Below are 60948 nucleotides of genomic sequence, written 5' to 3' on the forward strand. Positions count from 1 at the left end.
TAAAGAGCGCTTAAAGTCTCTGAGGCTTCAGTTGGCAGCTCTTCTGAAGGAACGAGAGGTACGGACCGGGTTATGCTATGCGCTGACCGTGCTCCGAGGAACCGCTACTTGTAGCGCGACGCAAGTTAAGTCGTCGGCCAGGCAGGACAGGGTGTCGTTGCGGGCGCACCGTGGCCTGGCGTTCTAGTTTGCCTCTCATGGTAGCGACCACACCGGTCGTAGTGTAAATATGTATATAGTGTAAATAAATTCTTCAGTACTCATTCGTGCCAAGAAGTCTGCCCTTCTGTGTCATCTCCTCTGCAACGTGTCGCACGCCAAACGGACCACTCCTCCACCCCGAGGACCTGATGTTGCAAAGCAGCAACAAAGAGATAGAAGAGACCCAACGAAGATTAACTGCAAGGAATCAAGCAATTAGTGTTGACACAGCCTGAGGTCAACTATCAGGTTTGGTTAACCCGGAGCAAAGTGGCCTGCTCGGACAAGACTCCGAGCCTCCATGAAGTAAAGCCAAAATTAGGAAGGAATTCTGGTCCGAGCTGGAGAGAGAGAGACTCCACATAGGTGGCAAGACGTTTCAGGAATAGGGACATCCCATGGTGATCTTCAAAGAAGAAAATGAAAGAATAAATGGGAGCTACTGGAAGCATTGCTCGCGTCACACTTGCACCCGGCGGGAGGGTGCAGATGTACTGAATTGGCACTGCGACCAGACCTCAGTGATCTTGCAGCGTGTTTCCCAACCAGTTGCATGGTGGAATACGTTGGCTGGCGCGCTTTTCAAAAGTGCAGTGATACCAGCGAATACGCTGACTGGAAGGGCTGGTAGAGCTCCAACCTCTCGGCGAAGGCTAACGGCAGCGTGGAATTGAGAACCCGTGCAGGGCATGAGAGGATGTCTGAAGGGCATCGACAGAAACGGCCAGCTTATCTATCCGTGTCTCTAATCGTGAAATGATGGATCACTGGTGGAGAGGGGAGGACCGAGACGCAAGACGTCACGTCATGGACTCGATCAGCTAGATGAGTGAGGCGGTCAAGGGTCAAGTCTCCCGCAGCAGCCAAGACGAGGCGGATGGACTGCGGAAAGCGCTGCAGGACGAGCTATCTCGGCAGTGCGCAGTTCAAGTCGGCGTTGCTTTCGTCCAGGAGCTGCCGCGTATTAGTGAGTAGCTGGGAGGAGCGGCGATCTCCAAGCTTTTCGCAGGTGAGCAGCTGCTGGAGGCGCGCACTCTCAGACGCCGTGGTGCGGTCCAGAATGCACTGCTTAAGTCGCTGGTACGGGGTGTCGCCCAAGGGTCTAAGGTTGACAGCTGCCACATCTTGAGCAACCTCACCAGCAGGTTGGAAAGTAAGTGACAAAACCGAGATGCCTCCGAGGTGACGTGGTGGAGATGGAAGATGGCTTTCACAAGGGAAAACGAGATCTGTGGCTGTTTGGGCCAGAATTTCGGCAGACGGAGCTGGATAGCTGCGACGTCCCGTGGGCGCAAGGTACATTCAGGCGGAGGGTCGCCTAAGGACATTAAGTTGCTGGGGTCGGTCATCTCATAGGCCGCAGTCTCCACTGTAGGGAATTTACGGAGGCGCAGAGAAGCAACAAAACAAAATGACCAGCGTGGCAGGCTTATCGAACCGAACAGTCCGTGCTGTGCGTGCGCACCGAACATGAGCCGTTCAGCTTTAGTTCCTTGTTTCGCCAGCAGGGAACGCCGATCTTAGCGCTACAATAGCAAAGTACGCAAATAAGACCTTTTTGTTAAAGAAAAAAACTCTCAATAACATTTTCCACGCCGTGCATGGAGTAGTACAGTCGACACCGCGAAAATGAGACGACATTGGGATATATGCGGTTATGAAGTCAGCGGTCAATGGTTGCCAAACCAGCAATTTCTGCTTTCGAAATAATAAAAATTCATTTTAAAGATATATACGGCACCGAAGGAGCTGAAGTTAGGAGGAATTATAATTTCACATGTGTGGAGTGAACTGCAATAATCAGTTTATGCTCAAATGTTAGCTATCGTTACTCCTTAAAGCTCATCCGCCCCCCTGGCTTTCTGCCGCCCCTTGCTACGCTTTCCATCCCTTGGTACCCAATTTGTTGCGCTTTTCGACCATCGAACCTTCTCTCTTCGCACTACATGCTCAGCCCATGCACATGTCTTCTTGATTTTCATGTCATTACCTCCAGGCATTCCATACCGTTACACCTACCATTTTGCGTACCGTAGCTCTCTGCTTTTTCATCAATTTAAGTACAACCATTTTCTTCAGCCTCCACATTGCAGCCCCGTGATTGAGTACAGGTACATTGTAACTGTTATCTACCTTCATCATGAGCGACACCGGTAAACTGCTAGTCATAATACGTGAGTACTAGCCAAACGAGCTCTATGCCAATCTTGTTCTCCTAGCTATTGGCGCTAATAGTCAAGATCTACTGTTACTACCTGACCTAAGTCGACATATCCCTCTAACACTCCCAGTTCTTCGCTATCAATTGTAATTTCTTGTTCCTTCCCGAGGCTGCTGATGATTACCTTAGCCTTCTGCATATTGATTTTTGGTACAGTTTTATTTTTAGTGTCTAGGTCAATATTCATTCTTTGCCGTTCATCCCTGAGTTACATAGCAAGGCAATGTCATATGCGATGGACAGTAATGTATACGTGCGCAAAAAGACGAGACAAAGAGGAGAAGTCGTCTTTTTGCTCACGTATACATTACTGTCCATCATGGTTCACCAACCCGCCCAATCAGCCGTTCTTCTACAGGTGATATGCGAATAAAAAGTTTACTAAGGTCCTCTCTATCAAACTTTATCAATAACTGCTCCCATTCTAAGTATCTGAATACCTCCTCTAAGCAAGCGTGAATAGTACTAGGGAGATCGTTTCTATTTGCCTAACACTTTTCTTTATGGGAATTTTGTTACTTTCTTTGTGCAGAAGTGTGGTTGCTGTGCAGCCACTATAGTAATCTTCCAGTACTTTCATGTACAGCTCGTCTACACTTTTCTTTCATGACTCCGGTACCGTCGATGACCCCAGGCAATACGTATAGAGGGTTACGAGTTTCTTTAGCACGACATCCCCTCTTTCTTCAACAAATATGTAGTTACCTGATCATTCCAAGCTGATTTTCCTCTTTTCATTGTTTCATTAATTAGCGGCGGGACGTCTGACTGCTTTTTTACTATTTCCTATATCATTATTATCCTGACCACTTCGGCTGAAATTTAGATCAGTATATTTCGCCTCGGCTACTTTGAATATCCAATCCATATTCATGATGACATTGCTTGCCTTGTTATTAGTGCTTACGTCTCATTTTTGCCTATGCCAAATTTTCTCTTCACCTCTTTAAGGCTGCCCCCGTTCTTGCACTGTCAATTTTCCCCATGTTATACTTCCTTATGTCGGCCACTGTACGCTTATTGATTAGCTTTGATATCTTTGCCAGTTATAACCTGCCCGTTGGGTTTGAATTTTTTCATACTTTGGCGCTTCTCAATAATTTTCCACCTTCACTTTAATCTGATACTGCTCCTTAAATCACTTGCATATTAAAAACTGCCAGAATACCAGCTGAATTTATAGCAAGGTAAATTTGATACACGCTTAAGTATGAAAAACACTCCGTTTTAATAGATGAACAACTATGACCCTCATCGTGTAAGATAACAACGTGCTCTGTACATAATTTAACCGTAATTTCTTAAACCTAACAAGAGATTTTGTGTTACCAGTGATAGTGCAGACAGGTTGAGACGAGCAGAGTGGACCGCGCATGGTCGGCGGGCGGCGTCAGTGAGGTTCTCGTTCCACGAGACCACGCATCCATGAGTCGGTTCGAATGCCGAGCGTTCGCACGAAGGCCGCTCAGAATCCATGCCCACTCCTGTTCCTGCGTGGACTGCGCTGTTGTCGCTGCTATAAAATCTACTACCGCAAGTATAACCTAAATGCCAAGCAAGAACATCTTCTCGCTCATTGGCTGTCGTAACTGAAGTGTCTTAGTACGGCGAGGGCCAGTAGGAAATCTCAAATGGGTCGAACGTTTCAGTAATAAAGCTACATATCGCCTGTGTACAGGTGCGACCAGAATATTATGCATCCTTAGCTTCGCGGCGACCGTATGCAATAACCACTTTTATGTTGAGGTGGTCAGCGTGTTCATTGTTATACATTTGTATTTTTGGCACCTCTCTATGAGCGCTAAATATCAGACGGAACTGCACCTGACGTCTGCGATGTGCGTCACTTGTTGTGGACGTGTCCATGAACGACTCACATTAGACAACGGATACTCATGATGGTGGGCCTGCGGTGGAATCGCGATTGTGATTACGAGAAGTGGATAACGGACAATCGCTACACTGCCAACCTCTGCGAATACATAAGCTCAACTGGACTTCACTCCTTCTTTTAACTTTCTATCTCCTGCATCCCATTCCCCGCTTCTGAACTTAATTCTTGTGGCAAACTTTTCGAAAAAAAAAAATTATCAGACGGTAGATTCGGTTCTGAGCACTTTCTTTCAAACTTCACCCTTGTTAGTCAGAAAAACAGAGCAAAGCGGGTACTCACGCACGCACGCACGCACGCATGCACGCACGCGCGCACACACACACACACACACACACACACACGCACACGCACACGCACACGCACACGCGCGCACACACACACACACACACACACACACACACACACACACACACACACACACGCACACACGCACACAAACACACACACACACACACACACACACACACACACACACACACACACACACACACACACACACACACACACACACACACACACACACACACACACACACACACACACACACACACACACACACACAGTTATGACGTGGTGTAGCAAACACGGCGCGAGCAACGCAGTGAACAAAAATAGCAAAAGGAGGGCAAACAGGGTTACATTCGAGCTCTATATGCGGAGCAAATTGGGCAAAAATTAAAGACACGTAAGTACATTAAGCAAAGCAGAGCTCATTCCGGATAGCTAGCCAGACGAGCGAGCCCATGTTGACACAAAGACAGAGATAAATAAAAAAGAACAAAAACAATGCCTGTCCGCCACCGAAACCACAAACTGAATAAGAAGATCGCCTTTTACAATCGGTCCACGATTCGGCCGCTTTCTTTTATCTTGTCCTTTGTCTTCCTGTTCGTGCTATTTATATTAATAATGAATAAGTACCAACTCGCCCAACAAAGTATCTTGGTAAGGCATATTTCTTGTGCAACGGGCTTTTCGTGTGTCCTACAGAACCTTTCGTTTAAATGATCCTGAGGTGTTAGCGCCTGCCATCGCCGTTTGTGTCTGCCAAGCAAGAAAGGCCTCTTGGTACCTCAAGCTCGGCACAGTGCCTCCGGAATTCCTGAAGACCTTTGGGTTCCTGAGGCCGTCTACTGGTCATTGCAGGAGACTCTGCCGTATAAGGGTGTCTGAGATGTGGAGGCAAGCCCGCCACTTCAAGGATTGTCTACGACTCGTTTGTGAGTGCATGTATAGCAAGCAGCGTGCGTGTCACAAGTACACAGAGTGGAGGGCCCTGAGTGCAATATTGACGGAATTTCTTTGGAAGGTGGTTCTACCTCAGCTTCCACGAAAAAAGAAGATGAACAAAGATCAGCAAGGCAAGGTATTGAATTTCGCAGATGAAGAGATACCTCTAGATATTGATAAGATGCTGAAGCTGGGTCGTAAGTATGCTTTTAGGCCTAGAGCTGATGAGGCTGAACAGGTGACCATGTCACGCTGTATTGCAAATAGAGTTGAAGATTCTGATAGGTCACGGTGCATCCATGAGTGCTTGGAAGAGTTAGAGCACACAAAAGAAGGATTAAAGGGGAAACAGTGCCCTATTAACTATATTGCAAAATGGATGGCCTCAAGAGACCTCAGAGTTATACTATCAGATAAAGAAGGGTATTTTACTATTTTTTCTGAGAATCAGTTTCAAGAAAAAGCCAAGGCTGCTGTTGAGAAGAATTTCAAAAGGTTTCCTATGAAAGCGAACATGATAAAAGAGAGGGCTATGGCTCTACTAGATGATCTTGGGCTTGAACGGATAAGTGAACAGGTGAAACAATGCAAGCAATTACATTTGGAAGTATTCTTTTCGGCAAAATCCATAAACGAGATGTTACGTTCTGAGCCATCGTATCTGAAAAGAGCACGTGGCAGCACCTGGTGTCCAAATATTTGCAGAAATACATTTCCTCGTTGACTTCATCAGACCCCCTAAGGCTACCTAACTTTGAAGCCCTGGTTGTATTCCTCAAAGAACACAACCCAAGAAAATGTGTTGGCTTCAGCATGGATGTCAAGGATTTGTATTATAGCCTCCCCCATGACTGCCTTCTTAAGCGTGTTCAATTGTGCATTACTGAAGACAATAATGAATGTGACTTCATTGACGCCTCAGGTGTAAGTGTTGGAAGTTTCCTTGAACTTTTGAGGTTCTACCTGGAATCCACCTTCATAGGCTGGAAGAACAAGCTGTATACACAGAAGGCTGGAGTATGCATTGGGTCGAGTGTTGCACCGGTCATGAGTGACATCTTATTGTACGTGGACAGAAACCTGAAGGATAACTTGGAGGGCTTACATTATTCCACCTTCAGGTATGTGGACGACGTTTTAGTATTCACAGACCGTGAAGGATTCAATCAACGAACGAAGGACATTATGGATGTTTTTACTGAGTGTGGATAAGCGCTGGAATTTACTGTTGAAGAACCAGTGGACGGTCGGTTACAGTATTTAGATCTATTGATTCAATTCGGTGATGATCATGTTTGTTGGGAATACAACCCGAGATCGATGAAGCCGTTGCTAAGCTCCGATTCGGGGCATTTCAAATTAGTGAAGAATGGGATGATCAACACATGCTTATTAAATGCGTTGAAGAAATCTTGTTACCACGGCATGGGCAAGAGTTTTGAAAGACAAGTGACAAGAATGCAAAGGCCGGTTATCGGGAGTCGGTTATTATTGAGGCCAGTTGCCGGGTACTGAAGAGCCTTAAAAGAACGCACAGACTGAAATCCCTGCCCAGCATGAGTGAGAGGAAGAGGAAGGTTGCAGTGGTACCGTATGTTCACAGAATTTCGCATGGCCTCAAAAATGTAGACAAGCGGTATAGTGTTGACATCGCATTGACCGCCCCGCTCAAGATGAAGAGGATCTGCCCGGCTATTCAAAGGTAAAGAGAAGCGAAGAAGCAAGAATGTGGGGTGAAACATAGAAACCCATATGTTGGATGCAAGACAGGTGTTGTGTACACGCTTCTACTCTCTTGTGGAGCCAGTTATATAAGACAAACAGGACGATGTATTAATAAGAGACTACAGGAACACCGGAACAACTTGGAAAGTGGAAAGGACAAAACGTTTCTGGTATCACATTGCCATTCATGTGAAATAATGAAGAAGGAGAAGAAGAAGTGCACTCCTAATTTTGACAAGTTCAGGATTTTGTATCGCCACAAAGAGAAGATGGCGAGAGAGATAGTGGAATCATATTTTATTTCAACGGACAATAAGTGTGTCAGCAAGACTTCTCTTGCTCTTTCTAGCAAAGAGGTGTCTTTTTTAAGTGATTTTTTGTGCAGCAGGTGAACCCAGGGGTTGTTTCACGTGACTGTTTCGTTTTTTTCATGTTTGTTTTTGCTGGGCCTTGGAGTAAAGGGCTTAGGCATAGTTGTGAGTCAGCGCTTGTACTGTGGCTTTCTTTTATCTTGTCCTTTGTCTTCGTGTTCGCACTATTTATATTAATAATGAATAAGTACCAACTCGCCCAACAAAGTATTTTGATATCGGAATTTAGACTGAGCAAGCAGAAAAGCAATTAGCAAATTCACAATCAGTGCCTCTGTGAACAACGTTTAAGAAAGAACAACGGATGAATTTAACTCTTTACATGGTACTTCCGACCATTGGGGTCAGCTGGGCTCCTCGCAAATTTATCTGCATGTCTAGCAAAAGCCAGATACTACGTCAACTGTGGAAAGATTGGATATTTTATAAGCATGTGCAACTGAAAGAAAAAGAAAACTGCAAAGAAAACAGCACTGAGACTTTAAAAACCACCATATTATTATATGTCGACGACCATGATGGCCCACCGAAATAAATGTGTGCCACATTAACGACATGCAACGACCTTTTTCTCTTGTTGGCACTGGTGCTACATTTTTTGTGCTGAGCGAAGAACATCACTGCAGACTCCAAGAACGTTTATGCATTATGGTTCGCCAGCTGTCATCCTCCACAACAACGCCCGAGAAAAGATAATGATCGTCGGACGTTTTCTGCGCGAAGTGACGCATGGCAATGGCACAATACGTGTGCTGTTCCACATCACAAAAAATACACGTTTTTCTAAGGTTCGATGTCATACTCCACGTGGACATACCAATCATCGGTTAAGCTCGACTTCCCACAGCCTCACGCACAGAGGCACATCCCCCTCGCCACCCACCGAGCTTCCGGCTCAGATTTCGCGTCTTTTACGAGAGGCCTCTGGCTTCGTGCACCGCGTCCAGCTTCGCTTGTTAGAACCACCGATGTCTGCTAAACTACGCCGTCCGCCCCTGAATCTGCTGCAGCAAATTTCTGATGAGCTGTGGCATCTGCAGTCGCAAAGTCATGGGGGTGTCGGAATGGACCTTCCCCATAGCCACCGCGCGAAAGACAAAAGATGGCTCGCTGCGGTTGCACGTGAACCTCCGCAGGGTTGACAAAACTGCCATCGCTGGCCCGCTTCCTTTCCCGCAAGCGGAAGAACTCCTCCATCAACTAGTAGATGGGACGTGTTTTTCGCACCTATCTACTAGTCTGCGTCTACGTGCCACCGAGATAAACATACACCGGAAAGTCACGACCTAACAATCTTTGTTGCACATGATGGGTTGTTTCAATTTAATAGAGTATGATTTGCTCCTGCGCTTTTCAAAAGAATGATGCAGCTGTTGTTGAAGGACTTCAGTGGTGCACTCTGTTATACTGACGATATAATAGCCTAGGAATGGTTATGTGAGGAGCATACTTGCGATTGGAAACGTGCATTTAAAAGTATAAGGGATGCTGCATTCAAGCAAGTGATGACTGCCTCTTAGCTTTTCCTGAGCTTCATTTTTTGGGAATTTCGTTTGTGGGAAAGGTTTCAGTCCCCTTGCCTTCCCAAGTACGTGCTGTTAGGAAAGATCCTGCCCCTCATGATATTAAAACTCTGCGAATTTTCCTTAAACTTTAGGGTACTACTCCGGTTTTATCCCGATTTCCTATTATGGTAGAATCGCCGACAAAGCATCCGCAGGCGTATCAAAAGTTTGCTTGTAATGAGGAAGCCCAACGCAGTTTCGCAACACGTTCTGTCATTCAGATGTTCAACCCTAGCTTGGAGCTATTCTTCATCAAAAACAATTCGCAAAAGTGCCTGGCTGCTGTGCTTCCGCAATGCGACAGCGATGAAACGCGTACGGCATTATTTGCATCGCGACCTTGGCCCCGACGGAACTAAGATATTCCGTGGTGAGCGAGAGGCTTTGGCATGTTTGTTTGTCAACAACCATTGGCATGTTTACATTTCGGGAACAAAGATTGTGTTGAGCAGAGATGTTGACATTTTGATAGCTTTGCATCTATCGGCTGGCAAGGACGTGGTTCTGTATGATTAGTCAGGCGGCCTATTCGCTTTCTATACTACACTTTTATGAGAAAAGTTCTCAAAATATTATTGCCCGCGCTGTTTCACGCCAGACTATTTAAAGCGCTTCAAACCCCAATGTAAACGAAGAAATAATCTCGGTCTTGCGATCATCTGTCAGAAATGAGCAGCTGCAGCTTGCTACTGATGGAGATGAGTTGTTGAAAGTGGTTGTGGAATTTGGCGCAAAAGGGTGGTCCGCAAAACAGATATGACGCCTGAATGCTTCCATACTTTACGTGCGAGATGAACTGTCATAAGAGGCAGGCTTGCTGCTTTGAGGGGAAAAGATTGTACTTCCCGATGCGCTGAAGGCTATGCTTCTCAGCTTTGCACAAGGAAACCACACTGGCGTTTTAAGAGCCAAGCAAAGGATGCGCGCTCTGTATTAGTGACACCGAACCGACAATAAATTTGAAGAAGTTGTCAGTACGATTTGTCAAGCCCCTTAATATGTCCTCTAAAACATCTTAAGCGCCTTTGTGACCTATGAAATTACCAGAAATGCCATGCTAAAAACTCAAGTTACCGACATTCTAGTGGAAATTAAGAAGAAGAAATGGACATGGGCAGGACATTAGGTGCGAAGAGAGGATAACCGATGGTCGCTTAGGGTAACAAACTGGATTCCAAGGGAACGAAAGCGTAGCAGGGGGCGGCACAACGTTAGGTGGGCGGAAGAGGTTAAGAAGTTCGCAGGGGTCAAGTGGATGCAGCTAGCACAGAACCGGGTAAAGTGGAGAAATATGGGAGAGGCCTTCGCCCTGCAGTGGGTATAGTCAGGCTGATGATGATGATGATGATGATGTACCATTAGGACATCTTGAAAGTGCACCTTCCAAAATTTGATACATATTAACACTGATTACCACTCGAAGTGTCCTGTACTTGTTTTTGCACTGACAGTAACATGGCATACTGTTTTCAAGTTCCTGCTAGGGGTTTTCAGCCTGATCGTTACCTGGACAAATTTAAAACGGACAACGTAGCACAGCTGAGGTCCCAAACTTTGAGGAATTTTTTCGCGAGGTGACCTCTATACACCATTCCTGTTCAGTGTGCTACACTGTACAGTATGCTACGTTGTACTCAAAGATTGGATGCAAGCGGTTAGGTTTAATAAACGTCCGTCGTAAACTTCCTTGGTCAGGTACCTCGGGGCATATAAGTCGACGCCGCCTACGAAGACTGGATTTTCACCTGCGAAGCTTCCACATAGCTGTCAACTCCGAACACCTTCAGTACCTCTCCAATACACCTTAAAGGACCTCTAATGCACTGCTGTGCTGGAACCAGTTTGTGAGAGAGCCCACGCTAAGTATAGTGATACACCGAACAGTGTAAAGACATCCGACGCGCTGCTAGGGCCCCATTATTAAAAAACGGTGCTGTAGTATTTGAGCTAGTTGGTACATGATTGCACATTGCCAGCGCTGCGACGAAGAACAACAACTAAAGATGAAGGACAAGGACAAAGCGCTTGTCCTTGTCCTTCCACTTTCGTTGTTATTCTTCGTCGTAGCGCTGGCAATTTGCAATTTGTAAAAATGGTGCCTTCGTTAAGGCCAGAATTCCCACAGCTGGACGCAAGGCATTGCTTGCATATACGGGTTCATTTAGGGTATTCAGAAAGAGAGGCCGCAATTACTTTCTGCTAAATGAAGGTAGTAGTTTGAAATGCATTTAAATTAGTTTGTCTACCAGAAAACAGCTCTTACTCTATACCGCCGCAAGCACTGCCTTGAAAAAATGAACGAACAACTTTAAGAGATCGCGCAGAGCTAGCACCAGCTGAATCAACATCTGAAACGCACTCTAATTACAATGGTTGGAGCAAGTTCAACTCCTCCTCAAAGCAACGACACAGGACAATCACTGTATAGAAATGCAAGAGATCGTCTCGCACCTGATAGAAATGAATAACTATATCAAAGAGTCGGTTCTCGAGCATACAGTGCTTTTACGTGGGGTTCGCACTTTTCTCAAAGCGGCGTGTGAAGTTGTGTCGCGCAAAAGTTTCAGGTTCGTTTCCCCTACAGCCTGTGCTATCATAATCAGCATTTGTAGTCTCTTCTGCCGAGCACCCCACGCTTGTACACTCTTTATGAAATCGACAGTTTATTTTGAGCTGCCATCTGCACCTGTTCATCCCCCTCACGCGGATACCGGAACCAAAGCATTCTGTGGATTTTCTGATTTCTGTAGAATAAGTACGAATGGCATGATATGTGATCCAACAGCTAATAGACAGCCCAGATCGTTGTGCGGGCTTTAGGTCACCATTCGATATGCATTATTTACAGCACTAAGGTTCACCGAATCCGGTGAACAGTAGCGATCGAAGCATGATCATCTAATAGTCAAAATGTGATTCAAAGCCAAAATACGAAGGAAATGTTTAAAAAGAAATTTGAATGCGTTGAGAACATATTATTTTCTCCCATCTTGCATTCTCTTTGAGATGCAGGTAGGGAGGTGCGTTTCCTACTTATGCTAAACGAGAAATACGAGGAGGTTGCGCACGATCAGAAAAACGACAAATAATTTTGACTCCATACCACTATCCGCACGCATCACAGAAAACTCGTAATCTACACATCTCTGATTTCTATTTCAATCAGAATGTTGATGCATACAACTCAAATTTTTGTGACTGAAACTTCTTCCTGTACTGCATGACCATCGTGCTTCCTTTATTGTTAAGCATGTAAGGTTCTGAAGGTTTACGTTTCGGTACTTGTGCTGCTGGTAGAGGGCGAATGCTTTTCACCTCTGCAGTGGTATATCCTAAGTTTTACGTACGGCCGACAGCTTTTTCTAAAAAGAGGTAAGGAGAGACGTCAATGATGTGACGTAGATAAGTTTTACGTTTCACGGCCGCCGACTTGTAGTATATATGCTAATAGATGTGAACAGCTGAATCGGAATAGTGCTGCGTTGTACTCAAACTCGAAAGACTGTAGGTTAAATAAGAAATTCATGTTTATAAAATATTAGAAACCGAGATCTTATCAAGAGTAGTAACCAGACACCTTGCTTAAGATGGACCTAAAAGTTGCAAAAAAACCTAAGCCTTCTTCTCGAATTCAAATCAAGGTCTTATTGTTAATATTATGTGCAGTAAAGTAGAGTAAGTTAGCGCCTACTTGAAAAACATTCGTGAATATCCAAACTTTTGTAATGTTAATTTAAAATCTCAGGTGTTCGTGCGAACGTTGTACACTGTAACAATAACGGTCTCACCCAGATGGTTTTGACAATGTAGCCTTAGCACATAACTTGCTAATGACCGGTGTTATTAACTCCTGCACTTCTCATGAGGAGCGTTTTGTGGCTGGTATCGAGGAAATGCACCAACAGCTCGTCATACAGAGCTTTAGCCGATGGCAGAACGTTGATAGCATCATCAGGCTCTTATCGTTGAACCAGCATCAATGGAAAGCATTCTTAAGGGCATCGAAGAAGGTCCAAATCGGACACTGCATTAGTAAGCGAAGATATGAGTGGCGTAATCGCTTAAAGGAGCCTGGCTGTAGGCCAGATGAGAGGACATCGTAAAATTAAAAACGTGGAAACGACAGGACTAAGGCAAAGCGAAAACTTATGTTGGTATTGACAACTATAATTTATTGAAAACTAACTTTACTAAACGAGGATTGTACGCTTGTAAACTGCCCAAGATACTAAGCTGGTGGGTGTACACATGAGTGTATAAGGCAGCTGCAACCTTTACGTTAAACGACGTGGCATGAAAAAGCGAAAAAAAAAAAGACACATTCAGCTATAAAGTGGGTGTAAATGTGAGAAACGAACGCAAATAAACCAATACCAATCACCAGGAGGATGGCATAAAAACTGGGTAAAGTCGACACATTGAAAAGAAGGTAGCAAAAATATTACAGGTAGGAGAGGATCAAAGGTGCAAAAGAAAACTTTGTAATCGTACAGGAACAAAAGCCATAGAATGCACGAAAGGCAGAAAAGACACAGAGTCATGTAGAAAGTAACAATAATTCTTTGTCCAGAATGGACGTTTAGGGATTGGTAACATATTCATCAGCTTGTGGCCCTAAGATAACCTCAGCCCCAGCTACTTTTTGTTCTCGCTGCGCCTTCCTTCAACCAGCAATCTGTGTGTGTGCAATTAAGCTTAGGATAACAGTCCTCGTAACTTCAACAGCGAGCTGCCAGGCATTGTCCTCCCGAAGACTAGAGGTTACATTTTATTGAAGTTCGGCTTGAGTTTCTTAAGAGTTTCTTAGGATGCGGTGAGAGCCCACCGGGCCGCAAAGTGGCAATATAGGACAACACTAAGCTATATTGGGGATCAGATTCAAATCATTTTTCGTTGGCGAAAACAAGCGTTTCTCTCATAAGCATCAGTTAGCACCACTACAATGATATTAGTTGTGTAATAGGTGGCATTTTGAATTTTTTTTGTAATACCTTCTAAAGTTTAAGATAGGAAGGGTTAAAAAGCCTCATTTTCTCAAAGCCTATTTATTTTTATTAAGTTATTTTGGCTTCATCAATATAAAACATTATTATCCTCAGTGCAATACCCAGACAGCCGTTGACTAATTTAAATTGCTGAGGAATATAACTTCATGTTTTGTGAAAATTTTTGAAAAATAATACTTTCCGTTCTTACCTAAAATACTGGAAGCAAGGGATTGGCCAGTGGCTGCTTTGTCTTGAAGAAAACTTGTGAAAGGTGCCCCTTCATCTTGCCAAAATATTTGAGCCTGCACAATACACACGTTCAGTTCAGTTCAGTCGTTCAGTCGTGTCCGACTCTTCGTGACCTTATGGGCCATGTCACGCCACGCGTTTCAGTCTCTCACTATCTTCCTAACATCACATAACTTCATCTGCAGCGTACAGTTGAAAATTATTTTGGCCGAGTCATTAACAGTTGCCTGAAAAACAATGTATGTGCAGTAGACATTATGGGGTAATATGCCTTCGCAAATAAGTTCATGTTGATTTGATTCCGAAACTTCAGTCATCGCCATCAGTAAGACGACTATGCACGCTACTTTCACATATTCCTCCAGCTAACCTTGTCCTATACTAGCTGCATCGACTTGATCCCTCCAAGTTCTAACCTCATCCACCCACTTGATTTTCTGCCGACCCTTACCCCGCCTGCCTTTCCTTCGAATCCAATTTGTTACCATTACAGAACATCGGTTAGACATGATCTTCTCTGTACTATTCACTGTTTTAGAGGAAGTATGGACACCGTGAATGGGAACAGTTAAGGATAACCGTTTATGGAGGATAACTGAGTAATCTTCGATTCACAAATGCAATTGCCTTACTGAGTAAATTAGAGGACCACAGAGACTACTAGAAGAACAAAAAGGCAGAGAGTTGAACTAGGCGGTGCCGTGTAGGCTACCCTATATGTGGGAGGGGAAGAAAAGAAGCAAAAAGAAAGAAAGAGTGGCAAAGAAAGGCGTTAGTCACATTCCCAGAGATCTGTAGTAAATAGTTGGCGTGAAATAAAGTCTAGAATTCTACTCTGAGTCTTCTAAACTTAAGACATCTTTTCGCTTCTTTCCTTTCTGATGAAGGTGTCGTCCAAAGGCCTGAATTTTGTTTCTGTAAGAGGGCGATTGTCCAAGCGGCGGAGTTTACTATCAAGGCTGAAGCTAAAACTGAGGTAAGTCGCAACGTATGTGCGCAATAACTTCATCTCATCCTGACTGCTCACATGTTGGAGAGCCTGCCATTGCAATAAGATGGGAATATGCGTTTGTAAATGTCCCTCCTAGCCCCAGGAGACACAACTTTGTAGCATCAAAGCGGAGGGGCCCAACGGCATCTGCAGTTTAAGTAATAGATAAAAGTGGTGCGAGTGGGATGTCCAGCCTCCATACGTAGACCACGATTGTCTAATCCCGTTTCGAGCGAGCAGTTGAGGGTGCTTTGCTGAGTCCGCTCTTGTCAGTTGTATCTAAGCAATGTTGATTGTATCGTAAGCTGATCGAGCAACATCGTCATCTTAGCCCTTGCGAAAAATTCTACTATGGCATGGTAGCCAGTTTTAGCAACCAAAGGGGACCGATTGCAAAGAATGACTTATCACCTAAACAGGCAAAACAGAGTGATAGCCCTAAAATTATTGCGCAGAAGAGTAAGGTAATGCCTTTGACAAGATAAGCAGTTTACAGTATAGTAGCGAAGCCCTGCAGGTGGTACGCAATAATATCTACTAAGGAATCGTAGTAGCTGCAGATCTCGACCACGAAGGAGAAATAACTGGGAGATTCAGATCGGGATGCAGTCTATTTGAAAAGTAATGACAGAGCATCAGTAGAATCCTCAGGAGTATCTCTCAAGAGAAAAGTATAAAACAGTTGCATCTTACCGGTAGTCACCTATAGGCATCAAGGCTGAATGATAGAGTTCTACACTTACCCAGGAATTCCTGATGGCAGGATATGCCCAATGACGGGAAATCGAATCCTGGTCTAGTCGCTCGCGTTTCGGTGGCGTCGAAACTCTAGGCCCCGGGTGCTGTGCAATGTCAGTGTACGTTAAAGAATCCCAGGTGGTCGAAATTTCCGAAGTCCTTCACTACGGCGTCTCTCATAGCCTGAGTCGCTTTGGGAAGTTAAACCCGCAAAATTGAATCAAACAAAACACTTAATTGAGTTTAGATCAACGCCGAGAGTTGTGGGATGAAAAATGATTGGTGTAACATTAAGAGATAGGAAGCGTGCGTTTCGGGTAGGGAACACTCAATGTATTGACGTTCTAGTCTACATGGGCAGGTAATGTGTGAGGACAGCGCAATGCAGAGCTAGGATTGTTGAAGCACCCCTGAAAAGGTATAGCGCGAAGACTGGCTTTTTTAACCAGTGCCGTAGATCAAAACGTTTAGTACGCTCATAGACAACACGAGAGACGCGTGGTACAAATAGGCCGACAAACATGATGTCACTTTTTGTAGGCGCACTGAAATTTCATGGGGCGGAATTGAGGGCCTGGTGATAGTCCGTCAGGTCGAAATTGAGATAGCTATATGTATATTCTGCTTCTGCTGCAGCCGTCTGGTGAAAGCTTGCATTGAAAAGCAAGCCTCACCCTGGAGCACCTAAGGGCGAAGGTTACTCAACTGTACTGATGTCTTGTCCTCTGATAAAGATCGATCACACTGTGCATTTTTATAATCTAGCGAACCACGTGCTACAACGGCCCTGATATGAGAATCCACCATACTTTATTGTATTCTCTACGCTAGATATATTCACGATAACAAAACCAGCATGCAGCACTCATGCGCCATTAAAAGCCACTGTAAATGATTGAATATGCTGCAGAAAGAAACCCATCTTGAAGCCAGTGTCGACGATAAAATTAAGCATGAGGATACTCTTTCTGAGAAGCCCGTCCATGTGGTCAAAAAACCTGAACAAAAATACAAAACAGCAGTCGGTTATTGCTGAATGTGCAGTGGCTCTACCTAAAGGTACAAGATCTCATAATTATCACAACCAAGGAGATACACTCGGCGCAACTAAGGGCGGGTTATGTGGACGAATGAAAAGTTGTGTTGAAATGTACAAACAATCTCCGTTGTGTGAGTATCGTTTACACCGTATACGGTGGAGTTTATGTGACACAGTGAAGCTTTTCTTGCTGTTGTAAATCTGCTGGGTGATTGTACGCCTTGGGCATATTTCGAGGTGTATTTTTCGCAGAAACCTCATTCCAAATGGCAATTAGCACTTGCTGCCTTTAAACGCAGATGCTAGAAAAGTATATCATTATCATAAAAATTTGATCAGCAAATGTTAGGCATCAGCTATGATCGTAGACGTACGTTTGCTTCATTTATCAAATTGGCTTTTTTTTTGTAGTGTGAAAAGCTTTAGAAGCCAACTTGCACAAAGTAGGATGACGGACGTAAAGTGAGTTCTCGGAATATCTCATGTCCGTGCTTAAATAAGCAAAAATTATTACTCTCATGGGCCTCTTTACTATTTGGTTGAAAAAAATTAAAGCTGAGTTTCAAGCACAAGTTCTTTGGTCTTTGGATAAAAATGTGACACTAATTAGAAGGGTCGCATTTAGAACTTGGTTAAATGTCAGGGCATTATTCATTGCATTTTAGATGTCTTTTAGGCATTGAAGCTAGAGTGGTATATCTTTGAAAACTGCATTTTTCCATCACATACAAAACTAAAACAGAAAGACAAGTTATAAACTTACTGCATTTCCGGAACGTATGGCAACTGTGTTAGCTTCCAGTCTTCATCACCATCAAGAAAAAAAATTCAATTAAAAAAAAATTCAACATTCTGCTTCACAAAATCAATCAAGTTCGAAGCCTGCTCTCTGTGTGTGCGTCGTGCTCGTTTATCTTCAGTTGTCTTATGTTGTTCGCATCTTACACAAGCTGTAAATCCCTGCTTTAATAAACCTCTGCGAACGCGCGCTTGCAAGGTTTAGATACAGCGCACATGGCTCGGCATACAAGAACACTGGAAGTTTAACTGTTATCCCACCTTCCCGCCTCAAACGAGCAACCCATGTTGGCAGCTGCTGTCATCTTTATTGTGTCACAAAGCTGCGTTAATTCCCAGAAACTATCGACGAATCAGTGCTCAGCCATGTCAGCAGACAGCTGACACCTCCCGGTTCCCAGCCCTTGATTTGTAGCTTACAACGCCTACGTCCATATGGACGCTGCCACCAACACCGCATTTTCTGCGCAACGTAGCTTTTAACACTATCACTTTAAAATAACACTTCCTAAGTCCATACCTGCATTGTATACATTTGGAAAGCTATATATTTACAGGAGGAGAAACGAATGAAACGTAGAGAGAAAAATACAACAAAGATAGGCACAAACTGCGATAGGAATTTTGGGCTTTATTTCAAGCAGCAAATTGCTTCCAAATCTTGTTTCGACTGAGTCAAAACTTTTTGTTCACCAAGCACACATTTTTGCTTGAAAATATTAGCTACCTGTATAAACAGCCATACCGAGTAGTTGCTTTTCTGACCGAGTGTGTGTGGAAAGAGCAAGAATAATGACATTAGAACCAGACTGTAACAAGGCCTTCAATATCGTTTGTTGTAGTGGTTATCTTTCTTCAAAACACCTGACGTAAAAAGGTCCGGTAGCATGACGCAGTAGAACCCGTGTCCTTTTTTTTGGGCGAAAGCGTTAAATGTAGTTTTTTCTGGAAAAGGTGGCTCGGGCATTTTCGGTTCCGGCATCGGCGCTATGAGCGAAAGATCACGGGAAAGCCTCGGGCAGGACGCAGTCAGCAGCTGGCGCGAGAGGGAACGCTTGTTTCTCGAGCTGGGTGAAGTCATGACTCGGCCGCACTGGCAGGAGCTTCAAAGTCGGCTAGCTTCTTTGAGAGAGAATGGTGACACGTATCGAACTCTCTGTGATCCTTTAATCCTGAATCAGATATCCTAGCCCTGGGCCAACTCTTTATGGTCGAGTTAAGCATGGGTTTATATCTATTCCAGAAGACCTTTCAGAAAGTGCGATATTTCAGGGCTATATGTTGCAACATATGTAAGAGTATATATAGGCACATATTAATAGAGTAATGATTAATCGAATTGCAGAATCTAGTACTCGAACTGGAATACGGAATGTTAACACCGTACGGCAGCCATTAAAGCTGCAACATCAAATCTAAAATGAGTGGCTTACTGTAGTCTGAGTTCTTAACGTGATAGCATGGAAGACCCCATTCTGCAAGATATCCGGCGTTGTTGGCGCTAAGAGCTCTGGCGAGTCTGGCAGGAGGCCGTTGGCTGGTGACATGTACTGCGTTGCTGACGAGCTGTGTGAAATGATGAGACACCGCATTCTCTTTTCTGATGGGAATGAATCCTTCTAGGTACCCGCGGGCAATGAGAAAGATACCCTCCTCCTTGGACACGCAGGCACGTGTCAACGGCATAGTGAAAGCGACGCTTTACAAAGAGCTATGACTGGTGGTCTTTCATACAGTTGTGTAGCTCACGGCTGTATGTTAATGAAAATTAACAAGATATAGCGTCCGCCGACGCTATAAAGTGGAGGCGCTAGGATCGGCGTTACCAGCCCGTGTTAGAGGAAAATAAAGATGAACAGCGCGTGCTCGGAGCGCAAGCACGGGACGGGCTGTTCAGAATGAGAAGCCTGCCGCGCTGGCCATCTTGCTCTGGTGCTCCGCTGCGACCCTGCAAATTCGCAACAGTGCTGACTCCGGCCTAAGAAATGACAGACCCCAGCAACCTAGCGCTCTCAGCCGACCTTCCGCCTGACGCTACCTTGCGACAACGGGACATCGCAACTCTCCAGCTCCGCCTACCAACATCCTGGCCCAAGTGTCCGCAGATCTAGTTCGCCCAAGTGGAAGCCATCTTCCATCTGCACAGCATCACCCCGGAGGCATCTCAGAGGCGAGTAATTCAAAGAGAAAAGGAAACAATCAATGTTGAAATTACAAAGATAGCAGCTGAGTTGGAAATCAGAAAGATCGAGGCAGAAGTGAGAAAGCACGAACTCGAAACTTAAAAAGCATTAGCTGTAGCTCGAAAGGTACAAGCAGAGGTTACATTATTAGAGATAAGACAGGTGCCTCGTAGATTCCAAATCGAAACAAGTAAAGTTGTAGCAACTAGCACGAACGCAAAAGAGCGGCTCCTAACACTACTCTCAAGCTGCATATCTGCTGTTGCAGCAGCCTCTGCGTCGGATGCTACCGCGAGCATAGCTCCGACGGAGACGACCTCCGCCGAGGAGAGCGTTCAGTCTGCGTTCGCGGCGCGTTGTCGGTCAGCGAAGTAAACAACGCCAAAACAACTGTGGAAGCCTAAGCAATAGAAGCGCCCGCGTGCGCTCTAGTTTCCGAGTGAGTCAGCGTTCCAACAGGTACATCGGAAGGCCCGAAGAAGAAATAAACCGAACTGGAACTCACTGTAGATTAGGACATCGTTGAACCTAAGCTGCGGCGTGTGGAAAAAGTGGTTCTGAGGCGTCCAATATGCCCAGCGCGGCCGTAACAGCGACACTTGGCGCGATACCAAATCGCGACCAAGGCGAGATCTCTCGCAGTTTCTTGACCGCAACCGCGCAAGCTGAGACTGCCCGGACTAAACTCAAAATTTTGACTGCAGAATATTCTATTGGCAGCACAGATATTCCAGTAAAGATCGCCAACAGCGACGACAGAGTGGCGACTGGTGCTAAGTACCGTATGCGAACAGGAACCCGAGTCGCTCTGCGAGGCAAAGAGCGCCACATTCGAAGGCGACTTTCTGCATGTTCTTAAACCTACACGAGTCGCCCGATGTGACGCACTTACCTAGCTCTAGCGAATATATAAATTGAATAATATCGCTATATGAGCAGCGTTGCGCCGGCGGGCATCAGCGGTCCCGCTCGCCTCTGCAAAGTATGTGTGCTTGTGCGCAGAGAGTGACGAGCGAAGTGTGCAAAGGACACTTTCCCGACTTGACCATCGTGACTTGTGATGCGTGCAGAGCTTTGGAAACTGAGACCTGACGCGAACGTTTTGTATACTGTGCTGTGACTAGGCAAGACAATGGTGCTTGTGAACATTGTGTGACAAGAACTGTGGCCTGTTTGAATGTCTAGATGCCACGAAGCTACTGCCTGCAAGCAGAAACTGCATGTAGATTCTGTTCTAGCGGACGGAAAATCGCGGCCTTTACTTAGTGTTCGGCTTGGCTGGGCCAAAAAGCAAAGCAATCTTCTTATTGTGGGGCGTGTAAGGCCGCGGTGCCCTATCTTCTAATGTTTCGGCGCGCAAACCGCTGAAAGCGGGGATGGAAAGTTCGAGCGGCTTCCAGACGGCGACGCGACCGATTGCGCAATCCCGGTCAATGCGCTGCACCCTCTCGCCACCATAAACGTGGGCGGGAAGGCACGCTGACCCACGCATGCATCCCTCCGCTCGGACCTGGCCCTCCTCCTCGCTTTGTGTTCTTAAGGAGGCCTAGCGTGCAGCCCACGACTTCGAAATAATTCTGGACTGTTCTAGTGAACCGAAGGAGAGGGGGGGGGGGGGGGCATATATTTCGCAACGCTATGCAGTTTGCGCTCCTCCTCCGCTTCTGGAGAATTCGGCGGCGGTTATTTGAGCGCAATGAGCTCATGTTGCTGTTAGCGTGTTAGCTCGTGGAGCTACGCACAGTTTCATTCAGTCAGCCTCTCTTGTAGTGTAGACGCTATTCTTTTTTAAATAAATGTTCGGTGTCTCATGCTTGTGTCATATAAAGTTAATTTTCGTCGTGTTACATCAAGTTAGTCTTCCTACGTCTTAAGTGTGCGTGTGTGTGTGTGTGCGTGTGTGTGTGTGTGTGTGTGTGTGTGTGTGTGTGTGTGTGTGTGTGTGTGTGTGTGTGTGTGTGTGTGTGTGTGTGTGTGTGTGTGTGTGTGTGTGTGTGTGTGTGTGTGTGTGTGTGTGTGTGTGTGTGTGTGTGTGTGTGTGTGTGTGTGTGTGTGTGTGTGTGTGTGTGTGTGTGTGTGTGTGTGTGTGTGTGTGTGTGTGTGTGTGTGTGTGTGTGTGTGTGTGTGTGTGTGTGTGTGTGTGTGTGTGTGTGTGTGTGTGTGTGTGTGTGTGTGTGTGTGTGTGTGTGTGTGTGTGTGTGTGTGTGTGTGTGTGTGTGTGTGTGTGTGTGTGTGTGTGTGTGTGTGTGTGTGTGTGTGTGTGTGTGTGTGTGTGTGTGTGTGTGTGTGTGTGTGTGTGTGTGTGTGTGTGTGTGTGTGTGTGTGTGTGTGTGTGTGTGTGTGAACTACACCTAGTCTGCCAAGTCGACGAGCACCTTGGTGAGGTGCTGAAGAACTCAAGAACACAAAGAACCTGATATTTTACTACCCCACTGCCGAGACGCTAAACAGAATACCCCACCGATCAAAGAACGACGCCCCATGTGATGACATCCTCCCCCATGCCATATGGTGCGTGCCTGAGCCTCGGAAATCGGATGTTGGCGACCTGTGGCCGGAAAGCGTTCTGGGCCAGGCATCATCAGAGAATCATCGTGGCGGCAAGCAGTTGTCTTCTTTCAATTTCCTCTTCTTCTTCAGTCCTTCAGTCCCGCCCATCGTCATGCCATGCAACTCATGGACATCGACAACTGTCCTCGTACACGATCGGAACGATCGCTCAGTGGCCCTAGATAGTGTTACGGATGGGGAAGAAGCGGGCAGTGGAGTAAGCATGAGCGCTCGTGCTAGGCCCGCTGCGATAAAATAAATTCATCTCACAGTTATCGGACATCATCGCTCTGTTCTCTGTGTTCATCGGCTTGCCGCCCCATAACAATGTATATTCACGCTCAACCAAGAAGTACCAACGTGGTTGCGTGGCCTAGGATTAGGGCGAGTGATTCGGAATGAAAGGGTATTGGAAGACGCGATTTTCCTTAGCCTCTAACTCGAATTGAAAAGCCTAAATTAGAATGCTGCTGTCAAATTAGCCATGTCATATGGTGCGTAATGTCACGCCGGCAAGCAAACCTGTATTCATTGAATGCCCGGCTCGATCCGCTCCTACCTAGTACTTCCCAGAGCAAGCCTGTGACCTTTCACACACAATCTCGAGTCCACCGAGCCGACAATGCCGACTACGCCTTGGCTACAGAACGGGGTTTCTAATTGCCTGATTGAAGCAAATGTGGCACGCAGCAAAATATACAGCACGAACAAAAAAGACGGAAGAGGAAGTACGCAACACGAGCACTGTCTAGCAAATAAATTATTTAGGAGGAAGGCACATATATATCACAATGCCTAGAAATGCAGCGCATGTCCAGTAAACATAATAGGTAATCAGTAAACATAATAGGTAAAGGCACATCAAGTGTTGTCCAATGACCAGATCTCAGAAACATGCAACGTAATGGAGGGCTGACTGATGCACGTGCTTATGTTTTGTTGATTAAAAAAGCTTCATATACTTCCTTGTGCGCTGACTGATCGCGATGCCGATACAGTAGCTCGGTTTTCTCAAAAATCACCTTAGATTCCTTTTTTCTTTCTTTTCGCACAAAATGAAGTATGTTGACACATCTGGCGATGTCTTCTGATAATGTTTCAGGCGAATATTTAAGCACTATCCGGTTTGTCCGATATACACCTTTTGGTACGTAAGAGGGATCTAATACACTATCGACCGCACACAGTCCACAAATCTCAACCTATGCCCCACTAAACACTTGATGGGTTCCACTTTATTTTTTTTTTTCTTTCCTCGATATCTTCCCTTGTATTGGCTCAGGCGTTGAAGCTTTATGCGTGCTGAGCATTTCATGTCAACACTGAAACGCGCAGCCACATTTTTTCAGAGTATGCGCCATGGGACGCACATAAGCAACGGCCACTGATTTTCTACGGCCGTTTCTTTCACCGGTGTTGGTAGTTGGAAGACCCTCGAAGATGGCAGTTAGTCTTTCATATGCACGCTTTATATCTGAGAGCAGTAAACCTGCCGCTGGGAGCCGTTGCACCTGCAGGGAAATAACTTCTTCCATCGAGTGGGGACAGGATGTCTCTAGAGAAGACCGTAGGCCAGAGAAGGCTATGCCGTTTTTTACAGGGTTAGTATGCCCTGAAGCAAAATTTAACTGTTTTTTTGGAGCGTGGCTTGTTTTCCCAACAAGTGTGGCCCAGCTTAAATCTTAAGCTGAGATCCACGTAACTACAGATCGCGCTGCTAATTTCCTCAAGAGGAACATATCCCAACTAGCCAAACTTGCCGTCCTACTATGCCGCAAAAAGACTTATTTGTACCGACCTGAATATAATATGACGCAGATGAGGAGCTTATGGAAGGCTATGGTGAACATTGTGCATACTTCAGAATAGCTGAGTTATTAGATGCTTGCGAAGGAAAAATTGGGTGACGGCAAAACTGAAACATGGCTATTGAGAGATGCGCGACTCAGGAAGCATAGAGGCGTGTGTTATACAGGGTCGTTCACTGTTGGTTTAAACACTGTCATTGTTTTCAAAGTGCCGTTGTGTTTGACAGCACCTCTTATCGAATCAAAGTAACGCAAGTCAAATAGAACCTGGAGCGTCACATCAGATATCTTGAGGAGGTTAGCTCACACCAGCAGGTAACCGCATATGACCGAAGCTGCGAGCGCGAACTTAGTTTTGTAACGAGGTGTTCTTTCGCCACTTCACATTATACGCATGCACGTCGTTTGAACCTTGTCGCCCTTGCTCTAGTGGTGAACTTATCTGCTGGTAAAAGGTGTCATGAATCAGCCACGTTCGCTCACGGAGATAACATATAGAGCCCGTACTTCGCATGAAGTGCAACTTAGTTCATTGAGCAGCTGTGTCAGATGCAATGAACCTGTGAATAAAATGGTGGGTCGTGTTCAAAATAAGAGTGGCCAACCCTCTTCAGGTGTTGCATGTTCTCTTCCCGGTGGTTCGTTCGTGAGCCATAATATTGCAGTAGCTTCAGAACAGACGTTTCAGAGACGCTTGTAGATATGAGGAGATGGCCTGCGAAAATGCTTATCGGAGAATGGTCGCAGATGAAATATGTGTGTATGGGTACATAGATTGTGTGCAGCCGTCCAGAAAAATAATGCTTATGCAGCACTAAATTGGATACTTCCGAGAGTGACGCAAACACACGCATAGTTATTACCAAATAGAGCAAACGTATACGCGCCATGTACCTACGTTGCAGTTGCCACTTTTTTTCGTGTATGTAGGATGCAAAACGGTATCAGCTGCATCTAATCACCTTATCACATTTTGATTTGGCATGTACTGTGGAAGCTGCAGTGTTCACGACAAAATGCAGCCGAGGAAAAGAGAATGCATTTTAATTGTTTCGCGAAGACAGAGTAACATATCCTAGGGAAGCACTGAATGGTGTGCTTTTCTTCAACTGTGAGCCCATCGTATATGCCTAGATTAGGTAGTTGGGCGATGTGTACGTGAGACGAAAAGGATTCACGTCTATCCATCTTGATTCCGCTCAATGACGTGGTGGCCACTTGCGGAAAAGATTAATTCCAAATGTGAAAATAGGAAAAAACGTTTTGCTGTGTCCTAAAAGTTTACTTTGTCCCATTCCTATCATTTGGTCTTTGAGACCAGTGGCAGTGCTTGAGCGAAAAAGACAAAGTGCCGTTTGGTCCTCATTGGAGGGAGCTGTGCCTTGGTCTTTGCTGCAAGAAGAAAGCAATGCGTCAACGCTGCTGGTTGTTCGGCGAAGAAGAGGAGAGTGAAGAAAAGAGGATAGATAAGAAGATGAACTCTGGACTTCATGCGTAGTCAACTTGCCAACACGTTTGAACGGCGCTCACTAAATTATTTTTTATTTTGCAAAAAAATAAAACAAAAAAATTTTTTAAACGTATTTTTTTAATATTTGTTCGCATTTCTTCAAAATATGGGTCCAGGATATTTTGCGCGTTTTGCGTAACTTCGACATTCATTAATTTAGATGTTAAATGATCAATGTTACTTCCACGCTTCTTTTCTTTTCCAGTGTTCTTCATTGATCTCACAATAATTTATTTTGTGAGTTTGTTCATACTGTGGAAGGTAATCATGCTGTAGAGCCCACTCAGTTATCAATGCCAGGCGTGAGGCATCTCGCTGAAATAACAGTAACTTGTAGCATGAATCAGTACCATTTCTATAACAGCATTCTTTGATTATCGAGGCTGGTAAATAATGTTGCTCATCTTCACTTGTATCAAAAGTGACAAATGTCTTTTGCAACTGGAAATCCATATGTTTAAAATTACTACAACTTTAAAATAGATTCCCATTTTTATACAAACCACTGACTTCACTTCAGAATTCTGGATCTCTCTCCCATGGATAGAAAGTGTCTCAAATGTGAATTATCGGCTCTTCTAAATAGTAGAACATTTTAAAAGCCCACTTCTTAGTTCAAGTGTTCAAGCTATCACATTCCTAGCTATTTCACTGACCTCATGCCTAGGGAAACTGCAAGAAAGGATTGTTATGATCAGACTTCAAAACTATTTGGAAGATGAAGATCGCATTCCACACACAATTCATGGTTTCCGGCCTAAGCTATCAACGCCAGACGTCCTTCTTCTCCTCAAAGAAGAGGTTCTTAGCAACGTGCCAAAGTATGGAGAGTATGTGATCATGGCTTTTGACCTCACGGAAGCGTTCGACAATGTTAGCCATAAAGCCATACTATCGGGTCTGAGCATTCTACATTGTGGGCGAGAGATTCATGGTTACGTCAAGGCCTTACTTACGGATGGGACCGCGACTATAGGAATTGCCGACTTTCGATCGGACAAGACCCGGATGCCTAACAAGGGTATGCCTCAAGGACCTGTAATCTCGCCCCTTTTCTTCAACATCACTGTTGTTGGTTTGGTGGAGAAGTTGAGCGCCATAGACGGCATTCGGCACGCAAGGTACGCCGATGATATAAAGATTTGGACGACGGAGGGCTCGCTAGGTCACAAGGAGGAGAGGCTACAAGCAGCCGCCGACTGGATCAACAGTCACGCAAGGACTAGGGGACTTTCGTCTTTGCCTGAAATCTGAAATAATCAGGGTATAAAGCTCCGATACGACAGTAAAGTTGACCTAAACGTTATGCTAGCCGGGGCTCGCATACCAGAAGTGCACGTGCTGAGAGTGCTGGGAATGTGGATTTAGTCCAATTAGAAGTCGGACCACACGATCAGATCGCTATCTGGATCTGCGGCCCAGATAACGAGAATGATTAGGCGAGTCACCTATAGAAGAAAGGGGATGAAGGATGAAGACACGCTCAAGTTAGTGTGGGCGGTTGTGGTAAGCCGAGCCAAATACAGTCGTCTTTATCAACACCTGAGCCAGACGGAGAAAGAGCTATTGGAAGCGATCCTCAGGAAGGCGTACAGGGCAGCGCTGGGGCTGCCAATAACAACGGCAAACACGAATTTAATGGCCCTTGGCTTAACAAACACATACGAAGAGCACCGGAAAGCGCAGCATGTCTCTCAAAAGATGATGCTACAACGCACTACGGCGGGACAAGCTCTCCTCCGAAGAGTGGGCTATCATGACCACATACTGGAGACTGAACGGACGATAGACATATCGGACGTGATCCGGTCTACATTTCAATTCCCAAGAACATGCATCCTGTCACCAGGCCAGGGGGGAAGCATTAGCCAAGACCTAACAGAACAAGAACACCGTCTATGTAGATGCGTCGATGTACTCAAACGAAAGAGATTCGGCGGTGACGGTGGTCGATTTCAAGCTAAAGGAGAAAATGAGCGCCTCGCTACGGAACTGCACCGTGCCTGATGCCGAGGAGGCCGCTATTGCTCTAGCGGTCGCTGACTGCAATAGGCCGGGCGATCGCTGGTAGTTATGACCGATTCGCAAGCCGCTTGCCGAGGATTCACCAACGGCAGGATTGGCAAAGAAGCGGCCGCCTTCTTGAAGGCCGGCGTGATAAGCGACACAAAGCAACCCGTACTTTGGGCTCCGGGGCATGTCGGCATTGCCGGAAACATCGAGGCCAATCTCATAGCTCTAGGTTATGCAAACCGAGCGAGGTCAGAGGCCGAAGAGATCGAGGTAGTGACTCGTACCAACACAGACATTTTCGGGCACTACCGGGGGGCCAGAAGATGGTATTCTCCGCCCCACAAGTTGTTAAACATGGAGCAGTCGATGTCTTGGCGGCAGCTACAAACAAATTCTTATCCATGCCTGTCCTTTACAGCAAGATAAATCCGACCCTGTACAGGGACGCATGTCCCTGGTGTGGACAGTGACTGACAATTGGCCATATGGTCCTGCCAGAAAATAGATGCAGTGCCTATAATTCACAACGCCACACCGGAGCAGTGTGAGGCTGCGCTGTCAAGTTCGGAGTCGAAGGACCAGCTTTGGCTGATCGAAAGAGCCAGCCAGGCAGCAAAGGCGGCAGGAGTCATTAATGGGGACCCAACCACGAGAGCTCTACATTATTATTTTTTTTATTATGTCAATTTCTCTCTCTCTCTCTTAAGCTTCAGTTACGTGACATCGAATTTAAAGGAGCATTTGCCATTAGGTACCTCGGTTTTTCATTATCAATACCAAATTTTATTAATTTCTTTGCGGAATCAAAATGCCCCATTTGTGGTCAATAATGCGTCCGGAGACGAGATGGCCTCTAACTCAGGCAAGGTACAAACAATTTTCCATACTCATCTGTGCTAACGCGATGGCCTTGGCTAACCTTCGACTACTGACAGCCGTTGACTGATAGCCACCTAGCCCGGATCATCTGCATTCTGTCTTTTCGGACCAATAAATGTTTTGCAATCGAATTAAACACACTGACGGGCAGTTGGCTTTGATAACCCATAACCCTGTGTCGACACATGCTTGGCACCTATATATTTCGGCAAATAAAACTCTCCATGTTGAACGATCCTGTATCACGCGAAACCAGTTTTCTCCGGAACCTATTGGGCCCGAAATAAATCTCATATTGGTGCGAGCCGTCCTGCAGGAGGTTTAAACAAGTTTACACCAGGCAGGTACACTGTTCAAAGCGGACTAACTATTCTGATGTGGAGCTCATGCAGGGCTAACCGTGCCCGGTATGTATGCCGAACCAGACTCACCATGTCCAGAATTGCATCTCAAACCAGACGGACAGCTCTGGTGTGGAGCTCAGTACCAGAGCCCATGTCAGGTTAAGAACTCAAACAAGATGAACCCGTCCTGTAGAAACTCATACGGGACAGAACATTTGTTTTGAAACTGAAATCGGGCCAACCGTGAAGCATTTCTTGAATAAGTATCACAGAGCATGTCAGCTCGCTGATTAGCATGAAAGCATACCCGGTAGATGTGACTGTTTGGCAAATGTTGGGTGCACGCGTCTTTTTTTTTTTTTGCAGACATTTCGAAGTTATAAGGTCATCGAAGAGTACCAAACTACCACATAAGCTCATCGCATCGCTCGTTGCGCATTCGTCTCTGCGGAAGTGAGCGAAAATTCAACCGAAATTGTCGTGCAACTTCATATCTGAAGAAAAGCTTTCGACGAGAAAGGCCAAACAAGAAGCGAGTGTTTCGAGGCACGAAACTTATGCTTGAACATAACTGAAAAACATCACAGAGTACTGAAATATGCACTAATAGCTACATATCAGATGACGCGTTCTTAAGTTTCACATATGCAAAACGAATAGTCGGAAGTTCAATTTCGGGATTGGGCATACGCTGCGCCATGAAAAGATAAAGGATGCAAAATAAACGAATTACTGGGAAAGGTTGCGGTATCTATCAAAGACTACATGCGTTCTAAAATGATCAAAAATCGCAAGCACTAAGACATTAAGTTATATTTTTGACCTGCCTGCAAAACAAAACACGGCATTCTCTAAAGCTGCGGGATACGGGTGAGCTCTCGTCACAGGAGCGTGATCGGTTAACTGCGACAGTAATTTCCACCCTGAAGAGCAAGCTCCAAAGTGCGAAACAGCACAGTTACGCTAGGTAAGGAAAAAATGTGATCAATGTCTCCGTATGTCAGCGCAGAGTTGGGGGTAACGCGGCCGGTGCGGCACCGAAGTTCGCAAGTTCGCTGTCTTGAGTCCTGCCCTATGAACCTTTTTTGTTTTTGTTTTTTATGTAGCCGTGCAGTGTTAGAGCTGTAAGTGTGTTTGGAGCCCTAGTCCACTTTTTTTTTTCATCAAAGAGGGCCGCCGACTCAGACAGTGATATCCGCAATGAGAGCTCCACCGGTATAATGCCCGTCAAACCTTTAACCGATACAGCGAGTCTGGCATGAAATTCACATAGGACGACCTCGTTTTTTTCCTATACAATAAAGTTTCGTGTGTTTTGAGTCCGAGGTTATGGGTGCAAGTTCTTAGCCTGTAAATTTATAACGTTACCACGAGGAAAAACGGCGTCCTGCATGAAGGATGCTGAAGTTGTATATCTTTAAATGTTCATCGATGTAGTTTACAGAAGCTTCAGTCGATCCTATCACTCACCGAAAAATTTGCGAAGGTGTATAAAACCACAATGCGTGTGTATTCTGGAAAGGTTTTGTTAACCTTTATTTGATGTGACTGCACGAAAACACTCCGTTTTACGAAAGCATAAAAAATAGCTTCACCTTTCTTCAATGTCTCTCCTCGATATTCACAAAGCTGTGTGCACGTCTTCGTTTTTCATATTTATTGCATTGATTATAGGTTACCTGCAACAATATTTAAACTAAAACGATACCGGAAATGCCCACTGCTACTCAGCCGTCACAAACGAGGCCTGGGTCTTTCCATCCCTGCTTTGAATGTTGAGAATTTTAATATCGCAACCTTTTTGGGCCTATATAAATTATTGTCCACCTTTCGTACGAAACACCTTGCCGTGAAAGCCAGACATGAAGTTGCTTTCGATCATCCTTTTGTGGGGCTTGAATGGTGAGTAGGCTATAACCGCCATATTATACAAGTAGCATTTGTCTAACGTAGCATTTACTTTAAAGTGAAGGAAGACAAGGATGACTCTGCGACCACATTGAACGCGACCCTCCGGATTCATATTATCTTTTCGGTCAACTAGAAACCAAAGATCATAGTGGTTTCAAGTTCACCGATGTAGATCGTTTTCCTTATTGTATGTCAATAATGCGATTGAAAACAACGCTCATCGGGCTTTAATATTTCTGAGTGTTGAATTGTGCTACGGTGCAACCAATACTCTCTTGATCAGTCATGTGGCTTCTGTCAGGCAAGCGAATTTTTTCTCCCACTTAAAAACACACATGGCTTCAGAATGCTGCAGTGCTGCTTCTGTTACATATAGCCATAATTTTAAGACCGGGCCCCTCCACGGTAGCTCGGTGTTTAGAGACATTAAGTGCTGATCCCAAGAATGCCAGTTAGACATGAGCTGGAGCAGTCGCTCTTCGACGGAGGTTGAAAGCAAGCAGCGGTGTACTGTGCGAGGTCGGCGCACGGTAAAGGATCACAGGTGAAACAAGTTATCATTGCCCTCAACTATGGTGTCCCTCATAGTTGAGTCGCTACAAGGTTAAATTTCTCTCCTGCGTTACAATCATTAAGACAAAACTTCAGAAAGGCTGTTAACTAATGTGAATCTCCAGCGACTGCAGCCTTCACTACGTAAGCAATACTACTGTAACCCCAACCCGACATTAGATCTAATATGAATTCAAGCTGTAGCTTCAAAAAGCACCGCAGACTATAACCATCTGCCCTTGCCCCTTTATTTCCTGGTAGACCCCTCCCCTCTGCCCACCACACGCAGTTCACCTACAGGAAAGCCAAGAACCATCTCGACCTCACACCAATCTACCCTCCCAATACTCCCCATTCAACCAATCCACTTTCCACCGAAAGCTGTGCTCTCAATATATGACAACGGGCAATGCAACAAAATAACGCAGGTGAAATGAAAATGAAGGACGTTGTGACCCCAACGACTGCTCTCCATTTGACTTAACCTACTGTAATCTGCCCTAGATCTTAGTTATTGCACTTCCGCCCAAGCAAAATTATTTTTGCCCCATTCCAATAAGCTCCATTCTACAGAGATGATTTATGGCGAACACCCAAACTCTGCGTTCTAGGCTAGGACGCCACAACAAGAAAGACTACCGTCAGAAACTCCATGTATAAATGCTGGTTCGAGTCCATGGACATTACTTCTCGAATATTGTATAATACCAAATTCTTGCCGGTGAAATTTCACGCTTGAGATCAAAATATGGTCTGTGTTAACACATTCTGTGAACGAACAGGCAACAATGATATAAAGCATAAAATCATCCAACCTTTTTCCATTCATTTAATCATTTATTCATCCTTCATCTCATAACCTACTGATGCACTGAGGCAATAAATATCGACTAAAAAAAAAGCATGCTGTAAGTCATGCGATCTTACCTGCGTAGCCCCGGGGTAGCGTGTGAGATGAAGTTCGGTTCAAGTGTATGATATTGTATGATTAAAGCCTATTCTATCTCTCCAATCTCAGAGGAGCTATCCAAGTTAGCACCACATGCTGCTAATACCCTCTTTACACGGGCAGAGTTAACCACGGTTAGCGTAACTTCGTTGACGCGAAACCGTGGTTAGCCCGTTTACACGGTAGACCCAACCATGGTTATACCCCTAACCGCGGTTATCGCAAACAGTTGACCTCGGCACCTCAGTTTGTGTCGTTAATCGAGGTTATGGCTGCGTCTGTTGACGGAGGCTGCTCATCGGCACCCGAGTGCGCGAAGCCTACGAGAGTGTCTGCTTCAACAGTGTACTCGTTTGCCCGTATTGAATAGGCGGTGTCTATTGTGCAGCCCGGAGGCTTCGGTTACGGCCTATACAGCCAAGCGTCTGCGCACTGAAGCCCCGTCTTGTGTCTGCAGTATCGTTTGCGCGGCTTGGTGCTGAGCGCGGAACGTCAAAAAATGCCCGGTCTTAGCTTTATCATGAAAGTGCACAAGTTCGCAATGCTTGCAGCGCGGGATGCGGCAAGCAGGCTGAGGTACGTACGTTACACTTACCGCGGCGGTGAAGCTAGCGCGCGAGCGCGGCGAACGACGGCGGGGTGCGTAACCCCCTAGTCGTCGATAGGCCTAAATTATTTATCTTCGAAGTCGCGGCGGTCGGCGCTTTGGAACTGATCAACGCTGTCGAAATGATGTACTCATAAAATTTCCTTATTTTGAATCCTATTCTGCCGCCGTAAAATAGCGATATGATTAACTTTGGCGACGCATTAATCGCAGAGCTAGTATAAGCAGAACGGTGAGCCGCAATACACCGGCGGCAGCTGGCTTGAGCAGAAACTTGATAGTATCACGGTTATCGGTCTTGCCAGCAATTTGCCGCTTGTCAGTGATCCTCAAGAATGATTCAATCCTGATATTCGGCTCAGTATTCCAGATGGCAATAAATTTACCACGCTTTATTTCTGATGTCGGCGAGAGCGATCCGCCGTGTCGTTCGCGTACGGTGTGCGGGAGGAGGGGCTATCGCAGCGGTGTTTACGTTGGTCGATGAAGTGCTGCAATCGTGCGGGGCTTGACTGCGCTTTTGACGCCTTGTCGGACAGCACTCCGGAAACTGCGTTATAAATACGATATTTGTAAATGCTGCTTCGTTCCGCAGCTCCCTGCGTCACTTAGGTTGTATTTTTTGGGCAATGGCGTCCGTAACCGAGAACGGCGGCGAGCTGTGTAAGCACAGCTAACCGCGATTGGCGGTTAACCGTGGTTAAGTTCGGTAACCTCGGTTATGCGTAGCCGTGGTTAAGCCGGCCGTGTAAAGAGGCTATAAGTCGTCCAACTCGAGTATACTCTCGTGTCGTCACAAAACTGGTTGAACAGTCAGCACCTGGTCATGTCACCTGACGCTATCCGCCTATATCAAACAAATTTAGGCACGTATCATAGTCGAACAATGGGGGGGTGGACAGAAGATTTTCTTTGTGATTACAATAAATTATATAAAATATTATGTTAGAATCCATAATATGCGCACAAGTTGACCTACGTAATTTACGCTGCGTACCTATACTAGCAAAGGCAAAGATGAAATATTTTAATTTTAATGATAGTAGACCGCCAAATCGAAGATTCAGAACTGGCTTCGAGAAACGTTTAAGCACGCCAATTTGTTATTGCAGGTAATGAGCTGTTTAGGTAGCTTGTACATTCCCAGCTAGAGACACCAACTTCAGCAAAGTTTGGAGATAACATTCATACGGTGACATTCTTGGCTCATGGTGAAAATCTTGCGTGCAAGAAAGCTGTTGGAGAGATCCGTTCGTGACACTTGTCCGCGAAATGTGGTATCCTTATCTAACGCTCCCGCCGTCACCATGGCAGCGTACGGGTCGCGATGAGAGCGAACCGCACCGCGAATCCCACACTCGCCGGAGCACTACAACCAAGCAGCGCGAAAGAACGCGCGTAACAGGAGCGACGGTGTAGAGTCCAATCCCATACTTGCAGTTTCACTGCCACGAACGCGTGCCAAGGAAAGGAAATTTACATTGTGCGACAGGAGCCTTTGCCTTGCTAGCAAAACCTATATCACGGGAGCGTGATGTACCGTATGGTAGCAACAACGCTCAGGCTTTCGCAGTTCTTCAGTGCAAAGTCCGCAGTTCTCAAGAGTCTTGAGAACGGCAGGGCTCCTGCCGAAACGTCGACTCCAAATAAACTTGGAAACAGTATGAAGCAATTTTTCACTTGTATATATATATATATATATATATATATATATATATATATATATATATATATATATATATATATATATATATATATATATATATATAGGGCATTCTAAATTATTTGCATCATGTTGTAGCAAGGAAACTTCAATGAATAAAGCATCCGGAATTTCAAAATGTACCAGCACTAGTCTCGTTACGATTCATTGATCTGTTGCGATTTGTCATGGCGCCTTCTTTTCGCTTGGGACAAATATATCTATCTTTTTATATTTAATTGCTCTTGACGTATCTTAAAGTAAACCTTGCATTTGGAGTCTCACTTTCGACTCATGTAATGCGTGGCCCCATGAATTTAGTATTTACATCACGGAGTATATTCGTGTACATGTGCAATGAAAAAACGAATTACCATTTTTTTGAAGTCATTGTGATTTATCTTTGAAGCCTTTTTGGTGGGCGCTCTGAACAACGACTGCAAAATTCTCTCCTCCTCTGTTCGCACTCCAAATATATAGTTCCTTTGAATAAACGGATTTGCAGAAAAGTGTATTTCGTGCTTTAAGTCACAGTGTGATGTTTGGCAGCGGTGGCTTAGAGGACCATCCGCCTCGCTTGCAAGAGGACCGGGGTTCAAATCCCGGTGCCGCGCAATCCTCCACCGGATTAAAAAAACAACGCATGTCGATGGAATTGCATAAACAGGCTTGGGGTGCGACCTGATGCCGGTGAACACCTCCGACAACGCACTCCCTCACCAGAACAGGAGTTGGCTACCTTGGTGCAGTAATTGGCCGCAACCTCTCATGACAAGCTCCATAAAACCCCGGCCCTCAGTCAACAGCGGCTGCGGAACAACTGACCACGGCGGCGGTCAGACCTGTGAGGTCAGACCTGCAGGGGGTTCTAAGAATTCCTGGCTCCGTTGGACAGGCCGCCATTGAGAACTGACCGCGGCAAAGTTTAACGCTACAACGCTAGCTAGTGAAGCTGTTTAGCAGTGCTGTTAGAGGAACTAGAGGGTATGAAATAGGATGTCATAGGGCTTAGTGAGGTTGGGCATGCACTGTGTTATCGAGGTTTACCGGAGGGGCGAGAACTAGGAGTAGGTTTCCTTGTCAATAAACATATAGCGGGCAATATAGATGAATTCTACAGTATTAACGAGAGGGTGGCAGGCATCGTAATTAGGCTTAATAAGTGTTATAAACTGAAGGTTGTACAGGCCTATGCAACTACATGTAGTTATGATGACCAGGCAGTTGAAAGCTTCTACGTTGATGCAGAATCGGCAATGCGAAAAGTATAGACGCAGTACTGTACTAATGGGCGACTTCAATGCCAAGGTAGGGAAAAAGCAGGCAGGAGACCAGGCAGTAGGTGACTATAGCATTGGTTCTAGGAATGGCAGGGGAGAGTTACTAGTTGAGTTTGCAGAGCGCAATAACTTAATAATCCTGAATACCTTCTACAGCAAACGGAAGAACCGGAAATGGACATGGAAAAGTCCTAACGGGGAGAACTAAAATGAAATTGACTTCACAATGTGTTCAACCCCGCCGTTATGCAAGATGTAGAGGTTATCGAGAAAGTGCGAAGCAGTGACCTAAGGATGGTGAGGTCCCGAATTAGCCTAAATCTGAAGAAGGAACGCAAAAGATTAGTCAGAAAGAAACCTATCAACGAATTAGCGGTGAGGGGGGGGGGGGGGGGGCAGAAGAGTTCAGGATCTCGCTACAGAATAGACATTCAGCTCTAACCGAGGATGGCGACATTACCCTAGCAGAAAGGAACAATAATTTCAGAGATATCACTACTGAGTGTGCACTAGAAGTAGGCGGTAGGATAGTTAGAGAGGGTACCGGCAAGCTGTCTAAGGAGGCGAACGATTTGATTAAGAAACGCCAGAGTATGAAAGCTTCCAATCCAACACAGCAGATCGAATCGGCCTACATATCAAAGCTAATCAATAAGAGCAAGGTGGCCGATATAAGGAAGTATAACATGGAGAAACTTCAGCGTGCTGTGAAAAACTGGGGAAGCCTTAAAGCGGTAAAGAAGTAACTGAGCATAGGCAAAAACCAGATGTATGCGATAAGGGACAAGGCGGGCAACGTCATCACGATAATGGTCAAGATAGTCAAAGTAGCCGAGGAGTTCTATACAGATCTCTACAGTAGCCAAAGTAGTCAGGACCGTAACGAGATTGGCGGTAGGGAAAAACAGTCAGACGTTCCACTAGAGACGAAAGACGGGGTCAAGAAAGCATTAGAAACTATGAAAAGTGGGAAATCAGCTGGAGAGGATCCGATAACTACAGATTTGCTGAAGACGGGTGGGGGGATATCATGCTAGAAAAACTGGCCGCCCTTTATACGCAGTGCCTGGTGTCATCGACGGTTCCGGAACCATGGAAAAATGCAAATATTATCCTCATTCATAAGAAAGGGGACTCTAAGGACCATAAAATTTACGGACCAATCAGCTTACTGTCTGTTACGTACAAGGTATTTAGTAAGGTAATCGCTAATAAAATCAGGACAACCTTAGACTGCAATCAATCAAAGGATCAAGCAGGTTTTCGGAAACGGTACCCTACTATCGATAATATCCATACCATCATTGAGGAAATAGAAAAATGCTCTTAATATAACCAGCCCTTATGCATAGCTTTCATTGATTACGAAAAAGAATTTGACTCAGTTGAAACCTCGGCGTTGATGCAGGCATTGCAGGAGGTAGGCGATCCGTACGTTAAAGTGCTGGAAGATATATATATATATATATATATATATATATATATATAGTGGCTGCACAGCAACCATAGTTCTGCATAATAAAGTAACAAAATTCCGATAAAGAAAGGTGTTAGGCAAGGAGACACGATCTCCCCAGTACTATTCACAGCTTGCTTAGAGGAAGTATTGAGAGACTTGCAATGGAAGCAGTTAGGGATAAGGGTTGATGGAGAATACCTCAGTAATCTGCGATTTTCTGATGACATTGCCTTGCTAAGTAACTCGGGGGATGAACTGCAAATAATGATTGATGACCTAGACAGGAAAAGTAGAAAGGTAGGTTTGAAAATCAATATACAAAAGACTAGGGTAACGTTCAACAGCCTCGGGAAGGAACAGCAATTTACATTAGGTAGCTAAGTACTGGAAGTAGTAGGCGAATATGTCTACTTAGGAGAGGTAGTAACTGCAGATCCGGACCATGAAACGGAAATAACAAGAAGAATAAGATTGGGATAGATCGCATTTGGCAAGCACTCGCAGATTATGACTAGCAGCTTACCGGTACCGCTCGAGAGGAAAGTATACCACAGTTGCATCTTACCTGTACTCACCTATGGGGCTGAAACGTGGAAGCTAACCAAGAGAGTTCTACTTAAATTGAGGACAACCCAGAGGGCTATAGGAAGCATGCAGAGTGGATCAGAGAAGTAACTCAGGTTATCGACATTCTAGTGGAAATTAAGAAGAATAAATGGGCATGGACAGAACATGTAGTGCGAGGAGAGGATAAGCGATGGTCGCTTAGGGTAACAAACTGGATTCCAAGGGAAGGAAAGCGTAGCAGGGGGCGGCAGAAAGTTAGGTGGGCGGATGAGGTTAAGAAGTTCGCAGGGGTCAAGTGGATGCAGCTAGCACGGAACCGGGCTAAGTGGAGAAATATGGGATAGGCCTTCGCCCTGCAGTGGGTATAGTCATTGTGATGATGATGATGATGATGTATTTCGTGCCGCAGGAGTGACCCCCAGCCCAGGAGACGGATTGGCGAAGGGAGAGGCACTGGAATCACGGAGCAATGGTAAGCCATCATTGATGAAGATTACATCATCAGTGCAACAGAGCAGCCATTTTTGAAGCATTTGTTGTATTTTGTGAAACTTCCGGGAGACTGCTGCTCGATTCGGCGTACAGAAAATAGAGACAAAGTGTAATCGACTCTCTTTTGCAATGGAGAGAAGGGGGAGAGAAGCATGGCTTTTATGAGAAGTCATGGTGTGCGATACATCCATCGCATGTAGGAAGGTCCCACACTTAGCAAGCTTTAGATACATTCATATGTACAGCCTTTATCAAAGGTTTACAGACCAGAGGATTTGCGTTTAAGCCGTGTAATATGACTTCTTTAATAACCGTGGAAGTCCTAGGGTAGGACCTAAAATATTCTTGCCTTCAGCAAGCATGGAAACCTGGAAATACATTACGAGCACATAGTATCACTCAAAAGTAGATCCTCTGGGCTGTAAACTTTTGATAAAGGCTGTACAGGCCCGCATAGAATAGCAAGTTATAGAAAGCAGTATTTTAACAAAAAAACCTACCTTAATATTGTTTACAACCTTTGTGAAACACCCTTTATTGCCTCTGGAGATTACTACAAAATTCGAAACCTCAGCGGCTTTGCAGGCATTTAGAAGCTACAGTTTAGAGTAGCTACATATGAAATATTCTAGATATTGGCTATGAAGCTGCCGCCTATTTTAGTACCCCATAAATAAATAAATTGAAATATATAACAGATGTCAGGAAAGAAGACAATCCCTGAGCTGCTTGCAACACGTCTGTATGCGAGATTTCAGACACCTGGTCTGTGGCAATTTGAGAAGAACCTGCGGCTGGAAGTAACCTGCGATTAGTGGATGACACTGCATTGCTTCAAGATTGGTAAGACTCATAGACAGGCAAAGCAGGACAACGAATCTAAAAGTAAAAAATACAGAAGTTCAATTAAGTGCGGTTATGCTTGGTTTCACTATTGACTAAGCACATTTTTATAAAAACTTTGGAGTACTGCAAATGCATGGCTTCTATTGGTGAAATTCTTTATTGCTGCGAAGATTGTTCCTGTGGTGTTTAATATGGCTGACCGAGTTCCCCTCCGCTGGTTGATCAGTTTTTAACTCTAGCACGTTAAAACCTAACGTCTCCACCGCGCATCCCCTATCCCTTCAATCCCAAGAGCGCACGCCACTCTATGTCGGACTCGGGAGCAACAAATTATAATTATCCTTTTCTTGCGTAACAATTACAAGCAATGAATATGAAGCAGCAGTTAGCGATAGGGATAATTATGATAGTAGCGATGACACGTACTGACGCTGCAGATAGTGATAATGATAATGATGATCAGTACCGCTTGCAATGACGGTGCATTTATTTTAAATGGTAATGATGAGAGCAGCGATGAGAGTCATGGCGAATGTTATTGACAATGTAAGGATGACAGTAGCAATGGTGGTGATGATGATAGCACAGATGATACTCAAGATGCACTTAAGAAAAACCGTCCTGTAAGTGGCTTTCGCCATTTGCGCTCTTAAGCAAACTTAAGTGCACTTTGCAACCTTTTTCGCAATGGGCGGCTGAGATCCGAAGTTACCATACGGAAGACGCCGCGTATTATGGATGCGAGTTCTTCGGGCTTAGTTAAAGTGTAGGGTTGATCTGTGACCGCCTATATTTTTCATTGTGTGGCACCTTACAAATATTTTCTTGTGAGTGTGTTCAAAATGTAAGTAGCAGACAATAAACGATAAGTTGTAACACACCTATGTGAAGTGAGTTTGCTTAAAGCAATTGGAAAGGAAAATAAATTGAAAAAGTGAAGAAATGGCACGTAAAACTGAAAATGAAGTACACGAAATAGGACACGAACAGTCGCCATTCGCTCTTAGACCCCACATAAGGGGGCTCGAATACCGGTGAACACGGAACACAACCTGATGAACCAAAAGCCTCTCCGGTCTGCTCTTCCACGCAGTTCTCACGAAGCATAACGAAGCTGTGAATCTAGAATTTATACGGCGTATAAAATGTAACGTGTACTAGTTGAGATGAAGGAATTCATATAGTGTTCGCGAGAAACTCAAGCTCACATTTAGCTGTGGGAAGACAGCGCCGCATTTGTCGCTAGTGGCGAAATCTTAAGCGTTTGGACGTCGCCGGAGCAGATGCTTCTCTAGCTTCCTGTGCATGTACGGCGACCAAGTTTCGCCAGTTAGTTTTTTAGCGACACAAAAGTGCTTCCACCGAAGCAGAATAGAGGAGAGAAGTAGCATTCCGTGATGGGCAGCCATAGCAGCACGCGAAACACTGGAGGACGACACCCACCTGTAAAACTATAAAGGTTCCTGCCGTTTCGTTTAGTCTGGATACGCTAGTACACTGCGCTTCTCTACGACGTTGCATGTGTGTATGCAGCCAGGACCTGGAAAAGCCGAGAGAAGTATGTGACGGATCCTGTCAGACGTGTCTTCCTTTTGGCGTTTGCACCCTATTGTTTACAGCACGAACTAAAGATGTTGGTAGAATAGTTCTAGTTAAAATATAGGACTTTTAAGGTCCGCTTGTGGTTTCGAATTGCGACCATGCTAGAGGTCTGGATATATTACAAACAGCGTGAGGACGCCAACAGAAAAGCACATCGGACCGCTGTCTTCATCCTCTTCTGGACGTCGGCGTTTAGAGATTTTCACGCTGTGCACATACACAAGGCCGCAATCAAGCACTGCATATCTCCTTAGTCGGCAGAAACAAAACGTGATGCGTGGCGACGATGTGTTCTCCGTAAATGCGATATGATATAAATTCTAACAGCATTGGGAAAGGCAGCCGTGAACACATCTCATATTAACCGAAAATCACCATATTTGCTCCTTTTGTTAGCGGTGAAGATATGTTCTGTTTAGAACTTTAAATTCAGAATAAATTTAGGTCTGAAAATCTACACCAGCTCCCGCTGCTAGCCGACACAACTCTGTTTTTTAGGATGGAACTCTATCCCAGATGCACTCCCGGTGCTACCTGAAATTTAGCCGCACATCTAGCATTGTAAATCGAACTTCGTTTATGCAGGACGCTGGAGGAAAGCCATTTACTCGGCTTCGTGTTAATTCGTGTTCAGCGTCTAGTAACGTGAATCCGCAATGAAAGTGGCAGACGGGAGCCTTCGATGCCGTATGTCATAATATTAATACATGGTGACAAGCAAAAGAATGTACAATATGACGATGTGGTGAAATATAATATTATGGCTCCTAGCGCGAGGGTTCCTCTCGAGCCACTGCCGACCATCTTTGAAACATTCCCCGGGGCTACTGGACGATCATCCCGATCAGTTCCTTGAACTCGAGAATGACTTGTCGGTGAGGACGCCGAAGGAAAGATAGAAAAGAATGATTTGCATGCCATAACGATGACTGATGTTTGGGTTCATTCATTCATTCATTCATTCATTCATTCAGTGTTTATTGGTTGTTACGGTTTTTAAACATACATGGTTTAGCGGATCCATAGCCGAAGGCTAGTGTCGGAGCCTTGTTCACAAATATGATATGGAGAGTCTATGTCTCACCATATGATTACACTTTTGATTATACTTGATTCTAAAATTCCAAAATGATTACACTTTTCATCATAATATTACACTTACATAATAATAAATAGCTAAATCTTCATCTCATAGAAATACTGCATTCCTTCCGTTTCTTATGGAAAAGCAGTAGAGAAAGGAACATGATAAGTCATACAAATGCACTTTTAGCAACATGAAGGAAAAAACAAGTACACATCAAACATATCTTGATCGACCTATAAGAATAATGGAGGCATTCCAATACATATACTTATAAATACATATTAATGCACGTATATACACAATACTAAATATAATTTGGAGCTTGCATGAAAGAACGAAAATTAAAAACCTTTTGGCCAAAAATATTCTTTAATGCTATTGTGTTTTGGGTGTAAAATGTAGGATAGATATTTTCAATGTATGAAGTCAATGAATAATTACTCCCTTATTACACATCTACTCCAACTTGGGGGATTCCCCGAAATGTTTGACCAACAGCCTCCCATACTTCACTTCGTGTTATAGATCAATTCGCTCTCGCCCTACCATTTCTTTTCTGACCGTCATGGTTAGCTCACTTGGTAGAGCGACTGCCCTCAAAGGCGGAGGTCCCGAAGTCGATACCTGGGCAAGGACGAATTTTCGTTTAACTACGAAGTTTCTGAGAAAGCTGTATAGCTTTCCTTTGTAGCCGTATTGCTGCGTTTGGGTGGACATCAATGAGTAATTTCTCCCTTATTGATAATCTACTCCCCCTTAGGGGATTCCCCTAAATATTTGATCACAAAGATATTCCATGAGACCAGGAGCACGCATTTACTTAGTGCTCCGGCCAATCCTTTCTGCCTATATTGGTTGCAAAGCGTGCACAGGCATCAAAGACGGCGAGAATATTGATTGAGCGTGAATTTATTTCTGATGTTTTTTACGCACAATATGAAAACAGTGCCGATATTGCATACTTTTTCAGGGTGGGAAACAAATGTCTGCTTTTTGAGAAAAAATGGAAATGGAACAATTTGCCGACCTTTGGGGTATGAAATACGGTACTATTACCATCAAGAAACGGACAGCTGCATATCGTTCATACCTAAAAGCTGTGGTACCACTGATGGAAACAATTTCGCAAAGCGAGAGGACTGCATTAAAAAATGCATGCGTGAGTGTATGCGGAATTTCCGCTTTTATTATTCGGTGTGGTTTGGCTTGTGGGGTTTAACTTCGCAAACCAACTCAGGCGTTGGGAGGCGTAGGCCACTGAAGAAATTTCGACCACCTGAGGTTTTTTAATGTGCACTGACATCGCACAGTACACTAGAGCCTTGCTTTTCGCCTACAGCGGAAAACGGCTGCTGAGGTGGATATTCAATTCCCCATCCTTGAGAACAGTAGCCGAGTGCCGTAACCACTCCGTCACCCCGACAGGGCCTTTCATTATTCGAACGTGTCTATAGTTCAGAAGCACGGTTAAGGTGAGCGATTTAGTTATTTAAACAACGTCACATGAAATATACACGAGCAAAAGAAACAAAGAAAATGGTTGTTGCATTCTTCCCTTAACCATTTTCAGTAAGGTGATTGATAAATACTAGATGAAGATACTGTTGAGGTTAAATATATATGCAGGCGCTATATACTAATTTTAGTGCCATGAACCAAGTGCCGATGAATCAGTCAGCTGGCTTTAGCAACAGGTGTCTTTTGAAACCAAGGTTCAAATTGTATCTACCTAGAAATAATTGCTTCGTCCTAACGCCCAACTGAGAGGAATTGCCTAAAATCTATTTCTGGCTATCACCATTTGTTTCTGTAATGTTTGTCTCAAATTCTCGTCTCAAATTATAAGCTAATATAACTGCACCTTCCCAATTTCTTGACAGAGATCTATGCTGATACGCCTGCATTTATTGTGCTAACACAAAAATTGTTACACTGCGTTAGCACCCTCGTAACCCGTAACAATACAATAGATACCTATGATGGCATAACCTATCGGACAAAATTAAAAGACAATCGTTTGCGTCACCACAGCTAACTCCTTATTACCTTAATAGAGACTATGATGCGAAACGTTTGAGTGTATTTTCTGCATTTTTTTGTTTTTTTAGCTTAGAAGCCACTCTTTGCAAGGCTGTAATCAAGCAGAATTTGAACTTTATTCGCTTGTAAATTCTTCTCAAGTACACTAGCGCCCACTGGCCAAAAGGGAAATTTAGGGAAACGTCAGAATGATGGGGATTATTATGCATTTCTGATAAATGCGAACGCTTGCTACATGCGTCCTTTCGCATTACACCTGTATTTTTCATACATTATGAAGTAAAACCTGCAAGGCAACCCGCCGCCTTATGCACAGCACCGGACGTTAGTTGTCGATGATCAACTGAATATATCGTTTATCAGGTTATAAGGCACTGAAAAGTATATCGTTATTCCGCAACAAAATCATGATGTTCCAAAGCGCTGTTCACTGCTAGTAATTATCTGACACAATTCAAAGTTCATTAACGGTAGGAAAATCTATCTTGTGGCGGCTAATTGTAGGGGTAGCAACTGTGACTTTATTTCGAAAATTTTCTTCAGCATTTATCCGCATCCGAAGATATAGTGCTTGTTCCAAGAAATATCCTTAAATTTCATTTCCATAGTTTAATTAAACTTATCAGAAGTATGCGTGTAGCTCTTGGTGTCCGTAAGCTTGATTCCGTAGGCTGCATAAAGTTTGTCTGTCTCTGCTACCCTCAAGCACTTAAAAAGCTCTCTGAGTATATTTTACGTGGGCTGTTTTCATGGGTAGTCACTTAATATGAATAGCAACAGTCAGCTTTTGGCTGAGATCTGCTTATGAACTCTAGTTGATATATAGTTCGTCATGAAAATTGAACATTTAGGGAAAAACTTCTACATATATAAGCAGATAAATAATTGGTACAAAATAAGGGGAACATTCTGTGTATTGTGAATATATGAAGTCGATATAAGCATGGGATAAAATGAAACAAAGGTGGATAAATATGTTTTGAGTTATAAATTCGAAAAATATCCAATTAGGCATATCGAACAATCCAGCATTATATGCAATAACGGCGCTGAAGAAAACGCAATAGGTTACAAAAAGACCGTAAACATAATAAATTAGTAACCATTTAACTCACCACTAATTAGCAAGCTACCTGCGGAAAATTAAATACCAGGTAATGTGTTTACTTTTATTTATTGTATTTATCACATACAGCAGACGAAACATGGCCCAAGCAAGAGAGGCATACTGCCAAACAAAGTGAAAAGTGTGACCCTAAAAAGCATAATTCATATTATGCATTCCTTTCAAAGCTGTAGCTTTACTAGCCTAGCAGAAACCAAGGTCACTGGTGGGTGAGATTTGACCTAAGGTGCATCGCGTGGCAGCAGCACCAAGCTGCTTCTTCTTCGCACGTGCACCGCGCAAAGCCGGAAGCTCTTGCTTCTTCTGCTGCTCCTGCTTCGCTTCTTCTTCTAATTCGCACAAATGCAGCTTCTTCTCCATCTTCATACACCTGGCAAACTTCACTCGTAACCGTAAATATCTCCACAAATATACAACTGACGCGATGCCACTCCCTTGCCTATGCCCTATCTCTCCATCGCCAGCGATAGCTTTCTGGCGTGCTTTCTGGAACTTCCCCAATCAAAATGACCTCACCACCTTCGTACCGTCTAGACCCGGCTGTGCTGTCCTTGAGGTACGCAAGCCGCCATGGAGAAGTCGCGCGCTTGAACCAGTGCTTTGGCTGCATTTCATTGACGCTGACAGACAGCCTTAAAGCAACGTTACTTAAACCGCAACTAGCCTTGACTGACCATACCTAATCCAGCTTCCGCTCTGCCAACTAGGTTATCTATAGGAGTATAACCTGGCATAGAAATACAACATAACCATGCATTAAAAAGCTTCGGCTTATAAAGCCGGGTTTAGCCGAGCTAAGCCGCCTCCTTGTTTAGATACAATCAAGGATATACGCATTAAAGATGGATGTAGTGCGCTATATAAAATGTGAATAGGCAGAATACGAAATTAACTAAACAAAATGAAATTTAAACGAAACAAGACTATAAAGTATAATTGCAGGGCAACATGGAGAAAAAATGATAAAAAAAATTGCCTGCAATATCGACCTAACCTTTGACTAATACAAACTTTTTTTATTTTTCCAGCATTTTCACATTGCCTCGTAAAGAAGACAGGACGTAAAAACAACACCATTAAGGGCTACACTTACTTACTTGGTCCAGATATGTGCATAAGTGCGAAGTACGGAGTGAATGCGAAGTATTGGCCTAAAGCTAACAGATTTCACACTGCGGAAGAATGTCACAACACATGTGCACCGGGGGAACCAAGGAAATGATGTACCACGAAATAAATATCTGCTGAAACAATTCAATTTCTGTAATCCGTCTGACAAAAACATTATACACATTTAAAAGCCTTTACAGCGCATCATAAAATAAAACCTTTTTAGACAGTGCACAAAATCATTTCTGAGTTTATTATATATACGTGTACCCAATTATTCCCATGATCTGAATTAGTGTGTGGGGCACCAAGAAGATGAGTACCTCTTCCTTGTGCAGCGTTAGGGCTTTTTCTAAAAACCAATTATAGGATTCACCGGCTAGGTAAATAAGCAGGTCGCTTCTGTCCAAGCTTCCCGAACGATGTATTATCCGCTTCTTTCGCATCAGTGTGATAAGAGAATAAAAAACGAAATGCGTAACCTCTTTACCTCGTACTTTAAAACGTTGACGCAACGTTTGAAGCCGGGTACGCCCGGTCATGTACACAGAACCGTGTTTTATTCATTCTGACTCCGCCTTCAGGACCAGTTGCTCAAGTTTTTTTTCGCATCGCCACGAAAATTCGGGGCCAAGTTATCAAAGCTCACAATGAATCTTTCACTGAGGACTTGCCGTCACACGAATTGCCTCACTGAAAAGATATATTCTCAATATTTGCGACTCTTGCTGAATAGCGGTGCTGTCTTGGCCATCGCGCGTGCTTCCCTACAACAAAATCGGCTGCGAAGATGAAGTCGAAACACTAAAGAAACTGTTCAAAGACAACGCGGTTGGCGCAGGAGTAGTTCCCCAGACTTCACATGTTGCTGCCCATTCGTTCGCCGTCCAACATGATAAACCTAGAGCTTTAGTTATTTCCAAGACAATCTGTTTCGTTGTGCCCTGTGGCATTCGTCTCCAGACGCTGCCTCATGACATGGAGTACCATCAGTCATATGAAGCCGGCGCAGCAATTCACGTCCAAGATGTTCTTTCGCTGCAACCGTGCTGGATTGCCGGCTGGCATTTCAGGCAGTTAAGATGAGAGAATAAAGGAGAGTGGCCACCAACTCCGAAGAGACCCGTTTATCGCACCGCACCGTGCACCACACTCAAGGCCCCGCTACGCGGGGGCGAGTACAGCACAAAGTGAGCAGCACTACAATCGTCTTTACTTCATGGCAGCTCCTAAAAGGTCTTGGAGGCCTGCATGTTTTTACAGTGGACGGACCTCTACACAGATTCATGCCGCATTAAAGGTCATCTAACGGAGATGAAAAACGTATCTCTAAGAACATGTCCTGCTTCCGCTGCTCGACAGAAGTGCATCGAGCACGAGACTGCAGTCACGGTATCACCTGCTACAGATTCAGGTTCCGCTTGCAAAGAATGTATGAAACGCAGACAAAAAGGCGGGAAGCGGACTACTCACAATGGTGATGGCGGCGTTAGCACTGACGCGACAGCCTTCACATCTTTCCTATAAAAATGAGGCTTAATCAACCGTTAAGCTGGCGCTCATGCCTTGTTTTCGAAAGTTTCTTGTTTGGTAAGTGGGAGAAAACACCTGCGTTATGTCACAATAATTTTCATTGACGGGCGTCTGCCAACATTTATCATGGAAGTTTTGGCGAGTCATTGGCTCTTATAGACTACGGGTTTTACCACCGTTGCTCTCAAAGGATTTGCAAGCGTTCCAGAAGAGGCGGCCAGAAAGCGATGCATTGTAGAAGTGTTCTTGAAAAGTAGGTTTTTGACGCTCAAGTCAAATTGCACGCCACAGAAAGTCCTCACATTACACATTACGTTGAAGCGGTAGACGTCTAAGGACTCGTCCTTTGTGTCGTCATTCGACTAATGTGGCAAGAGCGTAAAAGATAATTGCTTCATGTCAACATTGTCACGCGAATTGATGTGAGCGCGCTTAATGACGCAGACGAAATCCGGACTACAATGGCGGGTAAAGACGGCATATGTGACACGACTAGAACGCTATTGTAGCTTCAGAGTCCAAGCTCCAATTATCTTTCCAAGGAATTCCGATCTACGTAAGAGCAGAGGAAGACGTATCAGGAATGATAGTTCATTCGCAGCGGGAAAATTCAGCTGAAAAGATGGGAATGGGTCTCTTGGGCAGTGTAAAGAACCTGGGATCCTATTGTAAAAAAAATGGATGAATTTGCGCGACCGTGCCAGAGTTTCCAGGAAATATCTGATTGCTTGCTGGAAGATATGAAGTGGCACTACTGTGCAAGCAGGCAGCTGAAGGTTTCTACAACCGGCATGCTACCGTTGCGAGACTTAAAGAACCAACTTGTCTAAGATGAAGTAATACAAGTAATATCACAAGACGACACGTGAATTTATTGCGGGATAGGCGGAAGTGCTCGACAGCCTTCGTACAAACCAAGCAAAGTTTCATAGTCTACCACACAGAGATATTATTAGAGTGCACACCCTGACCGCAAAGGCGCATGCAGCATTTTATTTGACTGTGTGTGCCTGCCAACTAAATAACTGTCTTGTAAAAGGGGACATTTCGTGCCAGGTCGTGCAGAGGTTGCTGCCATTCTTCCAAGCACAATAGATCAGTCTGAAAGCTGTCATTGCAAGCACTTTTCTGTAGATCTCCGTTTTAGTGGAAGGACAAGATTCATTTCCCTTATCATGTTTCATACGTGTAGGTAATTACTCCGAAAATGACAAGTAAAAATGGAGTATGGCCAGCAGCCGATTGAAGTAAGAACTTCTTAGCCATTGACACAGTTTGCTTGTCTGTTCTAATAAAGGTTAGAACACTGACAGTCTTTCAAATCTGTCATGAGGTGCAAGAACGTATGCAGGAAGCTGGTATAACCCGCCAGAAATGAACTACGAACTCGGACCGCTCACTAAACTTTTATACAAGGAATGATACTACGCTGTCAAAGTAATGTTAATCCTACCAGAGAAACCCAGTTGTCGGCTGTCTTTGGTTCCTCGAACAAAGCATAGGAAGCTTTCAATGTTGAGTTTACTATGGTTCGTAAAATGGATGTCGGATAGAAAGCGGTTTGACCTAGAAACAGTTGCAAGTCATCCCATGAGTTCTCGGGGCATTTCACTATAGCCAAATGGATAGGGTTCAAAAATTTCTATTCAAGTAGTGTCTTCAGTTTCGAACTGAGCGTGCGGTTTGACAGCTACAGTAAATGGGAGCACGTTCAATCCCGCGTACCATCGTTTTCAGAAAAAAGGTACTTGGCTAGAAGATCAAGCATCTTTTTGTAATCCCACTAGTGTATGCTGCAGCGGTATATTGGTAAGCCAATCAATCAAGTAGTGCCTAAATTAATTATTCAATCAACCATTGTTTTATTTCTTCCGCAAAAAAAAGAGGAAGAGGGGACTTTAAATATGTGGAAGTTTCCACTTTACACACCTGAAGCTCCCTTTACCAGGAGCGTAGGGAGAGATTACGGAAAGCTCACAGGACAATATAATATAAAAAACCATGTAGAAACAGTACAAAAATAACGCAGTCATTATTTTGAGATAAAAAAGCTCTGCATTTTGGTTTTCATCTCTTCAATGGTAATACGTTTAATATGAAGGTTATTAGGTAATGGTAGCAGGACAAGACGGACGATTTCTTCATTGATTTTGGTCCGTGAGAATGGATGTTTGAAATTTCATTGCTGCACATATTATCGCGAGGTGTTACAGTGGTTACAGTTACAAGCGTTACGAAGAAATTTTGCGAACGGGTTTGTAGCATTTGGCAAGTTTAAATGAGTACACATTGTTAATGAAAAGAACGTTATGTTTAATGAAAAGATTAACTGCTTGCTTACGGGAAGCAATATTAGCTGTGACATAAATTTCTCTTCTCGTCAGGGCATGTCTGCGGGGGAAATTGCTCTATTTCACCACATATTGAAATCCAGCAACTGATACATGAAAAGAAAAAAAGCACCATAAATATGCACTTTAGCGGCTAATGGCAGGGGGTCTTAATTTAGTTGAAACCTTTGTTTTATTTTGCTTTTTGAATAATAACGCGTTTAACATGTGCATCGGCATTAATTGTATTGTTAAGAAAGTATAACGAGGCATTTACAGAATCTCCAGCTTTTGTGTCTGAGTTGCCATATCGGGTATGATGGTTTTGTGAAGTGGATAAAGTAATTACATTTATTTTATTGGTCTCTATCAGTTAATAATTAGTCAGCTCAAATACTTGAGTTGTTTCAGTGGCATCGTCTATAATATCGTGAGAGGAGCATCGAAAGAGTTGCGGAAATAAGCGTTGTATCGTCTCCATCTCATATTTTCGGCATTAAATGTATTCGTAATATCGCTTACATAACACTTAAATGAGAGGAGGTTAAATATAGGCTCTTCTGGGGGGCACCTATTTTTATAAACTGGTTCCTCGATAAACTGCCCAGGATAGAAACAAATTGCTCTCAGTATTGGAGGTAAGACCACCTTAGATGAAGTGGCGCTTTTCAAATTGCATATGTGAACGCCTAATCTTGACGAAAGAGGACGTCCTGGAAAAGGGCCGGTCTGCAAGCCAGGCCAAGGGAACGCTGCAAGCGAGGCAGCGATCTACAACCCAAGCCACCCAAGCCGTCTGCAGGTGCGGAGGGCGATGGAGAGAGAGACTGTGAGGAGGACGAGTGAGGAGGACGTGCGCCAGCGGCGCCGCCGCCGCGCCCGCGCCAGCACAGAAGGGAGACGGGGTGTCGGATACGAACAAGACGAGATCGCTGTGGCCATGCTGACCTAATTTTGTAATTAATAAGTTTATAAAACCCCGCTTCATTTGCTGACTTAGGAATTCAGAAGTTGGATAGGCAACGTACGCCCGAACGAAGTAACCGTCCAGCCCCACCATGCCAGGCACCCGCAACGGAGCATCTTCAACGAATACGACTAACGAAGATGGCGGACGACCGGGCAGCGATGGCGGGAACGACGACTCAGGTCAAGGCGCACTCTACGACACGGTAACCAGCGGCAACTTACCTCAGATACCCCAGTCAACGATCGACGTGGCAGAACCCAGTCGAAAAAACAAACTCCAGAAAAATTTCTGTTGTCATGACAGAATTTCTGTGCGGTTTCTGACAGAAAACCTGTTGTGACAACAGAACTTTCTATAGCAACATGAAAGCTTTCTGTAGTTACAACAGAAAAGTGTGACAGAATTACAGACAATAGAAAGCTACTACAGAAAAGTACTAGAACTACAGGAAAATCTGACGTTTACGACAGAACTACAGAATATTCTGTCGCATTTTTGAAATGGTTCTGCAGTTTAATTCGACTGGGAAAGCCTGCAAGCCAGCGTTCAGGCAGCACTGCGAGAAACTATCAATGAAATTGCCTTGCTTCAGACGCAACAAGCAGCGGCTACACCCATCATCGGCGCGGCAGAGACTGCTCGGTTGGTGCCTTCGTTTGATCCGGTGTCTTCGAGCTCTCCAACGGCAGACGCGTGGATACGGCGCGTGGACGACTTGGCAGACGTCTACCATTTGTCTGACAGGCTGACATCTGGAAATGCACTAAAGGTTGGAAGGGTCTGCGAAAACATTGTATGACTCCCTCCCCTCCGTCAACAAAACCTGGCTGGAATGGAAAGAAGAAATCAAGCGCGCCTTCCCCATGACAACGGGATCGCAACGAATCCACAGGGAAATGGAGGAGAGACGACAGAAGCGATGTGAGCCCATCGAGTGCTATTACTATTACTATTAAAAGCTCTCCAAATCTCGCCGTTGCGGCCTCACATATGAAGCCTGCATTGAGTACCTCATCACGGGGCTCTACGACGACGAGGACATTACAGCAGTGAGCGTACGCACGTACGAGTCACCAGAGGACCTTCTTCACTGCCTGAAGTGCCTTGAAGAAAGGTTAGGAAACATCGCTTCCAAAACTTTTAAATCAGGTGGCCTTCCAAATGCTCGTTTTTCCGCCACTTCCAACGCCCATAGCAACAAAAGCGAATAGGTGTCGACCAACCGCGGCCACAGGGACGCTTCTCCAAGAGCGAGGAACCCGCCATGGAATGACAGGGGAGAACCACTGCTTCAACTGCAGCGAGTACGGTCACGTGTCCCTCAAATGCCCGGCAACGCCCCGGAGGGCGCGATGCACAGTGTGCGCGATGCACAATACGTCGGTTTCGTTAAGCTCCTCGCCACAGGCAGCGCACCATGCTCGTATGTGTTCGTGGACGTTCAGCTCAGTTGTCAAGAAGGCCGAGAGCATTGCACACCACGTTATGTCATCAGCGCTGACGGGGCCAATGAAACATGCGTCCCGATCATGAACATTTCTTATCATGACCTGACCATCAAAGAGAACGAGCGGATCGCACAAGCGAAAATTTGCTACCCGAACGATGCCCCACTGCGAGAGGGTGAGTCGGACACCAGTGTTGTTCAGCTTTCAATGATCCCTAGCGAGAACACTAAACAGGCCCAGGTGTTACTCCTGAAGAGCGAGAGAAACTCGAACAACTTGTTTGAGAATATCGAGATTGCTTCGCAAGCACCGTTTCAGAGATCGGCTGCACGAATGCCGTTGAAATGAATATTGAGCTGACATCACCGGAGCCAGTGAAATTTCGTCGCTACCGACTCTAATACGCGGAACGGGCATTCACAAACAAAATTATCAGAGTACTAAACAAGCTCAGAAGAATTGCAATGCGAGGACGATTCCGACCGAGGCGGTCGGTGAAACAGGATGGCGGAATGAGAATGCCAACTCTTGACAAAGGAGGACCCCTGCAAAAGGGCCAGTCTGTGAGCTAGGCGAAGGGAACTCTACAAGCGAGGCAGCGATCTGCAACACGAGCCGCCCGAGCCGTCTGCAGGTGCGGAGAAAGATGGAGAGAGAGACTGTGAGGAGGACGTGCGCCCGCGCGTGGCGCCAGCACAGAAGGGAGACGGGGTTTCGGACACAAACGAGAAGAAATCGCTGTGGCCATGCTGACCTAACTTTGTATAAATAAGTTTATTAAACCCCGCTTCATTTGTTGACTCCTAACACATATATTTCACACGCCTAAGAGAAGATTATATGGACACCTGAAATCATGTTTTTCTCCAATTGCCTTCATAAATATCTTGTTGAACGTAAAGAGAAAATTCTGTGTACCTTGATTATTAAATTCAAGCAGCGTCCAATAAATTATGATTAATTACAGATTTTAACTTGGGCATAAAACATTACAGATGCTCCATGTTGATGAATCGAGGTTGCAGCGAGAGCTTTTTCCGCACGCGAACAGTTGCATCGAACAGCCGCCTTTCATCTTGGCGTCGCCGCTTAGCCAGTCGTTGTTTATTATTTTACTTATTTACATTATACTGCATACCATTTTGGTCCTAGCAGGGTGGGTAACATCAGTGTAAAGAAGAAATAACAAAGAAGAGGAGAAATGTTTACATGCCATGCACAGATGCACTTCTACACATAACCTGGAAGCATAAATTGGCACAGGTATAAGCCATTTTGATTATGTAACAAATGAACAACGAAAACAAATGAAAATTTGTTTTCGTTGTTGCGGTGTTTCAGAGGTCGTTTGCTCCGCTCGCTTTCATTCCTGTTCGCACTGGACAGTACGCAGCGAGACATTTCTCGCTGATCGATGATTAAACGCATATCACGATTTAACTGGCATCGGTACCATGCGTTAAGCGCAGCATCATAACCAGTGACATTCATGTCTGGCTCCGATTCGAGGCGCGGATGCTCCTCGTTCTCATACCCATCGATCGCATATCTGGTTTCATTGCGCAATAGCGTGACGTGACGTCCCCGACGTGTTTAATTACTTGCTCCATACTTTTCTGCTCTTTCTGAAGCTCCGACTTTGACAGGTGAAAGGTCACCCAAAAGTCAAAAGTTCGAGGTCAACACAAGTTGAGAGGTTCATTGCCTTGACCTTGTTTTGCGACAACAAGATGGTGCACAAGGTTAAACTGATGGCCATAGCTGTAGTGTGACGTCTAGCCATGTGTGACCTTTAGCTCGATAAATATCAAATTTACTGCCACGCGAGGACTAGCTCACTCAGCGTGAGGAAGTTTTCTCTCCAGAAGCTTTTCTATTCATTTTAAGAATATTTCTGGGATGAAAATTGATCTATAGTTACAAAATTACTTTGTCTACACGTTCCGATTGGGCTGTAGTCTGATTTTCAACCTGCCTTTGCCAATAACTGGGTCAGTCCGTGTGACTTGTTGAATAATGTATCGGCTTGCATGCACACACTGGCATCCTGCAGCTCTTGTTGCAACATCGAGATGCATGACAACTATTTTCCTTCTGGACAACTGTAGTCTTGGCATTAGTATGCAGATTTTTATTAAGTACTGCCTGATTTTTATGTGTTTCTAACATAGGATAGAACATTGAAAATTTATAATCTGTTATGTCATGGTGCTTTTACTTTCAGGCTGAGGCAGCAAGCACGTTTAAAATGGATTCTATTTTTGTTACTGAAACTCAACTTCAGAAAAGGACACTCAAGGAAGCAGCTCTTTATATACAAATCATTAAGGACCCCATAGACAAAAACTTCGATACCATGATCAGGAGGGTGCCAACAAATAGAAAGAATTGGAAATTGAGAAACATTTTAATGGTTTTTCAAAACCGTATTCCACTTTGAAGCTGGGCGAAGAGGCGAGCCTTCCAAATGGGAAGTTCTACGATCTTTTTGTGCAATGAAAATTAACAGTATTGTAGCTGCTTGATTCACTGAGTAATCTACTGTGCACGGAAAATAATGTTTAAAAAGTCAATGCATGTGCATGTGAATTTCTGCTTCCATGCGCTTTTTATATTTTTATCTGTCGGACGTTGGAGAAATATTCAATTTTGTACACTGTTTAATAAAACTGTTACCTGTTCAGACCCTGGCCTTTTCAGGAGCATCCCAGGTAGCACAGAATGTGGGGCCCCAGTAGGTCCGACGTAGGCAAGTGGGGCTGGGGCAACAATCATGAAACCTGCATCGGGCCCCGATGGGGCAAAAGTGGGCAAGCTCCATTTGGGCTTGCCCCTGTTCCTGCTGCATGGGTTCCATATCGGCGTTGCTCGGGCTAATGCAGAGCACATTCCTGCATCCAGACCACAATGGCCCTTTGTCGGATATTTCAGGGCAATCCAACCTAAATGTGGGCTCTTTATGGGAAAGCCCTCATAGATGCGAAATGAGGTAGCCCCCATTAAATCTTTATGGGACCTACATCGGCCGTAGTGGGGCACAAAAAAAAAGAGTATGCCCACATGCTGCCCTAATCGGCCCCTTGTAGATTACTTGAGGGCAGGTGAAATATGAATAAGAACCCAATTTTGGCAAGCCTTCATGAAGCCCAAATCAGGCAGCCTTAGCGAAACCGCTTTAGGTCCCACATAGGCTGTAATAGGGCTAGAAGGCGGGCGTTCCCACATGGTACCAAAATTTTCCCCTTGTGGGGAATTTGAAGGCACGTCCAACAGCAGGTGGGCTCTAGGTTCAAAAACAACACCCAGCCCAATTGGGGCTGCCCACACAAACAGCTCTCGGTCACACATCGGCCGTAATGTGGCTAGAAGGCATGTGTGCAATTATGTAATCATTCTTTTCAACTTTTATTTGTAATAATGTTGCCCTAAATTATTATTATAGACGATTCATATAATAGTTGTTGACTTGTTTAGTCGGTTAGAAATATTACATGGCTTTAGTTCTCGCGCGCGTGCAAATTACGCTAAAAATACTAAAACATACTGATTGCCAACTGTTGCTCCTTGTGTGGCTGGTTTGGACAGCCTGCAACTCTCAGCACAATATTGCGGTTCAGAACCCACATCTCCATGGCCTGAACAAGATTTAGGCTAGGTTAATGCTATGAATTATTGTAAAATTTAATATTGTGGCTGTTTAGAAAGGGCAGGCATGTATAAAATATTTACCTAATTATGCATAAATATTGACTGGGAAAACTTGGACTAGGGCTTCCCATCAATTTCCTGCGTCGGACCCCTATGAGAATAATATGGGCAGCCAAAGTGTAGCTCGCGCTTTAGAACCCGCATCGGTCCTATGTCTTTATCTGAGGGGCTAACCGAAATAAAAAATAAATGTTCAATCAGAGCGGCTGCCCGAATCTGTCCAAAGGACCATCCGGGGGCGTTAGTAGGATGTGCCCTTTTGACAATGCGGGAAAAATGTGGGCAGCCCCGCAAGGGCTGCATGCATCGGTCCTTAGTGGGGCCCATCGGCTTTGTCGACAGTCCCTTTAAAGCCTACGTCGGCCCCTCTTGCAGCACCCACATTGAGCTCACCGGGCTGTCCTGCATTGCCTACATCGGACACTTGCCTTCATAGAACACTTTATGCTACCAGGGCTTTGTGCCTACTCAACAGCATCTCTCAATAGTGATGTTTCACTGCCGCCATTGCCCGATTATTCCCTTCGCAAGCATCTAATGGCTTAGTTTATTATACTAAGGTCAGGGCAAACAAGGTTCCTCCTTGTACCACACTTCATTTTATGCGAAATTTTCGGCTTGGCTGACACAGGGTTGAGAGCAAGAAATTACAAGCATTGTGGGAAGTGCCAGCTAGCAGCTGACAGGGTTGGGCGCTCATTGCATCATAAGTTTGCGCGTCCACTTGAGATGACGTGACCACATAGTGTGGCCTATTTAGCAAGAGCGTTCTAACGTGGGCTTTTAATTTCATGTAACAGTGTCAGGGCAATCGCATCTTCCAGTACCCTCTAGTTCCGTGTCAGTTCTCCTACCAGGCCACGCAGCCACGTCGTACGATTTGGTTCGGCGCGACTTTATGTATGGTGGTCTTCCACATAATATATGAAAAGTATAAGCTAGATATTAGATGCAAAATTTGAGATCATTGAATAAGGGAGTGGAAAGTAGCATCTAGACTAAAAAGAATCCATAGGCGGGGGGATGGGCGAGGAAGTGAACTGGTAACTCTCTCGCGCTATACCCCTAAAGGCGCAGCTTAAATGTCGGCCCCCAATTGCTTTGCTTTCCATGCATGACTGGGGCTAAACGCAGACAACTCTAAACATAATTAAAATTATCATTACTAACTTGAATTGGCCACTTTTAGGTAACCATACCGAAGCCCTTGTTTTATTTCCAAATGGGCCTGCATTCATTTTTGCGAAATCATAAGAACAAACTGGTTGCATTGTACGGTTTAATGTCCCTATGCGAATAAGGCTATTTGATACGCCGTAGTGAAGCACTCCGGAAATTTCGACCATATAAGTTCTTTAATATGCGCTGATATAACACAACACACGGACACCCCACATTTTCGCCTCCATCGGAACTCAGCCACCGGCGGTTTGGTTGGAACCCGGATACTCCGGTACAGCAGTCAGGCGTCGTAACCGCTGCGAAACCACGACAAGGATCAGTCATAACCAGAGGATTAATATATTTAAAAAGGTTTCTTGTAGAGCTGACTATTAATATTTTAACTGCAGTACTATGGAACACATTTGATGCTGCATATTTCTGCTCGGCAGGCGAACCTCATCGCCACTGATTAAACCCCGCGATTTGTTAATTCTTTTCTTTTACTGGTGGCTGCTCTTTTCCAGTAATTCACACTGTAGGAATCACAGGGCACCTTTTAACGCGCAGTACATATTTCCTACTTACCTATATATTCTCTTGACTTAATGTCCCCCCTCTGTATGGCGAGTTACTATTCTGGGGTAAAAAAGTCGCCGAAGCTGTAGGGGTTGTAGTATGCGCAGAAACCAAACTTTAATCCCACAACTTCTAAGAGAACATTCGCTGCAACCGCGAACAAACTGATTAGCACTTTGAAAATTCATTGTTTCTTTCCGACAAAGAAAAATATAATTAGAGATAATTACACATACATTCAGGAATAGAATTGGTCAGTTTGCACACAAAACGAAATGGCGGTAATTTTAGCACGGATCTGTAAACTTTCTTAGACAGCGTCATGATCGATAGGAATACGATCATGAATTCATGCCAATTTACAAAGCAAACACTAAACAATTGGGTAAATGTTTATGTTTGAAAGCTGCAGGATACGCTGGAAACTGGCAAATAGTTTCAATGTTAGTGCTCGTATGAAACTGTGTTCTTGAAAAAGGGTTTATGCCATGCTACCACTTTTACTGTTGCGTGAAATATTCGTTATATCTGCTAGTTGACATAAAATGTCGTGTTTCAGTAGCATGAAGAGTTAAACTTCTAATGAAGTAAGAAAAATAAAGATATGTGCAACATTAAAAAAAGTACGCCATTAGTTAATGCAAAAATGTGTAGAAAGCTCTTTCTACTTAAAGCTTACCTACGCATTGTCTCAGCGGTTAGGCCCCTCAACTACTGAGCCGCTATACAGGTTTGATGCCGGAGGAAAACCAAGAAGCTGGTGTGCTGTGCACACCATATCAATGCACGTTAAAAAAGCCCTGCTAGTCGATACTGCACTAAGCACTGTGTTGTGACGTCCCTCTTGCCCTAAGTTGCGTTGGTGGATGCAAATTCTGTCTATGAGTACGACAGTGTTAGTATTGATGTCTCCCATCTGCGGATCGCCCTGAACAGCCTTTATCGCCGCTAATATGCACCTTTCAACTCACTTCCATTTTCGTGCTCATCTTCATTGGCACACTGTCGTGAGCAACCGACTTATACGAAAGACCATCAGGCATATGGGTACTTAGATATTGCCGCTTTATCCAAGCCGTGACACGTGAATGCATACTCAAGAAGGACTTCATCTTACGCGTCGCCCAAAGGTACTTGGAAGGTTCCGTTATCATCACAAAAGAGAATACGGTGTCCATGACTTCACATTGCCCGTCAGCAAAGCAGTACCCAGCCATGTCACCTGCAAACAATGGCCTGCCAGAGCCCTGCACGTGACATTTAGCTCATAGCGCCAATGACGTCGTATACCCTGTAGAACGGTGCCTTTAACGTTATCACGCTAAGAACTGAGGCGAGAGTCAAGGTTTTCGCTTGGGTTTGATGCGACCGCTTTAATGGCTGCCGTATACTGTTAACCTTTGGAATTCCATTTCGCGTACTAGATTGCTGCATGTTGGTTATTCCTTAGTGCTTTAACATGTGCCTGTACAATTTCATAAGTAAGCTCTTAGCATATCACCGTAAAATGCCATATTTTCTAAATGACCACCTTACTACATATAAAGCTATGCTCAACGCAACCGTAAAAACGTGCGTACATGGCCTAGGGTTAGTGTTTGTAACGCAGGGTTAAAGGGTTCCGGATTGTTGGGTTCTTCTCATCATATACCCTCAAAGAAGCTACCCGACGTTGCAGGTCCTGCCAATGCGGCAGTGTCATGACGTCACCGAACCAGACAAACATGCGCGCCCTCCCTGCAAGCTGCCGACTACCTCCTGTCAGATATGTTTTCGTAATCTTCAGCTGACAGCGCCGATGCCGGCGCAGAAAACACCGCAGCCACGCTTTCCAGAGACCGATACCGTTAACTCATGCACCTTAAAACTACTACGGCTTCTACTGCGTCATGCTACTGGACCTTTTGACGCCAGTGGTTTAAAGGATAAATAACCATTTTAATGAACGCTCTTGACGGCTTTGTTATAGTCAGGCTCTAAAAAGATGTTCGTATTCCTTTTTACCCACCCACTCGCTCAAAAAGCAACTGCACGAAGCGGCTGCTCACGTAGTTTGCTCACATTTTTAAGTACAAAGGTCTGCTTCCTCCGAGAAAAATCTTTGGCTTAATCCAACAAAGGTTTGGAAGCAACTTGCTTTGCATATTCCGAAAGCGCTTGAATAGAAACCTGAAGATCCTATCACAGTGCGTATATATGTTTATTATATGTTCCCCTGCACCATCCATTCATTCCTCCTGTTTTAAATACCTTGCTTGCCAAATATTTCCATGACAGGAATTATACATACTCTTTATGAACACCATCCCTGCTGCCAGGGCCGAGAGCGTGTGTCTAATATGAACACAAAGCTGTAGAATAGTTATTTGGTAACATGAATGTTACCTTCTGGTACAAAACGTGGCAAGCAAAAGCGCCAAATTCACTTTTAGTGTAGCAAAAACGTAACAAGATGGCGAAGCAAATTTACATCTCCTGACAGGTTCGTAAAATAACCATTTTGACGCAAGGCAGCCCTTAAGGACAAACCTGCCTAGGTGAAATTAGATATATCGGTGCGATCAGCAGTCAGTAGATTGGTTAGTCACTTGT

At 44.6% G+C, this 60948-nt stretch overlaps 1 protein-coding gene and 1 pseudogene across 1 annotated transcript; both read left to right on the forward strand.

Moving 5' to 3' along the window:
- The first annotated feature begins 31116 nt into the window (after positions 1-31116).
- On the forward strand, positions 31117-46876 carry LOC146176196 (kunitz-type serine protease inhibitor bitisilin-3-like). Its single transcript, XM_084582516.1, has 4 exons — positions 31117-31199; positions 38734-38796; positions 43322-43510; positions 46546-46876. Exons 1-4 carry the CDS (start codon positions 31160-31162, stop codon positions 46737-46739), a joined length of 486 nt encoding a protein of 161 aa, XP_084438642.1. The 5' UTR covers positions 31117-31159; the 3' UTR covers positions 46740-46876.
- A 4721-nt stretch (positions 46877-51597) lies between these two features.
- Positions 51598-52671, forward strand: LOC146176197 (uncharacterized; annotated as a pseudogene).
- The last annotated feature ends 8277 nt before the right edge of the window (positions 52672-60948 follow it).

The sequence above is a fragment of the Amblyomma maculatum genome, chromosome 10 (genome assembly GCF_055883805.1).
Source record: "Amblyomma maculatum isolate TAMU_Amacu chromosome 10, ASM5588380v1, whole genome shotgun sequence".
Lineage (NCBI taxonomy): Eukaryota > Metazoa > Arthropoda > Arachnida > Ixodida > Ixodidae > Amblyomma > Amblyomma maculatum.

Excerpts from the sequence above, each read along its gene's own strand:
- LOC146176196 (XM_084582516.1), top strand. The coding sequence starts at position 31,160 with ATGAAGTTGCTTTCGATCATCCTTTTGTGGGGCTTGAATG. Across the intron at positions 31,200-38,733 it reads CCTTTTGTGGGGCTTGAATG|GAGTGACCCCCAGCCCAGGA; the intron begins GTGAGTAGGCTA and ends TTCGTGCCGCAG. Across the intron at positions 38,797-43,321 it reads ACTGGAATCACGGAGCAATG|GGTGGGAAACAAATGTCTGC; the intron begins GTAAGCCATCAT and ends ATACTTTTTCAG.